Raw genomic sequence first — 71075 nt, 5'->3', positions numbered from 1 at the left:
GTCATATGCACAAAACCCATGACCTCATAATGAGGTCATGTGCGAAACATAAATCATATGCGCAAGGCTTACCCTTAAGGCACACTCATAAGGCATACCCATCAGGCGCATGTCCCATGACTCATACTTGAGCCATGTGCGAAAGTATCACAAATCCCACACATAACTAATCATAGAACCCGAATAGGTCATATGCGTGAAACAATAACATACCTGTGACTCATGACCATGTGTCACGTGAAAACCCTTTTCTTGCTAAGCCACGTTCGTGACAAAACACCTGTGGACCCTGAAAACTATCACACCCTCTTTAATATTTCTTCTTAGGAAGCGTGTTGCCCCCGATAGTAATATCCCGATTAGCAGAGTCTTTAGACTTATAGCTTAGTTCTTAAGTCGAACTGAGTTGGCTCCAATTGTCTTCGCTATTGATAAAATGATCAGTTTTATTCACGGCTATATCTGCAAAGGTGGTCGTTATTACAACTATCATAGGTCGTCTGACTCTGATTCTTTATAACTCCATACCTAACAGATAGATTTTCTCTGGATGACTTTCTATTAACTCGCAGGAAGCTATTCCACCAGATTGGTAATTAATCCCACTGTCGGCAACCCTTGGTTGCCCTCTGGGTAGTAGGTTTCAGTAATCATTGTAGTATTGGGAATCACTCCATGACTACGACATGTTCTGAAACCCAGTTGCAACACTCCGTGAAGTTCGTTGGCTTCTTGGTAGTGTTTTTTGGAGTTCTAGACTCTTCTGGTAGATGTAAATGTATTGGTCTCTAGTAGAGATCCTTTACCATTTGGTATCATCTCTTTGTGCTAAATCGTCCCATTACCTACAGCCCATGCCAAAGGTATCATGTCTTTGGAGCCAAGTAACTCTCTGAGTAGTTGATGGAATTACTCCGTTCCACTTCTCAGGCCTAGCCGAAGGTCCCCTCTCAAATACCCTGCAAACCGAATTCGGTCAGTTGGACGGCAATGACGTATATAGTATTATTCTAACACCTTCAATTCTGTGGTAATATAATCACAGGACGCAACTGAGATTAATATATATGATAACACGCGGGCCCCGTAAGGGAGCCAGAGGGGGGTGTTGAAGACCAGAAATTCTGATTCTGAGTGGGGTTACCCTACTTAGGGTGGTTCCTAGGCATCGGGTTCTGGTATTCCTAACACCATCACTTCTCTGAGAATCAACTACATAGTAGATGCCCTGAGACACCATGAAACCAATAGTCAAGCGAAATAAAAGATTAAAGTAGTAAAGACCGGAATCTAGAATCTGATTAATAAATGACAAACAAACTAGGAATCTACCCTTGTTGAGCTTCCTGTCTATATTAATGCTGAAAACCTAGATACTCTTGGTTTGTTTCCATACAAGGCAATATTCAGCCATCAATACCCTCTCCTACCTACAACACTCTTCATCAACTCCTCTATTCCAGCCTTAGATGATCACATAAATCAACATTAAGTTATCTGGAATGATAATTTTCAAGCTATCAAAGCTGTATAATTCTGAATTACAAATACTCCCCGGAAGCAACAACACAAGTATGTCCCTATTCCAGCAAGAGATATACTTATAGTCAATAGAAACATGTTCATTACCGATGTTGGATGCAGTAAGAAACTAGCATCCTGATGGTGAGGACCTTTTAATGCACTTGCTTTCAATAAGTATACAGAAAACTACACTGTCCAGATGGATAAACAAATGTATTACTACAATGCCACCGTTTTCCATGTCTTCTCTATTAAGTGTTTCTATCCAAATGATGATACCAAGTTTTCTGGAAGAATCCATTTACATCCAGTACCTATTACCATTGATAAGAAGGAAGAATAAGAAGTTGAAGAAATCTGAGACCACTGCCTTTAGCATGGAAGTAATTAGTTCCAAGTCAAATAGAAAGAATACCCTTCGAGTGAAAATAGCTGAGAACCACTTGAAGGATTAGAGTACACTATAGACATGGTAAATGAATATTGAGAAGCCAACAAGCCAAATACCACCCTACTGCCAACTATCAATTACATTACTATGTGCTAAATACCGACTATACCAAAAACTGAGCGATGGCAATAAGAACTAAAAGCCAGAGATGGATTTTGGACAACATACTTTAAGTCGGAATTTGAAAGCAGCGATAATGAGAATCAAACTATAGAGCAGGCTCTTAACAATCTTATCTAATCACCAAATACCATCTGAATACCTTAACAATGTCAAACTATAAGGAGCTCAATATGAGACAGCGATACCAGCTTGTTGAACTGTTGTTGAACTATGATGTTATCTAACCTGAAGACTATTTTGCTATCCTCTGGGTAGACTATTGCTCTGATTTCAATGAGGCATGTGTGGAGGTAGATCATGAGTTTAGTATTCATAACGACCATAATTTACATTTCCTTAAATCCTGTTATTTTGTTAAAACTTCTGTTTGTATTTGGTGTATTAATAACAGAAATTGAATGTTAACAGAGAATGAGTTCTTTGAGCCTTCTGAGAACTCCAATTTTCAGGATTATTAGGTTTTATTTTGTTTTAAACTGTTGTTTTGTTTTGGAGAATGTAACTGGTATGGGTACTTGGTTAAGAGCTTTGTTTTATATTTTGTTTTAAGTATCACTTTGATACTTAGTTTGTTTTAAGTACTATTTGATAGTTGGTTTTGTTTTACTTTTTATTTTTAAGTATCGCTTAGATACTTGGTTTGTTTTAAGTATTATTTGATAGTTGATTTTGTTCTATATTTTGTTTTAAGTATCATTTCAATACTTAAGTTGTTTTACAAAAGTGTATCGCTTGATACCTTTGATTAGTTTTGTTCATGCTAGACATAAACAGTTTTGTGTATTTAAGACCACTTGATTCCACGATAGAAAAGGCAGACTTTAAGAGACAGTATTTCAATATACTTGGTTGAATAGTTACTTTTTTAAAGTTTTCTCAATACATCTTTGAAGCCTTCTTTAGTTTACAGCTCTTACCTCCTCTCGACAAAAGTAGGTCACCTGTCAACTATCATATCTTATCTCAAAATGTGATTAGCACCTTGAGAACATGTTACACACAGTACCTTCCTGAAAGCAAAATTTGTATAAACTTTACTTCTTGCTGTTGAAAATGACACAAATGGTAAGAGCTTGGTTCTTGCTTAGAGTATGGTGGAGAGTGAAAACACAGAGGATTGGACGTAGTTTTTGGAGAAATTAATGTGAGCAATCCCACAAGTCCTAGATGCTACTTTTATTAGTGATAAGAACAAGGGTCATATGACTGCTGAAAGAGTACTGGGTAATCAAATAAATCGCTTTATTTATTACCTCTACTTATATTAAAACTTTAAACAGTTTTGCAGTATCGCATATTTTTTCTGGTTCTTAGCAAAATCAAAATCAGTTAATGACTGTCAAATCAAATTTCAGGAGCTGTGAGAAGAGAGTCCCAAAAGTGCTTACTACTTAGAAGCAATTGATAAAGTGTTATAGGTTGATACTTTTTCAAGAGGTAAATGATACAGATGTAAAATGTCAAATGTTGTTGAATCGATAAATAACTCTCTAAAGCGTGAGCAAGCGATGTTAATTCTTGATATGCTTAATGAAATTTGGCACAAAACATTGAATCTACAATACAAACAATATAACACAGTGTCACAAATATGGCTTGGCATAAAAAAGGTTTTCATGTGACACATGGTTATGAGTCACAGGTATGTTATTGTTTCACACATATGACTCATTCGGGTCATATGATTTGTTATGTATGGGATTTGTGATGCTTTCGCACATGGCTCAAATATGAGTCAAGGGACGTGCGCCTAGCAAGTATGCCTTGCGAGTGTGCCTTGCGGGTAAGCCTTACATGTATGATTTATGTTTTGCACATGACCTTGTTATGAGGTCATGGGTTTCACGCATATGACTCAGTCGAGTCATATGACTTGTTTATTGCGTTATGATTGGTTTAAGAGTTTTTGCACATGACCTCACTATGAGGTCATGAGTTTTGAGCATATGACCACTTTGGTCACATGACTAGTTTGTTATGATTTGGTTTCACACATGTGACCACTTTGGGTCACATGACTACGGGTGGGAAGAATACTATATAAGGAGGCCGATATGGCCAAGGAGGATAGGTTCTTTATACTTTATTCTAAGTACTTTTCCTCGTCCTTGCCGTCACTTTGCCCAGAGCAATTCTTTCGCCCTCATGATGGGCTTTGATGCCTCGGATTCTGGGGGAGATATCTGAGTTCACTCAGATGTTCCTGGGGTCTTTGGTATTGAGGCTTGTTAGGTGTTGCATGGTGGATTACTTGTTTGCTTCTCGTTTCCTCGTCTGATGGTTTCTCATGATGCTGTCACTTCGAGTACTTCAACATGGTTGCTTACAAGCCCCTTTCGGTAAAATGTCTATAGCTTCCTGTCTATCGTCTACTCGCAGGTTTCGTGTATGATTGAGGGGATTGAACATTGTGTTTGGGGGGATCACCCGTGTCGGTCTTTGGGCCAGCTCATGTTTTTTGTGGTGTTTTAATAGAGTCCTTAGTTCTCACGATTCAAAACGCCCTTGGGTTAGACTGATGACCTTCCCAAGTATCAACGCGTCGTACCGGCCGCATCAATCCACTGGGAAGGAGGCCTCGCCGGCCCCCCCCTCCTCGTTATTACATATTTCTACGGTCAGAATCCTACGATATTGTTTATCACCATTCCCTTAAAGTTTTTGTCCTTACGGCATATGCGGTGGTACAGCCAGGTGTCTCCTCCTCGCTATGATGGGGATGGCTTTGAGCCTGAAAAATCTTACCCCCTGGTGTGGTTTTTCATTGCTACCTGGGGTAGTGTGGGACAATTGGCTGCCAGATACTCGCGTTGTCTGTGCGTTTTGGTGGTTTGGTTGTGGTTTGTAGTTGGTGGCTTCACCCATTGCAAGTGGGGCTTACCTTCTGTTTGTCTGCTTCTGTTCATTTGCCCTCCCCCTTCTTGTCGCATCAGTCGTGGATGCCTCTCGCCCATCGTTCAATCCGTGCCTGTTGCTGGACCTGTGGGGCTGGCTTTGGCTGGCTCTGCTTACTCTTTCCCGACTCGGTTGGATTTCGGTTCGGCTGGGTTGGATGGTGTGGCTGGTGCTGTTGCCTTCGGGTGTTGGTGCTACCTCTTTTGTGGCTCCCAGCTGTAGCTGGTGGGCCTCCCTCGGCTATACGATGCTGAGGGTTGGGGTGCTGTTCGTGTGGCCAAGACCAATGGCTGCCTGGTGGGGCTGGGTATATGCTGTCCTGTGGCTATCAGATGGTTGATCTGTCTGAGGGGCTGGGAGGGCTGGATGGGCTCTGTGGCGTCTGGTGTATGGGGCTTGGGGGGGCTGATTGGGGTGGGAGAGGCACCTGTGAGCACCGGTCAGGCCTGCGTCAGGATGGGCGAGGTCTAATTAAGTGTTTCCAGTCTGGCCAGGGCAGTTGGGTGAAGCTGCTGAGTGCTATAAGGCTCCCCGACGGACCAGTTGGCTGATGGCCACCTGTGCGGAGAGTAGGTTGCAACCACCTGGTTGGACTTGTTTGGGTTCTGCGTGCTGGGTGTTATGGAAGTTTGTTTGGTTTTTTTGGTTTGGCAATGGGCCTGGCTGGCGGGGGCAAGGTACCATGGGTGGGAGATAGACTCCACTGGCCATTTAGGTCTGTCACCACCTCTATGAATTTCCTTTGTTTATGAGTTTGTTTTGAGGGACAGGCAGCGGGTACAGGTCCTCCTTACCATTACACTCTTCGGAGGTACTTGGCAAAGTAGGTTCATAGGGTCAACAGCCTGGCATGCGGATGCGAGAGGTGGACATGTTGGTCACTTCTTCTCTGCTATTGTATCATCTATAGTTTATGTTTGGTTTGGTTTTGTTGGTTTTCTATTGTGGTGGGGGTTTTGCGGGACGGTGTTCAGACCAGGCGGTAGTGATTTTATATTTGTTGGACAAGGAACCTGGTTGGGTCGGTCTTTTGCTTGGCTTCGGCTATGCTTAGTGCTAGTTGGCTTCATACCAGATGGGCTATGGACTTGGACCGGAGCGGGCGCTGGGTTGTTTGATAGTCTTGTAATTAGTTTCCGTGCAGGCATGACTCAGGGATAGCAGGTGTGGGGCAGTAAACTTAGTTAGCTTAGGATTAGTGGTATACCGGTTAGCAGTATCCCTGTGCCGGAGGGAGCTCGTAGTATGCCAGTGTTGGCGGTACGAGTTTAAATAAAATCAGATTGAATTCTAAGTACTTTTCCTACTTACTACTTTAACGAATATAAAACACCGTTACAATCTTTATCTTTATTGTAACATTATCATTACACTAAAGAAAGCTCTTCATGAAGAAGAGTTAGAGAAATCTTACGATAGGCGTTCCCGATAAAAGACCGAGGTCTTGTACTATCAGTAATGTAGGCAGAAGCCTAGTGCTATCATAAGACGAAGAAAAGAGAAGAACAGGAAGAGAAGTATCGTTCCCCGTTGCCAAGAACTAACCATCCAAGGAGGGATCGTTACACACTGCATCAATTCTTCCCGCAGCATATTAGTTTACTGAATTCGCTATGAAAATAATCCTCAATTTGTGGGAGTGGTCAAAGCAGAATGTAGTTCATATTTTGATAAGAAGTACTGCTGAGGTTGTTCAAGCAAATGCCAAAACAAACATTATTAATCTTGCCCAGAAGACCTATTCCTGTGGACATTATCAGCAAAATGAGATTGCTTGTAGTCAGACTATAGTTTAATCATAACACTCAATAGTGCTCCTCGAAATTACATACCTGAAGTCTTTTCAATTTCGATATAGAAGAATACATATGATCAGAATATTCAACTCACTACCCTTACCGAAATTGAAGAGATCGCTGTCAACGCTATTTAACACCAGAACCTTTTGTGTTTTCCACCCTCAAAACTTCAACAAGGACAAAGTAGACCATGGAACTATAGGCTTGTCTGTGAGTCTCAAAGGAAACAAACCACATGAGCTCAAGCATTCTTAAATAATGAGAAAGCACCATCAGACTGAGGGCATGAAAGCCAACAGTATAGCAAGTATGCACAGTAGGGCCATAATCCTAAAACCTGTCAGGAGCAGTTTGTCATATAGAGTATCAGTATATATCTTGATATCTGGAGCAGAGTTAGCGAACAAAAAGATTATAATACGAGTGATAATTAATGACTCCTGTTTTACTACATATCTGAGACAATTTTTGCCAGGAGGATTCTACCGAAGAAAAAAAGAAAAGAATTCTCCCTCTCAGACAGTGGTCATAGCTAGTGGTTTTAGAGTTTTGTGACGGTAGTATGTTTCTTGATGGATAGTATCTGAAAGGCTAGTATGTCAAGCACATGGTACAGCATAAATTGAACTAACCTGAAATCACACTAAGTGCTAGCATAGTACGGGGAAGAGAGTATAGTATAATGACAGTAGGTGGCAAACTTTAGCAAATATCAGAAAGAACTGAGTTATCAGCGACGACAACAATGAGCAAGAATAGAAAAGCCAAAACTGATCATACACGATCAACAAATTCTACATAGGGACAATCTACTTCAGACCCTACAGGAAGTATAGTATTTACAATATCCGGGCACTCTATTTCATATTGTGGCAATTGTGTGCTTTCGTCTTGTTACTGAAAGTTACAGGTACTAATTTGCAGAAGTGATAGATCCATACCCTTGATAGACAACTCGTGATCCTGAGATCCATCAATAGGTACAGTAAGTCCAAGTTTCCAAAAGGTATTAATAACTAAATTTTAATCCTTTAAGCAAAAGCGTTCCCATGCTTTGCCAACTGCCCATGTAACAAGAATATGTCTTTCAGTAATAGCAACTGTATTTGATCATGATACCTCCTGGAGACTAATCTGATATTGTTTCTCGCATGTATCAAGTGCATCCTCCAAGATATCCCGAAAAATATACCTAAGAGGTTTATTGACCGAAATATCTAGGAGCTGAACCAATCCAGTGCAGCCAGCAGGAACCATGCAAGGAATAATATTGTGAGATCATAGTGTATTCAAGACATCAGGAGTAGATTGAGACTTTGCAACATCAAGTACTAGTAATCAAGAACCTTGAGGAAGAGAAGAAACAAGCATGTCATTAATCCAATAGATTAGAATATTGATATTCATATAGGCAGATTCGTTCCATCGTACTGCAACATAGATATCATAGTATGTCATTTCTTCCTCTCGCTTTTTCTGTACATGACAGCTTCATTGAGTATCATATTTTTCTTTTTTTCTAAAGATGATAAGGGGTCTGACTTGTGCCTTTCCATTTCCGAATATACAGAGAACAAGGGTAGCTTAATGCTTATCCCAGCTACTATTTGTTGCTTTAACTTGAACTGAATGACTTCTCTTATCTGCATATATCTGCCTATTAAAATATTCAAATGGGAGCAGTGTTTCATCCATGTTACAAATACTATCTAAGAAATAGTATCCAACAACATAGGAGTGATCTTCTGGCCTAGTATTGAGCTCACTGAGTACTGTAAGATATAAGTAAACAGGATCAACCACAGTACTGAAATAGAAATATTGCTAACCTCTATTTTGTTCACAATAGTGGGAAATAGGTGAGGTAGGACAAAGTTGAAGATTCCAGCAATTGAATTTAAGTCAGGAAAGAATCACATTCAAGTAATTGTTTGGAAGCTTTTGTGATTTGTTCATAGTAAACCGCATTGTGATATTGTAATAAGAAAGAAAGCCTGAAAACAAGCCAGTGGAGAAGCTGAAGTCTTCAACAGACTTGATTGGATTACAGGTTACAAAAGACTCTTTTGCTTGTCTTTGGAGCCAGTTCCACTGAACTGCCTTTCTCTTATCTCATTGTTGCCAATATTTCCAGTAAAGATCACTTTCAAGCTTAGGCCAGTCGCAGGAATATGTACTGAACTGACTTGTCCACCGTGAATCTCTCCTAGTTGCAATGATTTAATTCTTATTCTGTCTCCAATCATGAAGTGTAGTACTGGGTACTAGGTAATGTTCTGATACCTCACGTATAAATAGTGCTAGTAAAGTGCTTAGAGTAGGCTCCGAATCTCCTTCTAGTATCCGGTGATGTACTGTTAGGAATACTAGGATCCGATACCTAGGAACCACCCTAAGTATTATAATTCCACACGGAATCGCAATCTCTGGTCTCTAACACCCTCTTCCAGTTCCCTTACAGGGCCCACACATTATCATACATATCAACCTCAGTTGCATCCTGTGACTACAATACCACAGAATTGAAAGTGTCAGAACACACACCATATACGTCGCTGTCGACCATGTCTTGTTCACAGGATATTGTCACGAACATGGCTTGGCATAAAAGAGGTTTTCACGTGACACATGGTTATGAGTCACAAGTATGTTATTGTTTCACACATATGACTCATTCAGGTCATATGATTTGTTATGTATGGGATTTGTGATGCTTTCACACATGGCTCAAATATGAGTCATGGGACGTGCACCTGGCGAGTACGCCTTGCGAGGATGCCTTGCGGGTAAGCCTTGTGCATATGATTTATATTTTGCACATGACCTTGTTATGAGGTCATGGGTTTCGTGCACATGACTCAGTCGAGTCATATGACTTGTTTATTACGTTATGATTGGTTTATGAGTTTTTATACATGACCTCACTATGAGGTCATTGGTTTTGAGCATGTGATCACTTTGGTCACATGACTAGTTTGTTATGATTTGGTTTCACACATGTGACCACTTTAGGTCACATGACTACAGGCAGGAAGAATACTATATAAGGGGGCTAATGTGGCTGAGGAAGATAGGTTCTTCACACTTTGTTCTAAGTACTTTTCCTCATCCTTGCCGTCGCTTCACCCCGAGCGTTTCTTTCACCATCATGGTGGGCCTTGATGCCTTGGATTCTGGGGGAGATATCTGAGTCCGCTCAGTAGTTCCTGGGGTCTTGGGTGTTGAGGGCTGTTAGGTGTTGCGTGGCGGATAACTTGTTTCCGTCTCATTTCGTTGGGTTGGTTATCTCACGATACTAGCACTTCGAGCACTTCATCATGGTCGCATACGAGCCCCTTTCGGTAAAACGTCTACGGCTTCCTGTCTATCGTCTACTCGCAGGTTTCGCGTTCGATTGGGGGGATTGAATATTGTGTTTGGGGGGATCACCCATGTCATTCTTTGGGCCAGCTCATGTCTTTTGTTTGGTTTTAACGGAGTCCTTAGTTCTCGTGATACAAAGCACCCTTGGGTTAGACTGATGACCTTCCCAAGTATCAACTCATTGTACCGGCCACATCATTCCTCAGGTGGCAGGGCAGTACCCGCCCAGCCCCTCTTCGTTACGTTTTCGTTTCTACCGTTGGAATCCTGCGATATTGTTTATCACCGTTCCCTTGGAAGTTTTGTCCTTGCGGCATATAGGATGGTTCAGTCAGGTATCACCTTCTCACTGCGGTGGGGATGGCTTTGACCCTGAAAAATCTTACCCCCTGGTGTGGTTTCTCTTTGCTGCCTGGGGTGGTGTGGGACGATTGGCTGCCAGACACTCGCGTTGTCTGTGAGTTTGGGTGGTTCGGTTGTGGTCTGTGGTCGGCGGCTTCACCCATTGCAAGTAGGGCCTACCTTCCGTTTGTCTGCTTCTGTTCTTTCACCCTCCCCCTCCTTGTCGTGTCAGTTGGGGATGCCTCTTGCCCGTCGTTCGGTCCATGCCTGTCACCGGACCTGTGGGGCTGGCTTTGGCTGACTCTGCTTACCTTTTTTCCAACTCGGTTGCACTTCGGTTCAGCTAGGGTTGGATGGTATGGCTGGTGCTGGTGCCTTCGGGTATTGGTGCTGCCTCTTTTGTGGCTCCCGACTTTGGCTGGTGGGCTCACCTCAGCTATATGGAGTCGAGGGTTGTGGCTCTGTTGGCGCGGCCAAGACCAGTGGCTGTCTGATGGGGTTAGGTATAGCTGTCCTATAGCTGTCGGATGGTTGATCTGTCTGAGGGGCTGAGGGGGCTGGATGGGCTCTGTGGCGCCTGGTGTGTGGGGCTTAGGGGGGGCTGATTGGGTGGTGAGAGGCACCTGCGAGCACTGGTCGGGCATGCATCAGGTTGGGCGATGTCTAATTAAGTGTTTCCGGCCTGATGGGACTGTTGGGTGAAGCTGCTGAGTGCTTCAAAGCTCTTCAATGACCCGGATAGTTGATGGCCACCTGTGCGGATAGTGGGTTGCGACCACCTGGTTGGACTTGTTTGGGTTCTGCGTGCTGGGTGTTGTGGAAGTTTGTTTGGTTTCTTTGGTTTGGCAATAGGCTTGGCTGGCGGGGGCAAGGCACCACTGGTGGGAGATAGGCCCCACTGACCAGTTGGGTCTGTTACCACCTCTATGTATTTCCTTCGTTTATGGGGTTTTGTTTTTTGGGAGACAGGCAGCGGGTACAGGTCCTCCTCACCATTACGCTCTTCGGAGGCACTTGGCAAAGTGGGTTCATAGGGTCGACGGCCTGGCATGCGGATGCGAGAGGTGGATGTGTTGGTCACCTCCTCTCTACCATTGTGTCGCCTGTAGTTTATATTTGTGGTTTTTGTTGGTTTTTTTTCTTTTTTTTTATTATTATTATTGTGGAAGAGGTTTTGCGGGACTGTGTTTCGACCGGGCGGTAGTGATTTTATATTTTGTTGGACGAGAAACCTGGTTGGGTTGGTCTTTTGCTCGGCTTCGGCTACGCTTAGTGCTGGTTGGCTTCATACCAGAGGGGCTACGGACTTGGACCGGGGCAGGCGCTGGGTTGTTTGATGGTCTTGTAATTAGTTCTCATGCGGGCATGACTCAGGAATGGCAGGTACGGGACCGTAGACTTAGTTAGCTTGGGATTAGTGGTATACCGGTTAGCGGTATCCTTGTGCCGGCGGGGGCTCGTCGTATACCAGTGTTAGCGGTACGAGTTTAAATAAAATGAGATTGAATTGTAAGTACTTTTCCTATTTATTACTTTAACGAATATAAAACAAGTTTACGATCGTTATCTTTATTGCAACGTTATTGTTACGCCAAGAAGGGCTCTTCACGAAGAAGAGTTAGAGAAAACCTATGATAGGCATTTCCGATAGAAGACAAAGGTCTTGTACTATCAGTAAGGTAGGCAGAGACCTAGCGCTATCGTAAGACGAAGGAAGAAGAAGAAAGAGAAGAAAAGTATCGTTCCCTGTCGCCAAGAACTAACTATCTGAGGAGGGATCATTACATTACAAAGCGTTACCTAGTGCGACACCAAACGATACAAGACGGCATCCTTCAATCTAAACAGGGAAGGAGATATCGACATCAACGATTAAAACCTTAACCTAGGAGGATTCAGCGATGCCTTAGATTACATCTCAGCAGAGCCCTCGAGAGCAGCAAGCCCAGTAACCTCAGAGAAAGGATCACCATTGGAGAGCTCTCCTGCAGGAACTCCACGACCCGAGAGAATGTCGGGATCAGCAGTACCTGGGCCACCAGCCCCAGCCACTCCGGCACCAGGAACTAGCACACTTGGAATGACTGAAAATCAGTTTCAGGTATTTCTCTCAGCAACATGAAATACAGGATAAGAAAACATCCAACGACCGAAAGCAAAGGAACCCGACACATACAAAGAAGCCGAAGACAAACTACGAATATTCTTAGCTCAGTGTGAAGGATATTTTGCCGTCAAGGGATATGGAGATCACTATGACGAAATCAAGATTCCATATGTGGAATCTCTACTCAGTGGACTCGCAGGACAATGGACCATGCCTTTCCAAGATGGAAGAAAGCAGAGGGAATGGGTCACATACAAAGAGTTCAAGGCGACACTCTTCGAATAATTCAGAGATCGTAACGCCAAAGAAACAGCAAGACAAAAGCTGGAAAAACTCCAACAAGGAAAACAAACATTCTCGGCATACTGGAACGAATGCCGACAATTGGAATATGAGGCCAAGTTTGATGATGCTACTCTCTACATCATCTTGCTGAGAAACTGCAGCGAGAGACTCCGAGAGGCATGGGTAATCTCTGACCTACGCTATACAACAGCAGAATGATTTACAAGATGGGCGATGGATAAGGAAAGCAAACTAAACATGGTTCGAAGCAACTCGGAAAACACTATAGCACACAGAGTGGTCCAATCATCCAGAAATGTGGACGGAAACTTCAAACCGCAAGCAGCTCGAGGAGAAAGTCAAGCATTACTACCAGGCGAGCCAATAGAGTTAGACAAATCAAGAGCAGGACCTGCTCTGAACCTGTCTAAGGAAGAATATGCCAGAAGAATGAATAGGAAACTCTGCAGGTGCGGAAAAGTAGGATATAGGATACGAGAATGTAGAAGCCGACCCGACAGTGCATATCAAGGGACCAGAGCTGCTGGAAATAATCGTTTCCAAAATCAAAAAAGGAGCAACATTTGCGAAATAATCGCAGAAGATTCACTGGTGGAAAACGACGAGGGTCCCCAGTAAACGGTGGTCTGGAAGACCCAAGATGTGGACCTGAAAAACCCATCAAGTTAGCAAACTACTACACGGCACTACACACGCAAAGAGGAGAAGAAGATGGAGATCATGTGATGATCAAAATGAAGATATACAACGAAGAAAACAAAGAAACAACAATATATGTAATGCTCGACTCTGGGGCTACCGAAGACTTCATCGACAAAGAAACCTGCGACAAATACAGCCTCCACACCAAACAAGGAAAGAAAGCAAGACAAGTCTACCTAGCCGATGGAAAGACAAGCGCTATGGGTCCTATAACCCATACAGCAACAGTACCTATGGACATTGACAGCCATGGGGAAACGGCAACCTTTCAGGTAGCAGATCTTAAAAACCATGAGATAGTCCTAAGGATGTCATGGTTACGAAAGCATAATCTAACAATCGATTGGAACGAGAACAAGATGACCTTTACAAGTGAACTATGTGCGATACGATGTCTCAACAGTTCACCTGTGGTTTACTCAACACCGATACGAGAAGCAGAAGAAGAAACTTTGCATGCAAAGTTCGCCGAGATGCAGCAAGATAAAAGAGTCCGGATACAAAGACTGGACCAAGAGGTAAGAGTGCCTACCAAGGGTTCCAAAGGGGCAGCAGGACACGACCTGTATGCCAACAAAGGAATCAAGATACCTGCCAACAGGCAGTCAATGATAGCAACAGGAATAGCCATCGGACTACTAGAAGGCACCTATGGACGAATAACACCCCGCAGCGGTCTAGCAGTCAAACATCAACACATGACTATGGCCGGGGTAATCGACATCGACTATACAGGTGAAATCACAGTGGTCCTGGCCAACCTAGCTCAAGAGGACTACCAAGCCTAAAAAGGCGATCGAATCGCACAGTTGATAATCGAAAAAATCAACAATGAGGATCTGCACGAAGTAGATCAACTGGAAGAAACCACAAGAGGAGAAAAGGGATTTGGAAGCACGGACCAAAACTAGCCCGATACAACAAAAAGAGTCGAGATCAAAGAGATCACAGCACAAGCCTTTGAAAGGTACAATCGAAGGGGAGATACAACAGGAATTCTCAAATGGACATACGAAGATGAAAAAGCAGTCCTAGCGAAAATCAACATCAGCACGAAGCTAGCAATCTAGGATAAGAAATACCAAAGCAAAAAGGGATGGAGAGGATTGGTTCCAAGGGAATATCATCAATTCAGGAACCTATTCCAAGAAGAAGAAGCTACCGAGCTACCACCTCGAAGACCAGGAATGGATCACAGAATTCAGCTGGATAAAGACGAAAAAACGGGAAAGACAAAAGAGATTCCCTACAAGAGGTTATGTCCACTAGGAGAAGCAGAGCTCGAAGAACTCAGGAAGTACATCGAGCAAAACTTAAAGCGAGGATAGATCAGGGACTCTTTCGCGTCAGGAGGATCCCCAATACTATTCGTCAAAAAGAAAGACGGAAAAATGAGACTCTGCGTGGACTACTGAGCTCTCAATTCGGTTACCAAGAAAGACCGATATCCACTACCCTTGATCGGAGAAGCACTGGATAGACTGCAGTCGGCAAAATACTTCACCAAACTCGACATCAAGGATGCATACCACAATATACGCATCAAGGCAGGAGACGAATGGAAGACTACATTCGCCTCAAGATACAGAATGTTCAAATACTTGGTTATATCCTTTGGGCTAACTAATACCCCCGCTTCATTCCAGAGATGGATCAACAAGGTACTCAATAAGTGCCTCGACATATGTTGCATCGTATACTTGGACGATGTACTCATATACTCGGAAAACATACAGCAACACCAAAAGGATATCAGCAATATCTTGGCTGCAAGACAACGATCAGGAATAAAGATCAAACTAACAAAATGCGAATTCCATAAAGAAGAAACAGAATACCTTGGATTTATCATCAATCGAAGTGGGGTCAAGGTCGACCCTGTCAAAACAGCAGCCATATGGGACTGGGCCAAACCAAACAACAAGACAGATGTTCAATGCTTTATGGGATTCTGCAACTTTTATCGAAAGTTCATTGAGGGATTTAGCAGGCTTGCAAAACCACTCTATAACCTAATAAAGAAAGACAAGAAATGGGAATGGGGAGAAATGGAACAAACAGCATACAATGCAATACGGACGCATCTAACCTCGGCACCCATACTGGTTCATTTCAACCCAAATTGAAGGACAATGATCGAAACAGAAGCCTCAAAATATGTATACTCAGGCATACTATCTCAACAAAGCGATGATGGAAAATGGAGGCCAGTGTCTTACCGATCCAAGACAATAACCCCCGTAAAGTGCAACTACAATATTGCAAATAAAGAACTATTAGTGATAGTTCAAGCATTGAAGGAATGGAGGAGATACGTTTTGAACAACGACCATCCGGTCCGAGTTCTAACCGACCACAAAAACTTGGTCCCGTTCATGACTACGAAAGAACTGAAAGACAGCCAGATAAGATGGATGGAACACCTCAGCAAATACAACTTCAAAATTGAATACTGACCAGGCAAAGAGAGTGGAAAGCCAGATGCTCTCACAAGGAAACCAAGAGACAAATCACAAACTAAAGAAGACGAAAGAATCAAACAAAAAACACGAATACTATTACCAAAAACCTGCTTCGAGGCAATAGAGGTTATCCAATTCACATCGACAGAGGAAAAGGAAATTGAGAACACAAACAAAAAAGACAAAACAATTCAGAGAATAAGAGAAGCATTGAAGGAAAGAAAAAAGAAGATGAAAGGAATTGCTCTGGGTTTATGTCAATGGAAGGATGGAAATATGTGGTACGACGGAAAACAATGGATCCCGGAAGAGGAAGAGATAAGGACGGACATCATACGACAACACCATGATATCCAAACGGCAAGACACGGGGGAACGGCTAAAACTACGGAATTCATCACAAGGTTATTCTATTGGCCAAAACTACGCAACAATATCAAATGATATGTCAAAAACTGCGACATATGTCAAAGGACGAAAACGGCTAAACACACACCATATGGATTACTGAAATCAAACGAAGTTCCCGAACGACCATGGGAAACAATTACTATGGATTTCATCACGGATCTACCGGCATCGGAAAATTGCGATAGCATCCTGGTCTTGGTGGATCGTTTGACCAAAATGAGTCATTTCATTCCGGTCAGAAAAGATATCAACACGAGGGAATTTATACAAACATTCTTCTGAGAGCTTTTCCGACTTCATGGCCTCCAAAAAATATCATTACCGATCGAGGAATACTATTCACATCAGGACTATGGAAGAAAGTAATCGGAGAAATGGAGATACAAAACAGGATGAGCACAGCGTTCCATCCACAAACGGGTGGACATACAGAAGGGGTAAATGTGATACTCGAACAATATTTGAGGGCCTACGTCAATTACCAACAAGATGATTGGTATAAGCTGTTATCTATAGCCGAATTCACATACAATAATGGAAAGCAAGAAACAATCAGCACGACACCCTTCTTCGCAAATTACGGACAATATCCACAAAGTCCAACCACATATCATACGATTAATGATGTGATACCAGATAAAGCCAATATGGGGAAACTACACGAAATATTACAATATGAAATGAGTCAAGCACAACAACGACAAAAGGAACAATATGATAAACACCGAAGACCAGATCCGAACATACAACCGGGAGATATGGTATGGCTAATACCACACAATATCCATACGATACGACCATCAAAGAAATTGGACTACAAGAAAATCGGACCATTCAGGATATTGGAAAAAGTAGGCAGCCGAGCTTATAAACTCGGCCTTCCCCCCTTAATCCAAATATACAACACATTCCACATCTCACTTCTCGAACTACACAACAACAAGTTTTCCTCACAAATACTTATTCCTTCTCCTCCGATCGAACTTAACAGAGAACCAGAATACGAGCTCGACGAAATAGTCGATTCCCGCTTCTTCCACGGTCACCTCCAATACAGAGCCATGTGGACAGGATATTTGCCTGAACATGATAATACTTGGTACTTCGCACACAACTTTGAACACGTACAAGATGCCATCTCAACCTTCCACCAGCGATACCCAAGCAAGCCCGGCCCAGGTGACGATCAAGTTCAACCAAGACAAAGGCGAGAGAAAGGCTCCCATGCCGTTGTAACAATACAAAGGCTGGGGCGATAGCTCACGCCAAACTACACCCACCAGCCCCAAATACTCATTCATGGGGTCGACCAACGAAGAACTCAAGGAAAGAGAAAAGCAAGCACAGCATAACGCCATGTCGTGGACGGTATACTACGATGATGGTTGCCAAACACATTTTGGCGACAAGAAAGGCTCGGGATGGTTCCCAAGGGAATGTCGAAAACGTGGCCCACGCCCGGACTACGTCCTAAAGCATTAGCAACAATGCTTCAGAAATGGGTGCAGGATGCACTGGGCACAGAAAATATCTGCGGGATTCTACCCGCAGAAGGATGAAAGCAGGAAAGAGTTGGAAGGAAAAGATGCCAGAAAGGCATGGGCCACAAGGACGCAGTCCAGGGAGGGAGGGGCCCAAAACTCCTCAGCGGACAAAGAACCGGACGTCAGGAGCCTACACAGGCAGATCCAGGGAGTCCGAGAACAACTTGGCCAAGCCGAGGCCACAATTTCGGCAAATGACAAAACAATCGCGGAGTTAAGACAGCTGAACGATAATCAGCAGCACACGATCGAAATGGCAAATCTGACTCTAGAATCAGTAAGGGTCAGATGGAGGATGGCAGATGAAAAGTTTCACAAGCTGAGAAGGACCATGCGCTCGGTAGGACGGGAACTATTGAAACTGGAAGAAAAAGCCTGAAGGGACTCAGGCTTAGGAGGAGGGGAGCTAATGTCACAAACGTGGCGTGGCATAAAAGAGGTTTTCACGTGACACATGGTTATGAGTCACAGGTATGTTATTGTTTCACACATATGACTCATTCAGGTCATATGATTTGTTATGTATGGGATTTGTGATGCTTTCGCACATGGCTCAAATATGAGTCATAGGACGTGCGCCTGGTGAGTACGCCTTGCGAGGATGCCTTGCGGGTAAGCCTTACGCATATGATTTATATTTTGCACATGACCTTGTTATGAGGTCATGGGTTTCACACACATGACTCAGTCGAGTCATATGACTTGTTTATTGCGTTATGATTGGTTTATGAGTTTTTGTACATGACCTCACTCTGAGGTCATGGGTTTTGAGTATGTGACCACTTGGGTCACATGACTAGTTTGTTATGATTTGGTTTTGCACATGTGATCACTTTAGGTCACTTGACTATAGGCGGGAAGAATACTATATAAGGAGGCCAATGTGGCCGAGGAAGATAGGTTCTTCACGCTTTGTTCTAAGTACTTTTCCTATTTATTACTTTAACGAATATAAAACAAGTTTATAATCGTTATCTTTATTGCAACATTATTGTTACGCCAAGAAGGGCTCTTCACGAAGAAGAGTTAGAGAAAACTTACGATCGGCGTTTCTGATAGAAGACAAAGGTCTTGTACTATCGGTAACGTAGGCAGAGGCCTAGCGCTATCGTAAGACGAAGGAAGAAGAAGAAAGAGAAGAGAAGTATCATTCCCCATTGCCAAGAACTAACCATCCGAGGAGGGATCGTTACAGATATATGAGAAGGAACCTTCAATTAGGTTTGGGATGTGGAATAGAGTGAATCCATCAACTACTCAGAGGGTTTCTAGGCTTCAAAGATTTGATATCTAGGGCACGGGCCGTAGGTAACAGGACATTTTCGTACAATGAGACAGTATCGAATGATAAAGAATCTCAATAAGAAACCAATACATTCGCACCGACTCTACAATAGTCAGAAGAGTCTAGAACTCCAAGGGACACTATCTTCGAAGCCAATGGACTTCACAGAGTATTACAATTAGGTTTCAAGACACATTGTAGCTGTGAGAATAATTCCCAACACTAGAATGGTAATTGAACTCCTGTTGCCCAGAGCAACCACGGGTTGCAGACTGAGCGATTAACTGTCAGTCCATTAGAATAGCTTCCTGTGAATTAGTAGGAGGTTCTCCGAAAGATATTTATAGGTTAGATAAAGAGTTATGAAGGTTCAAAGTCAGCTGACCTAGGAAGGTTACGAGTATGACTCCCTTCACAAATACAACCTGCAGATAAAACTGATCATTTCATTAATGATGGAGACAATTGGGGCCAACTCAGTGTGACTTGAGAACTAGGCCATAAGTCTAAAGACTCTGACAATCAGAGAATTACTACTGGGAATAGAATAATTCTCAGTTAACTTTATTGCAATTACCAAAGAGGATGTAGTGATTTTCATGGTCTCCAGGTGTTCACACCTTTGATAAAAGTACCTAACATTGCGAGTTATAATTAGGGAGATACATTGTTGTATAATAAATAGATATAGTCCATGAACACTCTAACATAGAATATAAATATCAAAGTGCCTCACAAGCTTTAGACATTATCAAGCAATGGAGAAGAGACCTTAACAATACAATATTGTTTTTACAATTTTATCTTGCTTTACCAATTTTACTTTACTCTTAGTAGTTATAAACAAAACGAGTAAATTCGAGCCTTCCTAGACAATCTCCGTCTACAGAAACGAATCTTGATTAGCCTAAACCACTCTGAAGTCTATCAGGTTGTCTCCGCCTAACATGTACCTACCATGTTAAAACCAGAATTTTGAATTTAAGTGTATACAATCTCTGAACACGCCTCTGAGGTTTGTTGAATCCGCTATTATCAGGTAGGACTGAGCATTCAGCTATTGACTTTGATATCTTTCCAGGCCGAGGATGATTTGCTGTGACTTCTACCTCTTGAAGTAGCAAGAAGGAGTCATTACTTAGAGCGTTAAGGAGTAGTTATAGATTCATCGTTATTGTGTAGCTAATACTTTGAACTGTATGAATAACCCACCACTTTTTAAGTCACTACTACTTTCTTCAACTGGAATCGAAAAACTAATTCATCCTGCTCTAGCCTTCAGAATTTGTTAGTTTCTTGCTCATCATGAACCAACTTTACTGCTATACTGCTTTGCTAAGCTGAGTCTTCTGCTCAGCAAGGCTTGTTGTTGAGAATAAAACATTTTAGCTCATGTCTCAAGTCTTGACGTTCTGCACCACATCATGGTAAGCTCGCCTCTTTTACCATTTTAGTCCTAGTAGGTAGTAGCTCGATTTCAGGTTTGCCCAAATTCTACGGTACCGTAAGAACTCGACTAATCGGACTATATGCTAGGAAGTTGATTTTGAGTTTGAAATACAGGAGTGTGGGAGATTTGTGTCTTAAATAAAATCGTAACTTGAGACAAAAGACAATTTCAACCTCAAAGTCATAAATGTAAACATCATAACGCATCAAAAATGAGTCAATTCCATAAAACAGAGAAGATGTGTCATAGTAGAGAAAAAAAGAGTCCATAGGTAAACTATTTTGGAAGGACAAAAGGTAGATATTTGCAGCTTCTTGAAAATTAAAAAACGAGAAGAAAACGAAGAATTAAAAAATCAAAATATGCCATCGAGAAGCTCCAATCTCCCATGTGACCATATCCATATCCAACCCAATCTTCCACTTCTTTCAGCGGATCATTTTTATACTGGGATTAAGAAAAGACCAAGACCAAAGCGAAAGCCACTCTCAGCAGCATTGCGAAAGCCTAAAAGTCCTGCAGCCAATCCTTATCGTTCCTATACAGTAAACTATAAGCTTAGAATTCTTTCTTACTGGAGTTCGAAATACATACCCTATGGCCCTACACGATTTCGTGAACCAACCCGAGTGGAGATTGCAGAACAGTTTCAACTTCCAGCAACAAACCTTTCACGATGGAGGAGGCAGGAGGAGGCAGGATACTACCGGGAGGCAAAGGGAGGGCAACAACAGATATTGGGTAGGGGAAGGCAGAGGTGGTGGAAAGAGATGGAGCAGGAGCTTTTCGAAATATTTCGAGAGAGAAGAGCAATGGGGAGGCCAGTTCGTTGTGGCTGGTTTCGTCGTATTAGCAAGGAGCTAATTCAAAAGCACTATGGGGATCGAGAAGCAAACCTTTTTTGTTTTTCGAATAGGTAGTTTTGAGGCTTCCTCTCGTAGCATCAGATTAGTCTTCGTGCTATACCTAATAAAGCCAGCAAACTGCCAACAGATTTTAGCGATGCGATCCTTAACTGGATGCGATTTAATCATTGAAATTCACAGATTAGAGGCGAGGGACACTGTTAGGAATACCGAGATCCGATACCTAGGAACCACCCTAGGTAGGGTAACCTCTCCCAAAATCGAAATCTCAGGTCTCCAACACCCCCCTCTGGCCCCCTTACGGGGCCCGCGCGTCATCATACATATCAATCTAAGTTGTGTCCTGTGAGTATTATACCACAGAATCGAAGGTGTTAAAATAACACCGTATACGTCACCGCCGTCCATCCGACCAGATCCTGTTCACAGGATATATAAGAGGGGACCTTCGGCTAGGTCTGGGAAGTATAATGGAGTGAATCCGTCAACTACCCAGAAAGTTACTAGGCTTCAAGAACGAGATATCTTTGGCATAGGCCGCAAGTAACGCGACGTTTTCGCGCAAAGAGATGATAATGAATAATAAAGGATCTTAATAAAAGACCAATACATTCACATCCACCCTACAATAACCAGAAGAGTCTGGAACTCCTAAGAATACTACCATCGAACTCAATGGAGTTTGAGGAGTGTTACAACTAGGTTCCGGTACATACTGCAACTGAGGGGGTGACTCCCAAACCGGTGACAGTAACCAGAATCCTGTTACCCACGGTAACCAAGGGTTACCGACCGAGGGATTATCTACCAACCCTATGGAAAGGCTTCCTGCAGGAAAGTAGGAAGTCCTCCAGAAAAGATCTATCGGTTGGGTATGGAGTTATGAAGAGTTGAAGTTAGATGACCTAGAAAGTCGGTAATAACAACTATCTTCGCAGATGCAACCCGCAGATGAAACTGATCATTTCATCGACAAGGGAGACGATTGGAGCCAACACAGTTCGACTTGAGAATTGGGCCATTTGTCTAGAAAAGACTCTCACCATCGGATAATTACTATTGGAAACAGTATGACTTCCAGATAGTCATATTATAATTATCAAAGAGGGTGTGATGATTTTCAGGGTCTCCAGGTGTTCGCACCTTGGAAGAAAACCCGACGTTGCGAGTTATATTGGAAAAAGGTACATGGTTGTATGTTAGTTAGATGTAGTCCACGAACACTCAGACGCGGAATATAAATATCGAAGTGCCTCCCAAGCTTTAGACATCATCAAGCAACGGAGAAGAGACCTTAACAATATAATATTGTTCTTACGAAATTACTTTACTTTACTTTACTTTACTCCGCTCTTAGTAATTATAAACAAAACGAGTGAAGTCTGAGCTTTCCCAGACAAATCTCCGTCTATAAAAACGAATCTCTATCAGCCAAGACAACTCTGAAGTCTATCGGGTTGCCTCCGCCTAACAGAGACTCACCACAAGCAATTGGTAGATATCAGCTCCAGAATATCTGCAACATGGATCAGACTCCTGTACCATATGAGTTCATTGAGGGATGTACTTACAATATTAAAGACGAGAAAACTATTTGGATGCAGTCTAGTCAGTCTTCAGGATGGAATAAACGTCAAGGAACAATTCAACTTACAGTTTTTGTTGATGGAGTACCTCGAGTAAAGCCACTTATTTTCTTCCGCGGAAAAGGTACTGAGCCCATGATCGTTGCTGAAATGCATGAGTATGACCCACAGATAGTGGTTAAATTCAATCCTACTACCTATGCAAACAGTAAGAATATTGTTAGTTGGCTTGATGAGCAATTAGTTCCAATCTTCGAAAACGAACCCACACTACTTGCCTTGGATCTCTTCAGCGGCCACAAAACAGACGAAGTACTCGATACTATGAAGGTAAATGATATTACAGTTAGTGCTATTCCTAGAGGCTGTACGGAATTGATACAACCTCTTGACATATCAATAAACAGACCTTTTAAGGACATTTTAAAGGTTAGTCAATCTCTTTTGCAATGAAAAAAAAAAACCCCCATTTACAAGGGGGTTATCGCCATCTCTACACCCCCCCCCCTCCACAAGCATCTTTACTACTCCGTCACTCCCTCGCTCAGCAGACCACGAGAGTGGTATCTGGTCATATTTGGTGTCAGTCTGGTTGGGATTGAGATCCCCTCATTCCAAAAGCATCTTGACCACCATCTCATGCCCGTTCTCAGCCGCCAACGAGAGTGGCATTTGGCCATATGCGGTGTCTGCATCGTTGAGATTGATATCCCTGCATTCTAGAAGCATCTTGACTACCCCCTCATATCCGTGCCTAGCGGTCCAAGAGAGTGGCGTCTGGCCATAATTGGTATCTGCCTATTCGGGATTGATGTCCCCTCATTCTAGAAGAATCTTTACTATCCCCTCATGCCCGTGCCATGTGGACTACAAGAGCGAGATATTATTGGAACTTATTACTGCCCTGGCTCACTCCAGATATCATCCTGTAGGCTTAGCCGTTAGCAAGAATCTTCAAACTTTCACTATTTATAGGGCTGGCTATGCTAACCTACAAAATGTTAATTAGGAGTCCTTAGAACGAAAGCTTGACGAGATAGAACGAGAGGAGGAACAGATTTTAGCTGGCAATAGAGGGGTACTTAGCGGAAGTAAGGTGGGGAGACGGCAAGTTGCAGTGACATGGGCGGTTGACGATGCTTGGGAGAGATTCTCAGTGGAAAAGGTTGCGGTGGTTCAAAAAGCATTTCGGGTTGTTGGACTTGCTCTCCCAATTGATGGATCAGCGGATCATGAAATATCTATTAAGGGGATTGAAACTGGGTTTCTTACCGAAGGTTTAAAGGATTGGCAGGTGGGGGGTATGGTCGATGATGAAAATGACTCTGCAGTATTAGATGTTAGTGGGGATGAAGCAGAAGTATTTTTCGAGTAGCCAAGACACAATGAAACTGATATTGCGTCTTACCTGACGACTATGCTTGGCATGACTCACCTTAATTGGACTTCCTAGCACATGGTCCGATTATTCGAGTTCTTACGGTATTGGTAAGGTTTTCTCCTTGGGAGACGACTGTATTTGCACAGTCCAGTTCAGCAGCCATAAGGCCGCAAAGCCGCGGAAACCCCTTAAACCCCATCACCCAACCCCTCCATAATTTAACTTACCCTCTACAACATCCCAAGCACCGCGTTATTTAAATAACAGCAACTCTTTTAACAATAACAACTCTTTTAACAATATATCAAATAACATTACTATTGCCAATGATCGGTCTGAAATCCTGGCGTGGCTGTCCCCACTTGACCCCCAAGTGCGGCATCAGGACATTCGAACCCAACGGGTGGACAACGTAGGAGAATGGCTCCTACAGACCGAGCAATTTCGAAGCTGGCGCGAATCGTGCAGTGGAACTCGCCAAGTCGAGCCTGGGAATCTGACCTTACTTTGCTACGGCGGTCCGGGGGCCGGCAAAACCTACATCAGGTGAGGGAGCGAGACAATCCTCCCGGAAAAAATCAATGGAATCTATTGCTGATAGGTCGCAATGTTAGCTCTCTGGTAATAGATTCCCTATGCGATCAGGCCAGAGGACAAAGCTTTGCCGTTGCCTGTTTCTACTTCGATTTCGCTGCCCAGAAGGAGCAATCCCCAACGAGTATGCTAGGTTCAATACTGAAACAGATAGTTGCGGGATTAGAAGAGATACCGGATAAAATAGTCCAAGCTTATGAAGACCAGAAAAAGGTCATAGGTGGCCGGGGATTGCGGCTTCCGGAAATTGTGGAGATGCTGCAGACCACATCGTCTTCACAATCCACATTCATCTGCATTGATGCTCTAGACGAGTGTGTAGTAGGGCATCGACACCAGATTCTTGGCTCACTAAAACAAATCCTCGAGAAATCACCAAACACTCGAATATTCTTAACAGGGAGACCACACATCCGAGGTGAGGTCGACAGCCGTCTCGCTAGAAGAGCAGCGACTGTATCCATCAGCACCAACAAAAATGATATCATCAGCTATCTTCGCGCCAGACTAGAGGAAGACCCAACCCCCGATGCCATGGACAACCGTCTGGAGGCAGAGATTTTAAAAAAGATTCCCGAGACCATCTCGGAAATGTATGCAGCAGCATTGGGAAGCCCACTTTAGGTTATGTTGTCCGCTGACGGATATGCATCTAGATTTCTGTTAGTTTCCCTAAATATTGAGGCAATCTTGCGAGAAACAACCATCTCTCGCAGGAGAAAAAGGCTCAACACAATGACAAATGGCTTGGGGCTAGGAGACGCGTATGGTGCCACCCTAGAACGGATAAAGGCGCAGGGAGTGGAGAAATCAAGACTCGGGTTTGCCGTCCTCATGTGGATCTCTCATTCAGAGCGGCCACTACGGCCAGATGAGCTGTGTCATGCCTTAGCGATCGAGATTGAATCACCGGATATCGATACCGACGACGTTCCTTCGATACAAACATTGCTAGGCTGTTGCCAAGGACTCGTCGTGATGGATAAGGAGGCGTCGACTGTCCGCTTGGTTCATTTCACCCTCCAGGAGTATCTTCGATCTCAGCCCGACCTCTTTAGCAAAGCTCACTCGATAATCGCAGAAACCTGCTTGACCTATCTGAATTCCCACCCGGTCAAGGAATTTTCGATAATTCCCTCCTATAACCTTCAAAACGTTCCCTTCCTCAAATATTCTTCTGTGTATTGGGGAACCCACGCAAAAAGGGAACTCTCGCAATGCGCGATGTCACTTGCACTGAAACTTTTTGGCCGGTACGATAACCACATCTCCGTCAGGCTTCTTTTTGATCAAGTAAGGGTTTCCGGTTTCATCGATTTCCATGCTCTTTCCCTATTCACTGGACTACATTGTGCATCCTACTTCGGAATTGTTGAGGTTGCGGCTGCTTTGATGGAAATGAAAGGTTGTGATATCAACGAAGGCGACTGCGCGGGGAAGACACCACTCGTATGGGCTGCTATGCTTGGGCATGAAGGATTGGTGGAGTTACTACTGAAACATGAGGATATCGACCCCGACATGCCGGACGAATCTGGCCAAAGACCACTCTCGTGGGCCGCTGAGAACGGACATGAGGGAGTGGTAAAGCTATTACTTGAACAAGAAGGTGTCAACCCCGACAATCCAGATATAGTGCCCGGTCGAACACCACTCTCGCGGGCTGCTGAGAATGGGCACGAGGGGGTAGTTAAGCTACTACTTTCACGGGAAGATGTCCATCCCGACAGGTCAGACACTGCGTTTGGCCGAGCACCTCTCTCTTGGGCTGCCGTGAATGGCCATGAGGGAGTGGTGAGACTACTACTTTCGCGGGAAAACGTCCATCCCGATAAGCCAGACACTGTATTGGACCGCACACCGCTCTCCTTAGCTGCTGGGAATGGACACGAGGGAGTAGTGAGGCTATTACTATCACGGGAAGATATCCATCCCGACAGATTAGACGAATGTGGTCAGACACCACTCTGGCGGGCTGCCGAGAGTGGTCATGATGGGGTGGTGAAGCTACTACTTGGACAGGAAAATGTCAACCCTGATAGGCCAGACACAGCACTTGGCCGAACACCACTCTCGCGAGCTGCTAAGAATGGACATGAGGGAGTGGTGAGACTACTACTTTCGCGAGAAAACATCCATCCCGATAAGCCAGACATTGTATTGGACCGTACACCGCTCTACTTGGCTGCCGAGAATGGGTATGAAGGACTGGTGAGGCTATTACTATCACGGAAAGAGGTCACTCCCGACTGGTCAAATCAGTATGGCAATACGGCGCTCTCTCGGGCTGCTGAGAGTGGGCACGAGGGGGTAGTGAAGCTGCTACTGTCACGGAAAGATGTCCTCCCTGACAAGACAGATGAGTACGGCAATACGGCACTCTCCCGAGCTGCTGAGAACGGGCGTGAGGAAGTGGTGGCGTTACTACTTTCGCGGGAGGAGGTCAATCCCGACAGGCCAGACACGGTGTTTGGGCGAACACCGCTCTGGCGGGCTGCCGAGAATGGGCATGAGGGAGTTGTAAGACTACTGCTGTCTCGGGGCGATGTCCTCCCCGACAGTTTAGACAAGGACGACCGGGCACCACTCTCACGGGCCGCCGAGAATGGGCATGAGGGAGTTGTAAGACTACTGCTGTCTCGGGGTGATGTCATACCTGACAGGCCGGATGAGTACGGCCACTCACCAATCTCGCGGGCTATTGAGAATGAGCACGGGAGAATAACTGAGCTGCTACAAGCCCAGATAGCCGCAAATACCCGCAACGTTTAAAACTCAGGGCGCATATGCCTGACTTGCCGTTCTTGAACACGAATACACGCCCCTTTCGCAACAGCCCCACAGAATATCTGACACTGTTTATACTACCCCATCTCCCGACTCTTGCCCAAAATCCCGGGGCGTGCGATACTATCCCGTGGATATCGCTATTCACCCTCCCGGTTGCGTTAGCCTCTGACTTAAGCATCGAGATCACCTTCGGCTCTATGTATTTCTGTTCATGTGTTCGGTGTAAAGGGTGGTAGCGTCACTACAGTTCCAGTGGGACGGTTCGGTCTACCGCTTGATTTTGTATTATACTAAACTTATCCTTTTTTTCCAGCTATACAAGTAGACTCCCTTTTATGTATTTATACCTTCACTCATCCATAACAATACATTGAGACAGCAAGAAGCAACACCCACACACCAACCACGGCAACCCTGCTCGTATTTTTGGGCATATTTAGAGCACTGCCTACCGTATTCCTTGGCAGTAAAGCTTTGGTGCAAAGATGCTACATTGAAGTTATCATTCAGCGCAAAATTTAATCACCCTTTACAACTTTGATTCCTCGATTTGAATCTAGTTTTTGAGGAATTTCCCTCCTCAACCTATACAAAACACCAAGCCCATAGCGGCGCCGACCAAGATCAGGAAAACGTGATCCTAGTCCTCATAGAGCTTTTCCGATATTCCTGAACATCGAGTAAAACTCTATTGTAACGGTTTAAGCAACGATCTATCTCCCAAGGGGCCCATGTCCGCGCATGGTAGCGCTGGCAACAGGAGCAACCTGTGCTTGTACCAGTTAGCTCTATCATACGAAATGTCCAGAAAAGTGACACCTTACCTGCCAAAGGATAGCCACAAATAAATAAAGTACCATACCATAACGCCAATCCCGATATCTATTTCACAAATCTTGGATGGTTTTGATGCCCTCCAGTTAGTGCACCAGGTTGCCAAACCACGATAACCCGGCTTTTCCCCAGTTCCAAAAAAAAGCCCACAATTCAACCCTCCTCCATAATCTACCCTCTACAATATCTCGAGCTGCGAAAAACAGAAAGTTTCGAAGTCCTGGCGATAACATCAACTCTCCCAATGTATCTACCGTTATGTGTCGAATCGCTCTACCGGTATACTCCCACAAACGATATGTCTGAAATGGCGCCGCTCCGAACGATAAATTTCTCAGACAACCCCCGGCGGACTTAAATCAGCTACAACTACTCTAATATCGCGTAGACCCCTATCACCTCCCAGTAGTGACTATTCATACCTAACTTCTTTTTATTGTGGAAACAGTGAGTCTACAAGGTTATCGATGAAAAAACTACCACCCCCACAAACCAACCGGCCCAGCTCTGTACTTACTAGAGAGCTTATATCTGCAGTCGCTTTTTCCAACTCAATAGAGGCAAAACAATTACTTTCCCTTCTTAACCCTTGCCCTATTTCCCCCCTTTCCTTCTGCTATTCTACACCGCTAATTGCTTGCATCACCCCTTGGTGTACGGTCTAGAGTCAGAGCCTATACTACCCATACCTCGCAGCGGAATCGATTCGTCGTAACCTTATTAAGGAAAGCCACGGTTATCAATCTCCCAACAGGGCAGGATTTCAACCCACGGGCTCCTCTTAATAACACGGGCGTTCATTGGTTCATGGAATCTCAATCGCTGCGCTAGCTACTCGCGGATTCCAAAAGTATCGGCATGCCTTGGCCCCCATATTTGCTCATTCAGATGCAAATTAGGATGTCTTGGCACCAAGGCGGCCGAATATTTCTGGAATCCGCAAGTAGGCACCCCATATAATATCGCTGTCAAACATGACTGAGTATGGTACTTACACTAACGGCAGCCGGATTTGGACTGCTTTTCTCTTCTCCTGAGGTTAATTATAACTATATTATATTTTCAAACACTGAATTCACTATGGTAGCAGATACATCCTCAAGAGAAGAGAGACCATAAACACAGATAAAAGGAGACCCTTTCGTGCGCAAAAGAGAAGCACAGCTAGAACACCAGTGATGAAAAGAGGCGGGTTTTGCTGTGGGGAAGACGGGATTTAGAGGGGAGTCACGGATCATCGATTACAGATGTACGGCCAAAGGCGGTCGGGCACCGATACATTGGTTGGTGTAAAACAGGAGTGTACTCCAGCGCTACGATATATAACCCAATACTAGTATAATGTCAATGTTTCTGATTTATGGTAATCCTGTTTCGGGCATTGCGTCTGACTTTCGAGGCAATCACTACCGGTACTTAGAGATAAGCTCTGCAGCATTCACTACTACTCCCTAAGCCGCAGTCTAAGCAGATCCGGAATGAATCAGGTTTTGTGACTAGCTCAAGGTTCAAACACTCCCAAGACGCTGGCTGGGCAGCTGGACCTCGGAAGGCCCTGCCGCCAAGGATCGAGTAGGTAGGTCTACGTGGGTTCGAGGATGTGAACATGAACAGAAACCCAACTATGAGTACCATATTCCGAGTGAGCGAGCATGTTCCTAGCGTTCGGCGCTACCGATGTATCATAACAACGCCGTTTCCATGACAACAACGCGGTCCATCAACCATACCAATTGCTAAACCCATTTACGCGTCCTTCTACTCCGCCGATCCTTTTCCCAACACTCCTCGCGATCAAAGAACCAGCTATGGCAGACAAACAGGAAAAAGATTTCCACCACCCCTATACTCCCTACCCGATTCAAGTCGAGTTCATGAATGCCGTTTACACAACTATTGAGGATGGATGTATTGGTATTTTCGAATCGCCAACTGGTAGAATTTTTCGTTCCCTCATATAGAATCAGCACCCACTAACGTAATCCACTGTAGGCACTGTAAGCACACTCGGCGAAACAGAACATAATATATGGATTTGGTCCTAATTGATGGTAGGGTAAATCTCTGAGTTTGATATGTGGTGCCCTGACCTGGCTCCGCGAACATAAGTCAAAATCGATAGAATCGCAATTGAAAGAAGATGGAGAAGGTAAACACCATATGAGGGATTTGGTAGGTTTTTTTATGGCGGTGTGTGAGAGCTGATTTCCGTGATTGGAACGAAAAGACGATGGAGCGCCCGACTGGGTGAAACAATTTGCCAGGGACGAGAAGAAGCAGAATCTATTGCAAGAGAAGGCTGATATGGAAGCTCGGCTTGCGGATATTCGGGAGAAGGAGAAAAGGGAGAAGCAGCTCGCGAACAGCAGTTCAAATCTGAAGATAAAACGACGGGTATCCCATTTTGCCCAGCTCATTTAGTACATTGCTGTATGGTTAACTGGTGAACAGAAAGGCGAAATAGAAGTTGAGGTTGATGGTAACGGCGATGAAGCCCAGTTTTGTTTAGAAGATTATGAGAGCGGGGACGAAGACGGTGGTGCTCAGGGTTCTCTGGGAGGCGATGCGCTCTCACCAGCGGTTGTTGCTTTGATGAAGAAGTGCGTTTGACTTGATTGACGAGAGATCACTCGTTTTTTTTCTCGGGGAGGCTAACAACGCAGTAGATTAGGCTTGCCAACGGGAAAAGAGGCAAAAGACGAAGAATCAGAACTCCTAGATGAAACCAAGGCAAGGTTTCCCACTCCATAAGCATAAGCATTTAATAATAACTATTTTCTAGATCTTTTACTGCTCCAGAACTCATTCTCAGCTGACCCAGTTCATCAACGAACTCCGCCGTGTCAAGTTTCCTCCGTCTTCCCCTGGAGGAGAGGGTTCGGCTTTGGAGGAAGAAGTGAAACATTTATCGCTCGGCTCGAGGAAAAATCTCTGCATAAATCCCAAAGTTACAAAGCTTGGGAACCCCACTGCCATCAACGAGAGATGTTTGGAGCTACAGCGATCAGGTATGCTGCATAAATGTCTCGATATAGGTACCACAGAGCACAGCCGCTAATCCCAAGTCCGGTGCGAAAGGGGCTTCTGAAGCATCACGGTGCGAATTTCTCCCGGGAAGGGATGACCAAGTAGCTGTGCGTGATTTCAGGGACCATACACTTGCCAAGATCCGTGATATCGAAGATTTGGCATCCCTTGGAAGAAAGATGGGTATTTGTCCATACTACGCATCAAGACCCACGATAAAGCCTAGTGAGGTAAGTCTCCTTCCTTTGCCCATTCTAACATCCTAACAGCTTCTGGGATTGTAGATAGTCACCTTGCCCTACCCACTCTTGCTTCAGAAATCAGCTCGCGAGGCGCTTGATCTTTCTCTAAAGGGCCATATAGTTATCGTAGACGAAGCACATAACTTGATAAACGCGATATCGTCAATTTACTCTATTACGGTTTCTCTAGCTCAGCTGCAGCGCTCCAAATCTCAACTCGACATTTATTTGGCAAGGTTTAAAAATAGACTAAAGGGTAAGAACAAAGTCTACGTCATGCAGACCTTGCGAATCATAGCGTCGCTCGCATCATACCTAGAAGAAATCTCCAAGAAATCCAAAGAAGGAGTTATCGCTCCAGGCGACCTTCTGGCTATGCAAGGGATCGACCAGGTCAACTTCTACAAACTCCAAACATACCTTAACGAGAGCAAGCTAGCGCGCAAAGTGGAAGGCTACATCGTGCATAAGCAGGCCAAAGAGCAGGAGAAGAACAAGCTACCTAACAAACCCGGAGGAGCCAAGGCCCTCCAGCCAACAGCTTCCATACCCGTTCTAACGCATATCCAGGGCTTCTTGCTGGCCTTGACAAACCCTTCTGCGGAGGGAAAGCTTTTCCATGGTAAAACCGAGGATAAAAATGATACATGTCTCAGGTATATGCTGTTGGATCCAGCTCACCATTTCCAGGAAATCGTGGAGGAAGCTAGGGCAGTAATACTAGCCGGCGGAACAATGGAGCCGGTAACAAGTATTTGCAAATGCGTTTAAAGATGCGGTTTCTAATTAGTACTAGATGAACGACTACACAAACCACCTTTTCCCTTACCTGCCAAAGGAAAAGATACGCACGTTATCCTGCGGACATGTCATCCCGAAAGAGAACCTAACTGCTTTACCGGTAACTAAAGGACCAGGTGGAAGGGAGTTTGAGTTCACCTTTGAGAAACGAATGCAGCCTGCCATGGTTCGTTCTCCAGCAGCTCAACTACTGCTCTTCTCGTCCCCTAATGGTCTCAGATTGAGGAGCTGGGTAGGGCTATCGTAAACCTCTGTCAAGTGATCCCGCATGGGGTCGTTTGCTTCTTTCCCAGTTATGCATATTTGGAATTCGTTGTTTCCCAATGGCGCAAGAAGCCCACCCCCGCATCCAACACTGCCGCCAAATCCCTCTGGGAACGTCTCGAAGATCGAAAAACGGTACCGGTAGCCTATTCTTTATCCCCTCTGACGTATTGCTAATGTCGCGACTCAAATCTATAGGTCTTCCGGGAGTCCAGTGACGGAAGCAGTGTTGAAGAAGTGCTCAGAGAGTATGCGCAAGCGATAGACAGCGGCAAAGGAGGTCTTCTCCTGTCAGTTGTTGGCGGGAAAATGTCAGAAGGGATAAACTTCAACGACAAGTACGGTCTCGCACCCTTCACTCAGAGCGTTACAAGACTGACCGGGGACAATAATATAACCAGTCTTGGCCGTGGGATCATCATGGTCGGTTTGCCCTTCCCCAATAGCAATACCGCTGAGTGGCGGGCAAAGCTGGAACATGCGGAGAAGGTGGCTCAGAGTTCTTACTGCGGAGCTTCCATGGATTTGCCATCCTCCGAAACCACAGCATGCAATGCCTTTGCGAAGGCGGCTGGTAGGGAATTCTACGAGAACGCTTGCATGAGGGCCGTCAACCAGAGCATTGGTAGGGCTATTAGACACAGAGAGGATTACGCCGTAATCGCGCTCTTTGACAGAAGGTATTCCACGGACAGGATAGCTTCAAAGCTTCCCAAGTGGATTCAGAATGGCCTCGTGCGAGGTCCCGTGGATAAGGTGTTTGGGGAAGTCATGGTAATCACTAGTAGGTTCTTCAAGACGAGGGACGCGTTGTGAAGTGTCGGGGAACACGGGCGAGTGAGATTTCGCAGGATACATTAGGCTTTTAGAGTTAAATGTTGTGGATGAGACTAGTCTTCTTTCGTTGTTTGGCCCTGGTGTACTCAGAACAGCGCACTTCAATACTGATGCAATACCTACCTTATCCAACCAGGCACCATTATCCTATGCGCCTCTAATTCACAAATCTTCTTCTTCCTCATACCTAAATGTGTGTGTGCATCTGTTGGGAATTAGCATGGTCAATACATTTGGCGGCTTTCATCCACAGAAAGTCTAGAGCCAAGACATCTATTTGGGGGAGGCTTTCTAGATGCCACGGTCTGTCGGCAAGGTACGGTAGAGTGAATTTATATTAGTGATTATTGAGCAAGCACGGTGTGTGAAACAGCTCTCCGCGTTTCGTAAGGTTCCCGGAAGTCCTGGGAAGGAAGCCACAGCAGCAGCAGCAGCAATCCCGCAAGGCACAGCGCACCCTCCATAATAGTGCGAAATATATACACACGGAGTCTCTTCGAGAAAAACGGTGCTGCCCTTGGTCTGGACAGTGGATATTGTCAGCAACTTGTAACCGACTATGAATTCCACTCTGATAAAATAGTACTCGTACAGTACGGGTGGTAGGATGCGAAATCCAATCCATTGGGGAACAGATCTATCTGACAACGGCCGTTCGAGTTAGCACCCTTTCCCTTCCTGAAGTCTCGGTCGCCCCGGGATTTCAACACCCTTCTTGCATGTGGTTTGCGTGCTTGACCCTGCGCTAATACAAGTAATCTTGGGCCCTACAGTACTGTACCACAGTGTCACGGTGGCCCCTCACATGGCTGCCCTGGACTCCTCGCTACCGTAGTGAGTTTAGTAAAGTTATATTTGTTATTGAAGTTGAGCCTAAACGACTACCAGTATGACGGTAACTGAGAGGGGGGAGAGACAATTGCTCTAAAAGAAGATTCTTTGGATCTCATGAGGGGGTTAGGAATGTAGCACAGCACAGCTTATGAGCACATTCCAATACGGTGGGGGGCTGGGTGTTGGGGCGCGTTTGGTAAACATGGCAGTGGAGCAACACAACGATCTCGTACAGTCCTGGATGTCGATACCGGTAAAATACTACCGGTAGAGTACCTTATGGTATGATACGGGTATGATATAATACTGGTATTATGATACTAGTACCATACTCGGAGAAGTACGGTAGTGGTTTGAGGGCATTTTGTACTACTAGGCGGGATTTTTGAGGTTGGGGGGTTGGGGGGTCTTGGGACCTTGGTTAGGGACATTAGGGTAGGGGTTCTTAGAAGAATACCCTACCGATAGTACTGGTACTCGAGTAGGTAGTAGGTAATCCTTTCTTTCCTCTTGGATGCTGAGATGGAGACCCGAAGCTCATCCCTGGGCATACTTTTGACAGCCCCGAGTTCGACTGCTCAGCTCCTTTTTTTCTGTAGTTGACACTGGTTGTTGCAGGGACGAGCCTCAGGATGAAACCCCAACCAGAAGACTCCACTACAACCCCAATTACCCTAATAGGAAGGATAAGACCGTCGCTTAGTAGCCAAAGGAGTGTAGCGCCCAACTGAAGGTTAACTTTATCGTGCAGTGACGGGCATTTTCGTTCTCCACCCCCCCCCCTATTTCCTCCGCTCCACTAACCCGCCCCTCGTCTCCAACAAGTAGACCCGCTACATTTCCTTGACCTTCCCCCTCCCCCCCGAATTCATCAGGAAGGAGCAATGATGAAGGGAGAGAGAGGAAGAGCACGTCCCCCGACTGGCCCGAGAGCCAACACTGTCCCGTGTGCATGAAAATGGCTACAGGGTTCCTTCGAAACAAGCCCGATACGTTGTCGTGGTGATATATGGTTTCAACGTCCAACAACCGCAAAGAACCTGTACGGGGAGCGGCAATACCCCTAGAGGGGAACAAAGAAGAAACTTGGAATCCCAGGAGTACCGGTACTAGTGCAGAGTAGGAGTTAGTTAGAATGGACATGAAATAAAAGACTCCAAGACTCTCCTTCACTCGAGATTTATTTTTTTCTTACCCACTCCACTTCTTCACCTCTATCCAACACCTTAGTTACCAGCCTACCGAAAGTCCTAAGGGAAAGGGGTTTTCATTCTTTATTTTCATTCTTCCTTCTTTTTCTTTTCCTCCTCCTAACTTTCTAGCTCGCCGGCCGAGATTACGTTGATCGTAGCTTCTATTCTATACCATTCTTTGGGAGTTTTTTTCAAGTTTCTCGCATTTGTTCGTCCGGTACTCTTTGCCTAAGCTCGACTTTTGAAAAGCGCAATTATGATTGTTCCTGTCTTCTCCGTTGTTCTGCTCGCCTCTGCGGGGCTTGCATCCGCTACTTCCCCATATAACGTCCACGCTCGAGGTCTGGACTTAGTTCCTCGACAGGTACGCTTTTCTCCTCCCCTCTCCAGCACCCCACTTGCCCCTCTTTACCCCCGAGCTTGGAAAAGTAAGTTTTGCTGAGCGCTGTAATAGAATAACAATGGGGGAGGCAATCGTGGAGGGAATAACGGGGGTAACAATAATAATACCGGGAATAACAATCAGAACAACAATCAGAACAACCAGAACAATAACCAAAACAATAACCAGGATAATAACGCACTGCTTTTAGACCCTGCGAACGTTCAGGAAGCTTCACAGGCGACTGGTCAAGAGGGTGGAGCTGAAGCTGGTCAGGCCGATTCTGCTACGTATGTTACACCTCATTCAAACGGGATAATTTGAACGGGAGCTAACGGCGCTTTAGAGATGACGCCAACTTTATCAATTTCTGTACCGGAAAGACATTGACAAACGGTCTGCAAGTACAGGCTGGATCATGTAATGGAATTGGTACGCCATATCGCTTGTCCATGATCGGGCCCACTCTAACAAAATGGCAGTCATGGGGGATATCCCATCGACAGCAAACATGGTATCAAGTATCATCATCAACCCGCAGCCAGGCCAGGACCTCCAACCAGACACAGCTTTCACGGTGCAGGTACAAGTAGACAACCTAGCTGCTGGTTCCTTCACCAATCCAGCAAACACATACTACGCTGCGCCACAAACTCTCAATGGCGGTATAATCGTCGGGCACACGCACGTAACCGTCCAAGATCTCGGTGGAAGCTTAACACCCACTGCTGCGCCCAACGCCGACGACTTTATTTTCTTCAAAGGTATCAATGATGCTGGCAACGGAAACGGATTGTTGGAGGCCGAGGTTGCGGACGGTCTGCCAGCGGGTTTCTACCGCATATGCACTATGGCCAGTGCGTCCAATCACCAGCCGGTGATCATGCCGATTGCCCAGCGTGGTGCCCAGGACGATTGCACGAAATTTACTGTCGGCCAAGGAAATGCGGGTGGAAATAATAATGCTGGGAACAATGCTGGCAACAATAACAACCAGGTATTTGAAGATTCTAGAGATTTGATATTCTGCCCAATACTAACGCATTTCCGGGACAACAGGGCGGTCAGCAAGGTGGTCAGGGAGGTCAACAAGGTGGCCAGGGAGGCCAGCAGGGAGGCCGAGGCGGCCGTAACCGTGGCCGCTCCTTCTCAGCATAATCCCTCCCTTCTCTCTCTATTCCTGTAACCCCCAACCCATTGTCATTGTTATAGCGGGCTTCTCCCTCCCCCCTCCTTCATCATTACCATCCCCGCAATATTTCCTTCATGTGGATAGACACCTAGTTCGAAAGCAGTAACGACGAATAGCCCCCGCCCCCCCTTTTTTACTCCTACTTTCATTTCATATTCATAGGAGGAGGAAAAAAATTTATTTGTAATATTCTTCTACTTTATTTTTCCTTTATGTGTGTGCGTGTCTTTTTTATCACAAGTTATGTATCCTGTTGCAAGTCGACGGATTAAATGGATGGACGGATAGAGGATGAAGCGAAGCCAAGAAGGAGGCTAGCCTGTTGGTGCAACACAGTAAGGAGTACCGGTACGGTAGTATCATGACATTTTGATACAGTACGAGTAAGAATGCAAACTATTCTTCAAGTTTCAAAACCACCCACATTACCATTCTCCTATCATAGCTCAAGATAGTCACTATACCATAAATACATGGCATAAACCCAACCCAAGGGATGTGCTAGTAGTACAAGGATAAAAGTGTAAGAAACCCGTCCCATAAGGTTACACGCATACCATACACCCGCCGCCCCAACCCCCCACACCTAAAACCGACCCCGTAACAACCCCCGAGTGAGCCCCCATGACCACCCCTCCACCCCACTCCGTCTCTCCTTCCCACACTCATGCGATAACAATAAGTCATGATACCCTAACCCACAACGCACGGACCCCACCTTCCTTCCTTCCCCCATCCATCTCCATCGTCATCGCCATCTCATCGCACCACAAATACCAAATCCCAATTTACCGGTATCATACTGGGAAAAAAAAAATTAACCCACTCGTAGTCCCCCCCCCGCGCCTCCCCCGCTCACTCGCTATAGGAAAAAGGAGGGAATGCCAGATATGAACCCGCAGTACGAATTACCGCCCGAAGTAGCGGTCGAGATAGCGGGGTATATTCGGTCGGGACTGTTTGCGCCGTTGGTTTGTTTTATCCCCCCCCCCTCCATACTTTGCATGGTGGGTGGTGGCGGGTTTGGGCTAATTGGTTTGTTATCTTAGGCGACGAATATTGGTAGGTTGACGAGTGAGTGTGAGGAGAACTTGTGTGGGGTGAAGGATGGGTTACAGGATGTGGGTTTCTATTTCTATTTTTTCGTTTTTGTTCTTTTACTTTATTTTTCTCTTGCTCCACGGTTTGGCTGCGGAGGAGTAGGATGTGATGTTGATTTGGAGGGTATGGGGAGGGGTATGGTAGACGCAATCACAGATATCGAATATCATAGAGCCGACGGCGGAGCGGTTGGTTCCCATCGCGATGGAATTGAAGAATGTGTATCGGCAGATTGATCTACTCGAGGTTTTCTCTCTCCCATCACTTCCACAAATCTCAGACCGCAGGCTAACGATATGAAATGGTAATTTCTTTATGTGTGTAAAAAGGTCTTAATATCCCGCATTTCAACAACCATAAAAATCACCAGCGCAAAACTCGATAGCACAGAGTCACTAATCCGCCGTGAAGAGCGCTCTCTTAACGACCAGAAACCTCCCCCTCTCTGGCCATCCCTAGAAAAAACGCCCACCTTCCGTGCAAGGGACTACGTTGTCGACAACCGGCTCATCGATACGGATTCGACAGGTTAGTGGGTCTCGCCCTCTTGAGCGAGACCGACGATCGTTGCTTTCTCCTCTTTGTTGAAGATGTCCACACCTGAACGGAGCGCACGGATGAGCAGTGGCAAGGAGCGATCGGTGAAGTCTGGCGCTGAGCGAAGAGTCTCGAGATCGTCGGCGTGTTCACGGGTGATGTAGGTCATGTAGTACTCTTGGAATTTTTCGTCGGCACGGGAGTCATGGAGGTCTTGCAATTGGGGTGGGATTCTGCCATTCTGCGTTTTTTTTTTTTGATTCATTTTTTCATTAGCTAGGTGTTCCTCCTTCATCGGTTTTAATGGGTGGGATTGGGTGACTAGGTGGTGGGGTAACTTGGCTGGGTATGGTACTTTAGAAAATTTCGCGGCAGCGTCAACTTCTGCGTCAGAGTCGGAACCTTCGACTGTCACGGGCTGATCTTATTGTTAGCTACAGTATTGTCTTTTATTACCAATTTTATAAGGGGCTGGAAATACAAACAGCTTCTGCCTTCTCTTCTTCCTCAACTCGAGTCCCCTCCACTGGTTCCCTAACAGCCTCATTTTCACTCTCGCTGTCGCTACTGCTGCTCTCGGAACTAGAGGAAACTACTGCCACGATTAACTGCCGTCCCCTCTCCCCATCGCTAGGAAAAGCATACCTTCAGTGCGGGCCTTCTTTCTCCTCTTGCGCTTCGCACTCTTATCTCCGGCATCCTTGCGTTTTGTCTTTGTTGAGCCCATGATGGTAGTTGCGGAGGCGTTTGCTCGAAGGTTAGACAACAAAAGACCTTTTTGGAGCCGCAGGAATGGTGTGCCAAGACGGACATTTCCGAGGCGTGAGAAAAAACAGCTCAAAGCTGCACTCTGCCTTTGTATGTACTGTACTAGTACTGCACAGTAAGTTAGTCTATGATGCCTACGAACTCAAATCTCCCTATCATACCCAGCGCACCATCTACCTAATCACAAATATAGTCGCATACGATACAAGCCCGTACAATTGATAGACAGACAACTTTCATGATCCAGTGCACCATATCCCACACATTGGTTTTTACCCTTTGTTTCTCCAGGCTGCCGAGCGGGATTTTAGAAACTGTTTCACTCAGCGTCGGTGAGATCATATCTGGATTATATATCCGAATGGGCAATCTGGTATATTATTAGGAGCATTCCGGAACCGTATAATTTAAGTGCTATCTATCTTCAGAATGAAATGCCACGAGTGCCGTTAGTCTACCGGTATCCTGACGGAAAGGGGGATATTCTAGGGATTCCCACCCGTCCGCCCGTTCTGTCTTGAGTCTGCATGTTTCTAGCGTGTCTCTTTCACCGAATATACGCCATTCCGCTCCCCAATAAATCACCATGCCTCAGCGTTCCCGAAGCCTCGAGCAGTTCTTAGCATGAAGAACAGCGGCATGAAATGAGCGAGGTACAGAGAGATGTATACCCGACATGGAGTTCTGAGCGGGCGCTGCCGGAGCGATAATCGGCCCAGGCAGGACATCCAGCATCGTGTGGATTGCTCACTCTCCCCAAAACGCAGACGGTACGATCAAGGAATCATACATGAGATGCTACGGTACTCCCACTACCAGGCCGGAGGATGAGCCCTCAAGTATTAGAGTGCTTAGTATCTCCCGCTCTCTACGCGGGAAGGAGAAAAAAGATGTTTGTGCAGTGTCTAAGATCGGTCTCTCGATTCTCTGGGAAAGCGTGGAGATGTACTGTACTGTACACGTACATAAGACCCAACAAGGTCTCAAATTCTCGAGCAGGCTCCCAAAACATTTTCCGAGATCTGTCAGCCACGGGATTGCTCAATATGATAAACCCCGGCGGTACCGGAATACGGGCCCTATTCAATCGGAGATATTCGTGCGCTGCACCAACTGTAGACATTGATTGAGCTCAGAGCACTCGGGCAGGGAATAATTGCATACCGTACCAACAAAACATCCCGAAGTTGTTGTGCACATTGCGCGGCGTGCAAATGATTCGAATACTGAGCGAGCGCACGACAGACGGGGTCTAACTCTTGAGAAAGGGTCCAAAATACCATCGATTGCGGGGGAATGTGTTTAACATGTCATCGCATACCATCGGCTGCAATCCTTGACCTTGCCCACACCACCGTAAGACATTGACTTTGCACTCCCAGAACAAGTGAATATTGGTGAAGATAGCCACGGAAAATAGGTTAAAAATTGAACTAAACATTTCCAGAGCTTCTAGTAAAAATCCTTTTCCGTTTCTTAGTCCAATTATTGAGATAGATATTGTGGATCCTTCTTAGAGTTGATGTGCCTGATGGAAAGTCTCAAGCCACTAACATTTGTTACCCTCGGCGGGAGTTAAGAGAAAAGAGTAAACTTTTCAAGTGAGAAAACTCTTCCAGAAAATGTTGCTTAAAAACTGCAGGAAAAAAATAATCCTGCAATTTTTCACAATTTTTCCCCATTGAATATAGTGCTTATACCCCGGTGCGGACGAGGTGAAAGATTGCAATCGATGGTACTCGAATCTTGAACCTTTCCTCCCAACTCTTGGCTCCGCGAGCACACGCGCATGCAAATCTGAGCTGCATTTTTCCCCCTTGCACAAGATATACCAGTGCAGGCAAGACAAATGCCGTTGAAGGCGACCAATGAATATTCATAAAAATCGTGTGCGTCATGCGGACTTGGAGATCATTGTCGAACCGGTCTTGTTCCCCAACGCTGAAGCATGGCTGGCCCAGTACGGTACTGTACTGTACCATCCACGGGACGTTGCTGTAACTCGTTATTCCCCGATCGAGGTTCTCAGGGCAGAGAAACGAGCGGGACGGGCTTCGGTATCAGGCCACTCGGTAGGAAGCGGAATACGAGGGCTTCATGACTTAAGGGGGTAATGTTATAAGTGGTGGGAATGGATGAGAAGGAGTATGATAGCTCTGAGGCGAGTGATTTGTGATCTGCCGTGGACAAAGGGCACGGGTTCTAAGGAATTGAAGGCTTGAAAATAGCCCAGGACAAGTGTGCCAGTGCTGCGCACACTGCACCTGAATGTACGAGTACTGTACGAGTACAGTACCTACCGTACTGTGCAGCGAGTATGATACAGCGCCGAAATAGTGCACGGGTAGAGAAGATCCGGGTCAGTCAAAATTGCTGTAAATTACACCATGGGCACAGAGCTTGTACTGTACCGGTACTGTACCGGCACCGTATCACACAAACACGAACTGAGATCCCTTTTCATCATGTTTTTGCACCAACATGACACTGTACTCGTACTATCCCAGTAGAAATATCCCTTTGAGCTCTTACCCCAGACTACGTGACGAGATATCATACTACTACTGGTTCTTCAATACTGTACTAGTATCATGTACGCCAATATTTCAAGGAGAGAAAAGCAAGAAAACTGCTGTACTCATGATATCTCACTCGAAAAGCGCTTTATTTCTTCAACCCCAGGGCTGTGCTTTGCTTTTGCTGTGCTGTACTCAAGTATACAGTGCGGTGCTGGTACCCCTTGGCACGGGAAGGAAATTAAAATATCCTTTTCAGCGCACGGACGTTCCTGAAACTCTTCACTTTCTCCTTCCGGACCGCTCCCTTCGCTTTATTTTTTTTTCCCCCAAAGGCTCCCTCCATGTCTGCATGTCTTGCTTTCTCGCGATGGGCGAGATGCGAGATGGTCCTCCTCCCCACACACTAGTCGGGCTACCCCTTGAACTCCCTTCACGAGTAGAGAAAAGGAAAGGGGGGAAAACAAGAAGGAATTTGCAAAATAGGGAAAGGGAAGCAAACCTAAGGCGTCGGTGAGCTGCCGGTATCAGAGGAGCGAGGTAAGGAGAACGAATTAGAAAGTAGAAGGAAAAGAAAAAAAAAAGAAAAAAAAAGAAGGGAACAAACATCCAGATGCGATATTTATATCATACGGGGTTTATCTCCACATGGAGGTTAGAACTACATCAAGGAGATATACCTATTATATCATACCATGCACAGAACAAACAGAGTAAAGTTCTTTAGTCCCTTCCGCTCCCTCTTTCACCAACTCTCACTCTTTTTTTACCCCCCCACCGCCCCCCTCCCCCCCCCTCCCCCCTATCTCTTTTCTCCCCATCGTGATCACTTCCCCTATCCATATTTTCATCTTCCTTATCCCCTCCACCCTCGCTCTTTCCTTCCTCTCTTCTCCAATAATACCCCTCCCATATCCAATCTATCGGCGCAGATCTACCTCAACCACTACGACCAGTCGGCGCGATGCCCGCCGCAAATATGGATTCCCACGAAGTGACTACAAGATTGCATGTTGACGAATTGATCCTGGACTACCTGCTATGGTTCTGTACATCTAGCCTTCTGAAAGAGCGACAACTGCGATTAGATGATCATGTCGCGAAGCAGGAGTGGACGGACGCAGCGAAATCTGCTGATATGGGGATGCGTCTGGTCAATTGTAATCACCCTCCCCCGTCCCTCTTAGTTTTTCTGCTTCTTCCGTGCTAATATGCTCGCGCAAATGATCAGCCTTCACCCAAACCTTCAAGCGTCTCCACCCCAATGCTATTCTCCCGGATAGTATCGCCCTTCGTCAGCGCATCTGTCGTTTCGCAACAGTCTTGTTGCGCAGACTCGACGCAACGAGTCCGACATTCACTCGAGTGTCGCAATCCGGTGCACGAACACGCGCCTGGCTCTCACGCAAACGCGCTAGCAACGTCATTGAGGACTTGACCTCATCGTCATCACCATCATCCAATGTCCCGATCGCGTTCGAATTCTCGCAAACCCCTTTTGCACCGTCAAACCTCCGTCGCAATACGGAGGAGATGCACCGCCAGATGGGGTTCTCTGGCCTGCCAGCTGCGCAGCGGATATACTGGGGAAATATTTCTCTCCGCGAAGGTTTGAATGAGTTCATGATCCTGAGTAGTTGGACATGCGCTTTCAATGACGAGGTCAGCACTCTGTGGATGGAGACTGCGACAAACTATATGGTTCAGGGTGTCCTCGAGGCGTACCGATGCGAGGGTGCGAAGGGGATAGACGCGCTGAACGAATGCTTTTCTTGGGGGCCTACAGTTGGTGGAGACGGACTAGATGATGATGAAACCGTGGTCAACGAAATGTTTGGCGGCGATGGCGGGAGCGTTGGTATATTATTCGAGAAGATGAAGACTGAGGCGCTATTAGAGGTATGCTTTTTCTTCCCCTTGATCCTGGCAAATTACTCGTACCCTTGTCGGCAATGATTGACGGGCGAGCGGGAAGGTCTTACCACCGGACAGCACGCCTCTGGAAACGCACCTCGACCGATTGGCAGAAAAGCACACGTGGGCGGTTTTCGAAGAAACCTTGGTGAGCGGATACCTCACGGCGGTAATATCTGCGCAGCCGTCGCCTGTTTTATTACAGGTATTTATTCTTCGCTTTTCTCAAAGATAGCGAGTGATACTAACGATAGATGAATAGCTGGAGAGCGGAAAACTCAATGGTTTTGAAGATAAAGATATCTCGACGCTCCTGGCAAATGCTGGTGTGCTCGTTCGATGATTCCTGTTAGCATTCGCTCACACTCACATCACACTACTGGTATTTTTCGGAAAAAGAAGATCAAAAATCAAAATAATAATTGCATTCCCTGACTCATTGCTATCATATCGTATCATTACGGATAGGCGTTGCGCTGGAAAGGGGATTCTGGGGGGGTCAGGTCATTGTGGGCGCGGAATGGAGTTGTCACTGGACGGGATGAAACGGGATGAGACCAGATGAGATGCGTAGTCAGTTGGCTAAAGTCTTTGTGTGAAACGGAGCCCTCTCTGACGGAGATTACGGTGGCGTAAAGGGGGGCTTTGCGCAATTGGAGTCTGTGCGAGTTGGGGACCCGTTCCACGAGGAACAAGAATTCCGTTTCACGGAGACTTTTGCCGGGTGGTTTTACCGGCAATACTAATGTTATATTATCCTAACCAGTTTATTTGTCTTTGACCTTGTCCTTGTACTTGTATATCCCATCATGTATACTACTCGTGCTGTACACGTACTTTATCCTTTTTTCTTTTCTTTCACCATCCCTTCACTTCTTGCTCGCTGCTAAGCCTTTTTATTCACTACGTGTAAACTAGTTTTACTTGTATTGCTCGACTTCTTGAGCTAAATTGTTGTTGTGGTTATTATGGAGCCTTTTGCTTACATTTCTTTCCCTACATTGCCTTTTTAAGCTCAATTGTTATCGCGAAGTATTTGACATACCCACCCCTACCTCCCAGCAAAGCCATCACCAGGGAATGCAGCGCTACGACACCACCACAGATAACCCTGAACCTCCCCCCCAGGAAAAGGAACGAACGGAGAAGTCAATATCGTAATACTGTATCATAACTAAAATAAAGTTGAACCTCCACATGTGCGGGATGCGGTCTTGGTAGTGTACTGTACTTTACGCGAATATTGAGGGCACTCCAACTCGACTTGACCCTTTCTTTGACGGCGGTGGATGGGATGGTATGGTATGGGAGGTTGGAGGACACGGGTGCTGGTGAGGTGGGGCTGGGTTAGCTTTTGTGGTGTGGTTTCGTGCAATATGGATTGGCGGGGCTGGAAGAGGTCAAGTGTACGAGCAGTAACACCGGTATGATAAGTTATGTATCACATCTGGGGGAGTGGCTTGGGGCGGTTGGGGTTTTAGTAAGATATTGGATGGATGGTAGGTAGAGGTCCATGAGGTATCACTCGGACCTAGTCACCAAGTCGCAGAGGATCCTGTACATAGAGGAATTTAGAATAATGGTTAACGTGACATCATGGTGGCCGGGGTCTTGATTAATGTAGGTGATAATATTGAGAGAAGAACAGGGAGAAGGGGAAAACTCCATCGATGCGCCAAACAAATGATAATATGCAACCGTGAAAATGCGGCATTTGAGACGAGAAAAGTGGGAAGGAGGGGAGCAATAGATGTTTAGACGTGCCCCCTCCCTCGAAATATGCATCTTGACAAGGAAAAGAAAAGTAGAAAGAGGCGATGGGAAAATAGGGGCTTCAACTTTTTTAATCGTCGGGATACTCGTCGCGGATGTTGGAAATAAACATTCTCTCCGCCCTGGAATATCTCTTAAAGTACTTGCCCGCCAGCTTTTTCAGAGACTCGACCGGGTCCGTTTGGGAAACGACGATGTTCTCTTCTGCTACGTAGCGTACGCTGCCGTCCATCACTCTGTATTTTTGTTATTTTTTTCTCCTTATAAAGATATCTATCTCGGGTGTGTGTGTGGGGGGGGAGGTGAACATACAACGCAAGGTAGAATGGTTGGTGCCGTCCTCTGCTCAAAGTGTCAACACCCATAGTCTGCATCCACTCCTCTCCCTCTCTTGGAGCGCACGTTCGTGACCAGCCAAACACTACCCCTTGAAATGGATATCGTTTATGAACGAAGACAGTTCCGACACGGTACTAGTCGAACAAGATAGTCAGAAAATTGCAGATTCCCCACGTAGATCCATGTGGGAATGATGCCAGATTCGGAATGATTTTCAAGCGGGTATTATAATGTATATTTTGGGGTGTTCCCTACCCCAAAATTTCCCCATCCCGAATCCTGGCATCTTTATTCCCGATGGGTCTGCACTCGGACCAATCGGAACAGCAGTGATTGAGCACATACCCTAACGTCATTCCCATCCGAGTTCTCTCTCCGGGAAACGGGTCTTTGAGCAGAATCCTCTGCCCGCAGCTCTCCGCACTTCTCTAACAGGAGTTCCCGCGCATTCCGGTCCTCCAGCTTGGGGACTATGTCCTCCTCGAAAAACTGGACGTCCATGGAATACTCGTCCTGGATGCGTCTTGCCATATGCTGTACCACATTCAGCGTGATCCGCGGCCCCAATAGCGCTGACGCTGTTAGGGCCGCATATAGAGCTGAATGACGGTCAATTTCGACAGCTTCCTGCTGGATATCGGGTGGCCCCGGAGCACGTCGGAGAGACTCTAGTATATTGCGTGAGGTACGTAGGACAATGTCGGTGGTTGGCGATGGACATAGGAATTCATCCTTTGTGGCTCCAACTCCCAACTCGCTCAGCTGATGTTCTAGGCCCTGAACAGGGAGGTCACTGCCTTCTCCGCGGAAGGGGTCCAGATAAATGTAGTTTCCATCCTCGTTGCGTACTATCGCCAAGACATGATACGGAAAACTGCATGGATACGCGGCTAGGCCTACCCGAGTGGCGAGACTACAGTATATTGCTGTTGCGGTTAGTGGCAGGTTCGTACGGTCTGTACGCAGGGAAACGCCAATGAAGGCGTTCTTGAGGGCGCGGTAACTCTCGTACGAAGCTCCCCGAAATCCTTCCCGATTCATGTATGTACACAGAGCAAGTGCCTTCGCTTTCGTCGACATGTCCGCAAAATTGGCGGTCTCGGACCTGAACCGGGCGGCTAACTCGTCGAGTATCCCTGAGATGTCGTCGATATCGCCTTCCGGTGTCTTCAGGATAAAAAGCTCAAAGCAGCCTAGGGCATATTCAAGAGAGATGTCCTCCCCGGAAGCCAATTTCTTCCATCCCATTATGGCCTGTCTCCTATGGATATAATGGATGGCGGCAGCTGCATACCATCTGGAAATATGGGTTAGTATATCAATCTATTCCCCAGTATCTCGACGAAAAACCGAGCACATGAAAAAAACACCAAAATTGAAGTCACCTCCGAGCTAGAACGTCCTCAACGTCGTCAGAAGCATTTGCGTGTTCTGCCAAGCAATCCTTCGCATCGCAGCCAATGTCCGCGATTTTATTGAATTTGTTTATTCGATCTACAGGCGAGGAAATGATCTCATTCAACAACATTGTAGTGCGTTTGTACGAATAGATCCTCTCAACGAACAAAGACCTCCAATCCACCTCAGCTGGCAGAGGGTGTTTGACCTTTTTCTGGTACTCGTGCCGAGGCTCCCAGTAGCGAAACCGTCGACACCTTGTCCGCCATTCTAATGGAGAGTTCGAGAGGCGATAGAGTTTCTTGCAGACCAAACTGATATCAAGTAGAGCACTGTCGTCATCTGGGATAAATTTGAGGGTATTTTCGATGACCTCTTCGGGGAGCGATAGAAGGATGCTATCCTTTGTCATGGCCGAAGAGCTTGCGACTGTTGTGGGTTATGTTGCGGTTATGGTTTGTGGGTAGTGGTGGTGTTGTAAGTGGGAAGGGAAGGGAAAAAAACGGGTTGTGGTTGTGGTGGGATGTTGGAAGAGGGGAGCTTAATTTCAACTGCTACGCACCCGGTGGGCTGGGTGTTGTAATCGAGGGCTACCGGTATTGGGAGAGGGCGGGGGGTAGGAAGTAGCGGGTTGTTGCTGCGGTAGCGAGATGGGATGGTTGTGATGGGGTGTTTGAGGAAGGGAGGAGAATTGGAAAGTGGAGGCAAACACGGGAAGAAAACTGGGAGGATAGTTATGAAGGTTATAGTGGTTATGATGACTGTTATGATGATGGTTATGATGATGGTGTTGATGTAAGCAAGAGAGAGAGGATCGCATGGGATAATCCGCGGAGGGGTGGGGTAAATGGGGCGTTGAAGAAAGGATTAGGGCATGCGGGTATACTGTAAGGTAGGAGTTCAGAGGAAGGGGAAGCATAATTAGAAGAAGGCGTAAAAGGTTGATGAACATTCCTTATTCTTCTATATTGCAGTATTATAGCTTTGAAAGTATCATATGTCTTGTCCTTCATCAATCGTTGATCTACTCGTACAGATTTCTATTATTATTATTCTCGCACAGTCTCTCTGTTGAATGCTGTATCTGCACTGATCCTTTTCTTACTTCTTACCTTTACTTACTTTTTCCATTCCTATTTCCCATATCCCATATCCCATTTCCATTCCCTTTCACCTTCCCCAACATTCTATGGATTGGTAAAGAGAGTTGTAAGGAGTAAGTTCAATTCTTATGCTTCATGCCGTATTACTGTTCTGTATTGCGAGCCTTGTGCTGTGCTCGGGATAACTACTTTGTGAATTTGCCCGCCGGGGGGGGAGGGGTTCATTCCATCTCACACATCAACCCTCTCAATCGAGTAGACTACTCAACCATAGAGCGCCGGTATCTTTCCCCAGAAAACAATCAACTCTAAGGCTGTCTGTCTGGGCTGTCTGTGTGGTGAAAACGATTTAGTGGCCGCATCAGGTTCGAGTGGGTTACAGAGCGAAAAAACAAGCGGCTGCTGGACCCTTTGATGCGGTTCCCCGGTGTGTGGCTAAACAAGCGGCTGCATGACCCCACCATTACTCGAGTAGATCAATTCGAGTGCCCTACGAGTATTGTACAGTGTCTGTGATGGCCGTGGACATATCGGTACTGTACTCGTGCTGATACTGGACATGGACTTTGCGTGTTTCTATTAAATGGAGAAGCATTGATGTTTCAGCGCATGATGCTGTAGACCACCGGTGGTGGGTTAATTGAAATCAATGCCCCCTCCTCGCAGGGGCCGTAAATACTCCTTCGCCTTCATTGATAGTCAAACCATTCCTCCGATTGATCCTCCCCTATTATCCGTCTGTCTTATGCCTTAGGCCTTCGGTGCTTAAACAGTGTGCACCGGTACGAACACATTCAGGTACTGTACCGGTACAGGCCTTCTATTCGCATGTGTGGTGATGATGGTGATAATGATGTCCTCCCCTGTCAAAAAAAAAAAAAAAAAAAGAGAGAGATTTCCCTCCTCTCTCAGCCCCCATCACTTCGCTTAGTTTATAGTGGCTTGGCACACCTACTACGCAGGTTTGGTTCCGAGCTGCGAGCTGTCCTTCAGGTGGCGGGAACCCGAAAACATAGCCAGGTAACGCCGATGACAGCGGCTACCGGTTCCTATCTCCGAAAGAGCCCCCTTTCAATTCACTCTCCCGCTCTATTCACACCCCACCCTGCGATCTCTACCCTATTCAGAATTCCCTTCTTCTTGTGTTCTAACACAACAAGTGCCGGTACCGCTGGTACGATATCGACCGGGATTCTATCGTTGCTTTTCCCACGTGTATTTGTACTTGTATAGTACAACATAGTACTGTGCTCGTACACATACGCCTAAGGAGAGGTCTGCAGCTCGTCCTTCGGTCCGATTCTACTACGGTTACTCAATCTAGATCAGATACCGGTAGGCATAACCCCGGCAGGGAAAGGCTTCTGATACCTACGGTATGCTATTAATATCCTATCATCCATTGCACATTTACAGCGGCCGACGTGGAGAGAACTAGTAACCATTGCAGGCACTCGTTATTGAATTGTCGTGGAGTGTATTGCTCATTAGGATTCTAGAGGCTACGGGTAGACCTCGATTGGCGTTTTTTGCTCACTACCGGTATCGGTAACTTGCTGTAAGTCGGTGCAGTGCCTTTGCGTGTCCACTCTTTTCCACAATTATTTCGATTTTTCTTGCACTTTCATTTCTTTTTTTCTCACCTTTACAAATGCTGTGCGGATGCTGGGTTTAACCATAAACATGTCAGAGCCGGCACTTCCGGGTCGGCATGTGGTTGACTCCAACTGCCACCACCCCCTTACCGGTACTACCGGTATTGTTACCCTTGCTCCTATTGAAATACCGGTATGGGGCTTGAACCAACTGACTAAGAAACATCTCTGCTCGGAAAAATTCAGTTTTGCCCCTGACACTCGCCCAGGAGCTAATTCTCACTTCTCATCATATTAGTCACTTTCGGCAACACTATATTCATCATCACTATCAGCGAGTGTCCCCACCTTGTCAAACCATGGTTCGCAGGAAGTCTGTGGCACTCAAGGTACACAAGGACGACAACCCCGCCGAAGCCTCCTTGGATGATAAGTTATGCGGGGGCACCATACCCCATGCTCCGAGCTCTGCTTTGTTGGAGGAGAAATCTGACCCTGATGACAAGCACCCCCCGAGGAAGAAGATGAGAAGACACGAAAAGACTGGCCCAATCTCTTCTCGGGTCGGTGCGGAAGAGGGGTACCTGGAGGGTGTTTCCGCTGCTGCTGTAGCTGCAGGTCCAAGGACAAGGGCCAATGCAGTTATCCCATCTGCTACTGCTGTACGCTCAAGGAAAAGTGATCAAACGGATGCTACAGTTGCGGCTTCAGGGAGTCCAGGGAGAAAACGTGTGGCCTTAAAGGAAAAAAATCCCAACCCCAGCTCAAGCGATATTCATTCCATCGATCTCCACCGATCTTATCCACGCAAGTCAGAACTGAAGCCAAATGTGAGGAAGGGTAATTTGGAGGACAATGTTGTTCTAGCTCCGCAATCTGGTGAGCCTTCTCCCCTATCGGTCTTCGGAGCCCTTCCAATTCTTTGGGCTGATCTGAATACATATTAGGCTCGGCGGTTGATAAAGGGACATCCCTGCTGCAGGAATCCTTCGCCGTTGGCGGCCCAGTCTATCGGGCTTTGAAAGAGTTGTTACCACAAAAGGACTTGCGTGAGCTCGTCGAACTCGTTGAGGGGGATACCGCACAAGGAGTTGCAGATCTGGTTACTAAGAAAAGTTGTCACTATCGTCCCCTATGACATTAAACTTGGCTGAAATCTTGTGTTTTAGACTGCTGGTCTCCGGAACTTCTCGATTCATTCCGTGGATCCGGGCTTAGATTGCTTGATCTGTCAACTCCGTTATCGTCTCCTTCCGAAATTCTTATTCCGAACAAGCCTCCCACTCTCATACTTAGGAGCCTCTACCAGCAGGATCAATTTTCTGCCCTTACCACACTTTCCCTGAGAAATACACAACTTTCAAATAACGACTTGAGTTTGCTCATGTTGCTCACATCTCTGGCAGATCTTGATATTTCGAATACGGGACTAGGGGTACATTCGCTCCACCACATTGTCTGTCACCACAAGACATTGGTTCAATTGAATTTGTCTCACAACCAGGGTATGGATGACGATTGCCGCGTACCGCTCGCTGCATTGCCCAAACTTGCCAGAGTCTATCTCAGGGGGACAAACATTTCGATGCCCGGATTACGGCGATTGGTCACAGGGGCGCTTCCAGGTAACTGCCGATTGCTCTCGCTTCCGAACCACTGCATTACCTATCTCAATAACCGCGAATCACATTATTCCATGGACATACCAGATTCGTATGCTCACGACCCGAAGAAATTGGAGAATATGAACCTGCCAGAATTAAAGAGGAACCTCCAGCTACATTCAAGAGCTAATAGCGAGATACTCCTGACCGGCTCGAAAAGCGAACTTTTCAACCGGCTAAATAACATCCTGCAGAGCAGGTTAGCCGACGCGAGAATCGTGAAGATGTTGGGGAGGGAGGAGCGACAGGTTTGATGATGCAAAACAAAAGAAAACAAAACCTGGTCGCTATCGGATTAGTTCACCTTCTGATTGGTTCGCTGTTTTTTTCTTTTTCTTTTTTTCTTTTTCCTCTCGTAGTGATTGTTGCTTTATTGTCACACAGAAGGGTAGGCGCTGAGGCACAATATGCGAGTGATTTGTCGTGACAGCTCTTTGGGGAGGCTCTCACTTTGATATCGATTCCCGGGAGTTGGTCTGGTACAGTACAAGGGTTGATAGAGAGGTTGCGAGAATTGAGCAAATGCCGAAATGTAAATCAATTATTTTAAATGTGCACAACTTGGTATTTCCCTTTTTGTTTTCCACGTGAAGGGGAACAACTGTAGGTTGTGGGAAAAAATGGAGGGGACAAAACAAAGAGCGAGCGAGATGAGTTAACTTAGCGATACTTGTGCCTGTGGCATAGAGGCCACTCCCACCCCCTTTCCCCGCCCGTGGGGGGGGGGTTCTTTTTTACAAGTACTAGTACTGTACAATACTGTACAAGTTTGTGTATTTTTTTCGCTGCCGCTGCGCTTTGAATGTCACGATCGGTAGACCAGAGCCGCCGCACATTGGGTTACTGCCACTAAGCACTTCACTTCAATAGTCTCTCGTTTTGTATTCGCTACCCGTGCAGTGCACGCAGATCATGACATGATCGATATATATGATATCAAGATTACTCATTCATCGTCCCCTCGAGATCGTCGAGAACTGTATGAAAATTTGCCGTCCTGTCTACAGATCTAGCCTTGCGCACGGTGGGCGGGCATGTGTGAGTGAGATTCAGCCTGTGATACTCGAGTACGAGTATGATACAATACCGCACCGTACGCCGACTACTGACTGACCAGTACGGCAGAGCACTCGTAGAGCAAGATGATCCGGCCGGATCACCGCTCTCTTTCGCTTCGGGAACATGTCCGTTGTAGTATTGCGCGGTACTCGAGTACTGTGGGGCAGGTTTCGGAGTGGCTTCTCGAATATTCTGTTCTGCCAGTGATGGGAACGATGTACTTGTTTGCGCACCTTTTTGGATTCAGAGGGGGTTGGCAGGTACTCGGGTATAGTAGTGAGGGTATGTATTGGCCCGTGCTTGTTGTGTTTGTGGGGAGGGACATGTGGACGGGGATAACGGCGGTTGCGGAGGGGGTGTGGTAGGGGGGATTCCGGTAGGATAATCACCGATGGGAGTCAAGGGGGGGTTTTTTTTTTGGCGGACTATGATACTCGAAAGTGTGGGGAAGAACGGAAGAGCACGGTAGTCTATCGTATCCCGGCAGTACTCTCAAGTCCCCTGGTTAAATCACAGCGTTCCTTTTGTGGTGATGCGCTAAGGAAAGAGTGATTCGTGTCCTGCCTGGACGTTTTAATCCCTGGTACTCGAGTATGCGTTAGTGGGCTGAGTGGGTGGGGGGATTGGCATTGTGGGGGGGATTGGTGTGAATATCGTGGTTGGACCCGCGGGGACGGGAAGGGAAGTGGAGGGAGGTAGCGTGCGGTAATGTACGCATGTGAGGGTGAGGAAGAAAGTGATCGGAAAGCAGATGATTTTGCTATTCTATGTAAACCGTGTGAGCGCTCAGCGAGACGGCACCCTCAGCGAGACGCGGCATGTCTTGGCAGCAACCAAACTGGACCTCCCCCCACTTCGCCGTCTACCTCAGCAAACAAACTTTTTTTCTTCTGATCTATCAACACAAACAATTTACAACACCCACAGCCAACTACCTCCAGAGATAGTTCATCTATCTGGAGGTCCAAATGAAAAATCGAGTGACTGGTCCATGGATTCTTCCCTTGGAGCAGGAGTCCCTAGGACCCCTGCTTCCTCATCAAAAATGTCTCCAAGCTCTCACTCATCAAGTTCACAATCTCTTTCCAAGTCTTCCTCCGAACAGCCTATCAATCTTCCAGCCTCTCCTATGTTTTGCATCAAATCTTCAAGGTGTTTTTCAAACTTCTTCACCTTACACTCTGCTTCGGAAACTTGTTCAGAAAGTCGTACCTCCTCTTCCAATAAGGCTGAACCGGTTTTTTGTCGCTTGGGTAACTGTTAGGCAGAGACGACCTGATAGACTTCAGAATTGTCTAGGCCCATCGAAATTCATTTCTGTAGATGGAGATTGTCTAGGAAGGCTTGAGTTCACTCTTTTCATTTATGACTACTGAGAGCGAAGTAAATTTGGTAAAGTAAGATAGAATCATAAAAACAATATTATATTGTTAAGGTCTCTTCTCCATTGTTTGATGATGTCTAAAGCTTTGGGAGGCACTACGATATTTATATTCCGCGTCTGAGTGTTCGCGGGCTACTTCTATTTATCATGCCACTATGTACCTTTCTGATTATAACTTGCAACTTTGGGTATTCTTGAAAGGTGCGAACATCTGGAGACCCTGAAATTCACCACACCCTCTTTGCTAATTATGATATAACTAACTCGGAACCATACTGTTCCCAATAGTAGTTATCTGATCTTTAGAGTCTTTAGACTTGTGGCCTAGTTCTCAAGTTGAACAGAGTTGGCTCTAATGGTCTTCATTATTGATGAAATGATCAGTTTCACCTGTGGGTTGTATCTGTGAAGGTAGTCGTAATCGCAACCTTTCTTGGTCATCTGACTTTAAACCTCCATAACTCCCTACCTAACCGATAAATGTCTTCCAGAAGACTTCCTACTAATTTGCAGAAAGCTATTCTATCGGGTTGACAATTATTCCCTCGGTCAGTAACCATTGGTTGCTTTTAGGTAACGGGATTTCAATCACCATTGTAGTATAGAAAGTTGTCTTTGTAACTACAATGTGTTCCGAAACCTGGTTACAATACTTCATGAAGTCTAATAACTTCTATAGTAGTGTTTCTCGGAGTTCTAGACTCTTCTAGATATTGTAGGGTAGGTGTGAATATATTGGTCTCTTATTGAGATCCTTTACTATTTAATACTATTTCTTTATGCGGAAACATCCCATTACTTATGGCCTATGCCAAAGGTATCACATCTTTGAAGCCTAGTAATATTCTGAGTAGTTGGCGGATCTACTGTGTTTCACTTCTCAGACCTAGCAGAAGGTTCCCTCTTATATGTCCTGCGAACAGGACTCGGTTGGATGGACGGCAGCAAAGTATATGGCATTATTCTGACACCTTCAATTATGTAGTATTATAGGCACAGGACGCAACAGAGATTGATATGTATGATGATGTGCAGGCCCGGTAAGGGTGCTAGAGGGGGGTGTTGGAGACTAGAGATTCTAATTCTGGATAAGGTTACCCTACTTAGGGTGACTTCTGGGTATTAGATCCTGGTATTCCTAACAGTAACTTCCCCTTTCTTTCTAGTTCTTCCACATTCTTTCTTTTACTGGTATACTTAGCTAACTTTTGTTTTCTTGACTCAACTAGTTTCTTTGCATTCTGATATCTTCTTTCAATTATTTCTTGTTTCTTAGTAGTCTGCGATTCGAAAAAACAGCACAATTTTTTCATGATTAATTCAAGCCTTCTCTGAGGTTGGTATTCTTGTCCTGTTTGCTACCTTTTTCTGCTGAACTTGAACTAACTGCTGCTTTAGGTTTTCAAGTTGACGATCTTTCTCCTCTACTTGCATGAGTATCTAGTTTGTGCTAATAGCTAAGTTGCTAACTATTTTCTTCAAGCCCCATTCCACCGGACTATTTCGAATCAATGTAGCAAAGACAATCAGTTCTTGCTACTCAATATCGTATTTATTTCATGGTACCTCAAGCTTGTCAATCTGTTGGGCAGAGAACGTACTCAATAGTTGAGGACTCGGACAAGGAGAGATTGGTTCGAGGATAGCGGAATAAGAACTTGGAGTTTCAGAACTTGGGGTTATGGAATTGTGTTCTGGAGATTGAGGTTTTGAGGCCTGTATTTTAGAGACAATAATACCTCTGTTCACGGAAACCAGTCCAGTATTTCGAAATCCACTTCGTATATTAGCCTTTGCGAAGGATGTGCGGCATGCTATCCTAAGAATTTCATAAAAACTCTCTTTTGAAACCCCATACTCATGTCTTTCAAAGCGGTGGGCAAGTTTCCTTTGATACTGATTCTTGTATGGACTGAATATAGAAACATCTAGTGGCTGTAGTCGATGGGTGGTATGTGGTGGAAGGCAATACAGGATAATCTTCTGAGAAATACAGAATTCTAAGAATCCTATATTGACATGACTGCTGTGCCCATCAAAAATCAAGAGTTGAAACTTGCCTGCTGTCTTCTGTGAAGAAGTACTATTAGGCCCAATGTTTCTTCTAAGATACTCCTGAGCCATCTTTTCATTGGTCCACCCATTATGTTACTGTCTAAACAAGATGTCTTCTGGAACTTCTTTAATATTTTTAATCCATTCAGCAATAAACTCTTCTGCCTTAAGAATGATTGTTGGATTTAAGGTAGTTCCATCAGCACAAACAACTTCAATAACAGTAACAAATTCTCGAGTACTATCTAATTACTTTGTAAGTATAATTCTTTCAATATTATATTTAAAGATATTAAAACTAACTTTGTACACAATACTTTAATTTACCATTTTTACGTGGACTTCGTATCACTTCCAAAACTCTTTCAGATTGACCAAGTCCTAGGAGGAAGCCAATTTCATCAATATTATTATAATACCTATTTTGTGGTTGAATTTTGTATTCATGTATGACAGACTCTAACTAAGTAGATATATATATTAATACTTATTAAACTAAAAAAAACATAATATACCTTGAGAATAAAAAAAAAAATCATACCACGTTAAAGAAGTAGTTCATTAATTCTAAGTTATTTCCACGTATATTGCGAATGAAATTCAGCTGTTTACTAAAATGTGTCTTTATTCCTCTGGATGTCGTCTCCTAAATGCCTGTTCCTATCCTTTTCCTAGTTTCTTGTCAGGGTTCCTTTTTCGTACCGTGACTGAGGGAATTTCTCGTAATTGCCATATTGTCGGAGGGAAACCAAGGCGACAGCGAAAATAACACTGCTCTATCACTATCCTTTCCTCTTCCAGCAACAGCTTTTGTCTTCGTTGGCCTTCTTCTTCACGATTTCTTCTGTCCTGCTGATGATGCAAAACTGTACTACATATTGCACCTACTATAGCTGCAGTAATTGTAAGACTAGGGGCTGTTCCATTTGTAGCCATCTCAATGGCCATTTGTTCGTATACTTGGGCAGGAATCACACTATCAGTTGAAGACATGAGAGAAGTATTTGAACTGGAGGTAAAGGAGCTTGATAATTCTGATTAGCTTTGTATGGTGATTGGCGTTGTATGGGGTTTGTCTGGCACTGAGTTGGGTGATAATATTTTATTTGATGAATACCAAGATACCTATATATGCCGAGACATGCTGCATCTCGCTGATGGTGCTGTCTCGCTGAGTGCTCATACGGTTTAATGTATTGGCTAGGTGCTAATCATTTTCTGAGTACAACCACTGCCCAGAAGGTCTTGGCACTTCCTCCACTGAGAATGAGGGTACAAGTATGAAAAACAATCAAAATAGAATGCTGTAAAGAAGATGAAACTTTAAGAAATACATCAATAGAAACTAGAAAAGCAGTAATTCTATCACTACTTTGGATGCCCCTCTTTGGCCTTTAAAATCTCCGTAATGCGATCAAGTATTGAGTCCACCCAGCAATCAAGAACCTTCTGAGAAATTTGGTTCTACTCCTCTTAGGCCGCGTGCATGAGTTCTGCTTCAGTCTGAGGATAAGCAGCTCGTTGATGGAAGCGCTTTTGTAGTTTTTGTTTCAGAGCATGCCATGTATTCTTGATACGGTTGAGGTCGGGAGATGCAGCTGGCCAAGAAAGAATCCGGATATTACTTTCTGCAAGAAAGTACTGTATGTTCTGAGCTCTGTGTGGCCCAGAACTATCCGACATGAAATGCAAACCCTGTAGTCCACTTTGTAAACACTCCCAAAAGGGAATGAGATGCGGGCATAGAACCTAATTACGATATTGCCATGCATTTAGACCACCGCGGTCATTTGTTCTTTCGTACTCATCTGGAGTTCGATGGTGAAGGAATATCAGTTCTGTGCGACTTCCATGTATGTAGGCAGTCCAGAAGCTCACTCCAAAATGTCTGGAGTGAAAGGTTGGTACGAGATATTGTGGCCAGAGGGCCGTTCCCTGTTGCTGACATACTCTTAGTAGCCCCTACCTCAGTCCTACCTCTACCTGTACCTCATCACACCAAATAATCTTTCTCTATTCTTCCAGTCCCTACTCTTTTCTTTTCAGGCACCACCTTTTCCTCCTCTCCATCATCTCCTTACTTAACCAAAACTTCCGCTTCACATGAAAAACAGCAAACTTTAAGTCCTTAAGAGCTCTTTCCACCACTCCTTTCCCTGCGTCGAGGGTTGCCTCCTATGCAAGATCTTGAATCGAGACTGCAGGATCCTTGAGTATAGCTCATCCCAATCGCCATAGTCCATGCTTGTCCAATTTTTGCCTATGGCCCGGCTTTAGTAGATCGTAATGGGTTCCATGCTGCAGAAAGCGGCTCACCACATTTCGAATGGTACTTTTGTTTTCGCCCATCTCAGTAGCAATCTGGGTCCAAGATTTTTGTTGTAACTGTAAGCAAATAATATAAAACCTCCTCTCCGGATCTAGGTACTTTTTTAGAAGACGTGATAATGACATGGTGGATTGTAGTCTACTGAATCATCAAGGTCTGTAACATTGTCATCTCAACTTCGAGTGGGGTGCCAAGATCTTGCGGGCAGTGGTTATACAATAGTTGAACAAATAGGTATTTCTAGTGCAGAGACAAGTGAGGACTGTTGAACAAACGGTAGCTTTAGAGAGGTGTACTTGAGAAACTAAAGAAGTAACTGTTCAATCAAGAATATTGAAATGCTATCTGCCAAAATCTACTGTTTTCATTGTGGAAACAGGTGGTCTTAAATAGACAGATTTATTTATGTCTAGTATGAGTGAAATCAATAGGTAAAACAATCTTTCAGTATTGAAACCAAGACTAAAGCAAATATAAAAAAAGCCTGCCAGTGGTATTGAGATCAATACTGTAAACATAAAATGATGTCACAAACCGGATTGTGACAAGGCAGATTGGCAAGGAGGAACAAAAGTTGTAACATGACTTGTGCTTAAGAGTCATAAGTCTTTATTGTTATGTAATGACTCACAGATGTGAGTTATATCATGTTATGACATTCACGTATGACTCATGTTTATGAATCATGAGTTTTATACATGTGACACTTTTAGCGCACATGACTTATTATGAGGTTTATAAATGGTTTAGGTATGTTGAATAGTTGACTCATACGAGTCAGCTGAGGATCTCACATGACTCATGATTATGAGTCGTAGGATATAGTGACATGAAGGTATAAGTCATAGAGGATTAGAGTTGGGTGAGATGTCTGTATAAATAGCAGGGTCCAGGGACCTCTGGTATTCATAATGTCTCCCCTAATGACCTCTTCTATATGCTGCACTCGAAAGAAGTACCACCGTATCTGTGCTCTTGGATTAGGTCCTTCCTGACAGGCAGGCAATGCCGTCTCGTTTTCCAGGGCTCGCCCAGAGTTTTCAAATCAGTTCAGGTGGGCACCCCGCAGGGCTCACCAATCTCTCCTCTCTTATTTGTTATCTACGTCTCGTCCCTCCACTTTCCAGTACCGCGTGGTCTTATCTTGTCCTATGTGGACGATTTCGCGGTTACTGTTGCCTCCAACTCTTACCGGAGAAATGTCCAACACCTCCAGCACCTGGTCAAGATGTTGACTCAGAGTGGGAGGAGGCTTGGTGTTTCCTTCTCTCTACCCAAGACCGAACTTATGCACTGGAGGACGCCCAGGCAAAGGGACCTCACATCCGCTCTCCCCATTGTTATTGATGGACTCCTTTTCCGCCCCTCTGGGGTGGTCAGATGGCTCAGCCATTGGTTTGAACCGGCCTCTTGCTCTCTCCGATGGGCTACCAACACCCACTTTTTGAAGTGCCTCGCACTTGCACAGGGTGTATTCTCCATGCTCAAGAGGCTGTCGGGTCCTGGTAAGGGGCTCACCCCCTTCCTCTGCCACAGGCTAGCGTCATCCCTCCTCGCACCCATACTCCTCTTTGATGCAGACCTGTTCTCACCCTCATCTACCATGACAGACCGTCTTGCTGTCTTTTGGAGACAAGTTCAGCGATGGGTCACCAACTGTTTCTCCGAGACCCCCACCGGGATCCTCCCATGCGAATTGGCCCTTTCCCCGGTCCAATGTCTCATCGAACACCGCCAACGACTGGCGGCGCTGAGGATGGTATGCCTCCCCCCTGAAAGAAACCCAGCTACCGCACGGCTGCACTCTTCCTTCTCTACGACATCCTCTTACCGCTCCCTGGAGGACCACCGGGCCTTAACGGTAGGGCTTACCCCGGGTTACAGACCTCTGAGCTGGAAAACTCCCGAACCATCTCCTCCTGTAAGGAGGCATCTCCCGCTTGATGCAATAGCCCACAGAATGGTCAAACTTGTTGGACATCTCTCCCGAGTGCCACTAGCGTCACCTGCCCTCCTCCCTTCACCCTTGCCCCCACTGGCACCTGAAGACTCCCCCTTTCCGGCCCTTAAGAGAGGTTGCCGGCAGTTCCTCCTAAATGTCTGGTCCAAACAGTACCCACCACCACCCCGTTACGTTTACTCACCCACACTGTCGACCCACCCCTTCATGGGGCTGGGGAAATTCGTGGCAGGGAGAATCCACCAGATGAGGTCAGAAAAAAGCTACCTGGCTGGCCACCGCTCCAGGAGTGACCCAGACACCCCAGACACCTGCCCTTACTGCGAGGAGGAAACCGAGTCCTTCCACCACGCCATTCTCAGCTGCCCCTTCTGAGCCAGAGCCAGAAACGCCCACCTCCTGGGGGTTGAGTGCCTGAACAAGGGGGAGCCCATCTGGTCTTCTCCGGCACTGCTTCATGGCCTTTCCGCGTACATCTCAGCCACCTCAACCGGATTCCCCCCGGATATGCCTGCATTCAGAGATCCCCCCTCTGGGGCCCGCCCTGTTAGGAGTACAACTACCTCCCTCAGATCCTCCTCTTTGGCTTAGACAGGAGTAGGTGGCACACTTGTTTGGTTTCCTTGTTTGTAGGATTTCGCTTTAAGCTTAGTTTGAATGTTTCCCTTTATAGTAAGCTATTATGCGCTTTGCAATATGGGTTGTTCGCATTTTTTTTTTTTGGAGGCACTGGTTTGGTTTCTTTTTGTTTTGTTTGTTTGGGATTAAGGTTTTGTTTACGCCATAGCTACCGCTGCATGCGAGTTCTTGTACCTAAACAATGAATACATGATTATAAAAAATAAAATAAAAATAAAATAAAATAAAAAAGGACCTCTGGTATTCTTGCCCCCTTCCTCTGCCATAGGCTAGCGTCCTCCCTCATCACGCCCATACTACTCTTCGGTGCGGACCTTTTCTCACCCTCAACCACCATGACCGATCGCCTTGCTGTCTTCTGGAGACAAGTACAAAGGTAGGTCACCAACTGTTTCTCCGAGACTCCCACAGGGATCCTCTCATGCGAATTGGCCCTTTCTCCGGTCCAATGTCTCATCGAATACCGCCAACGCCTGGCGGTGCTGAGGATGCGGGCTTCTGCCTCCCCCCAAAAAGAAACCTGGCTACCACAAGGCTGTACTCCTTCTTCTCTACGATGTCCTCTTACCGTTCCCTGGAGGATCACTGAGCCTTAACGATAGGGCTTACTCCGGGTTACAGATCTCTGAACTGGAGAACCCCCAAGCCATCCTCTCCCGTAAGGAGACATCTTCCGCTTGATGCAATAGCCTACAGAGTGGTCAAGCTTGTTGGTCATCTTTCTCGCGTCCCACCAGCTTCGCCTGCCCTCCTTCCTTCACCCTTGCCCCCAGCAGCTTCTGGCGTCCCCCCCTTTCCGGCCCTTAAAAGGGGTTGCCAGCGGTTCTTCCTGAATGTCTGGTCCAAACGGTACCCACCACCACCCCGATACGTTTACTCGCCTACACTGTCGCCCCACCCCTTGATGGGACTGGGAAAGTTCGTGGCGGGCCGAATCCACCAGATGAAGTCAGGAAAGAGCTACCTGGATGCCCACCGCTCATAGAGAGACCCAGACGCCCCAGACACTTGCTCCTACTGCGAGGAGGAGCCTGAGTCTTTCCACCACGCTATCCTCAGCTACCCCTCCCGTGCCAGAGCCAGAGACGCCCACTTCCTGGGGGTTGAGTACCAGGACGAGGGGGAGCCCATCTGGTCTTCACCGGCACTGCTTCACGGCCTTTCCGTGTACATCTCCGCCACCTCAACCAGATTCCCCCCAGACATGCCTGCGTTCAGAGATCTCCCCTCTGGGGTCCGCCCTATCGGGCGCTCCATTTCCTCACTTAGCTTCTCCTCTTTGGCCTAGACCTGGAGGGGTTGACACACTTGTTTGGTTTCCTTGTTTGTAGGATTTTGTTTTAAGTTTAGTTTGAATGTTTCCCTTTATAGTAAGCTACTATGCGTTTTGTGATATGGGCTGTTCGTGCTTTTTGGAGGCACTAGTTTGGTTTCTTTTGTTTTTGTTTGTTTGGGATTAAGGTTTTGTTTACGCCATAGCTACTGCTGCATGTGAGTTCTTGTACCTAAACAAAGAATACATGATTATATATAAAAAATAAAATAAAAAAAAAGGACCTCTGATATTCGCTGGTTGCGTCCACCTTGTTCCTTGATATCAAGGAAGGCTTTGACACTGTCTCCCCAAATGACCTCTTCCATATGCTGCGTTCAAAGGGCATACCTCTATACCTCTGCTCCTGGGTTAGGCCCTTCCTGATAGGAAGGCAATGCCGTCTTGTTTTTCAGGGATCGCCCAGGGGTTTCAAGCCCGTTCAGATTGGCACGCCACAAGGCTCACCAATATTACCTCTTCTGTTTGTTATCTACGTCTCGTCCCTCCATTTTCCAGTACTACGTGGGTTAATCCTTTCCTATATGGACGACTTCGCGGTGACTGTTGCCTCCAACTCCTACAGGAGAAATATCCAGCGCCTCCAGCATCTAGTCAAAATGTTGACTCAAAGAGGTAGGCGTCTCAAGGTCTCCTTCTCTGTACCCAAAACTGAACTCATACACTGGAGGATGCCCAGACAAAGGGACCTCCCATCTACTCTCCCAATCATTATTGATGGTCTCCTGGTCCGCCCCTCTGGGGTGGTCCACTGGCTCAGTCACTGGTTTGAGCTGGCCTCTTGTTCTCTCCATTGGGCTACCAATACCCACTTCTCGAAACGTTTGGCACTTGCCCAGGGTGCCTTCTCCATGCATAAGAGGCTGTCGGGTCCCGGGAAGCGGCTTGCATCCTTCCTTTACTACAGGCTAGCGTCATCACTCCTCGTACCCATACTCCTCTTCGGAGCGGATCTCTTTTCACACTCTGCAACAATGTCCGACAGGCTTGCTGTCTTTTGGAGGCAGGTTCAACGTTGGGTCACCAACTGCTTCTCAGAGATCCCTACTGATATCCTCCCCTGCGAGTCGGCCCTTCCTCCGATACAATGCCTCATTGAGCACCGACAGCGCCTGGCAGTGCTGAGGATGGTGTGCCTCCCCCTGGAAAGAAACCCGGCAACTGTGCAGCTGCACTACTCCTTCCCTACAACATCTTGCTACTGCTCCCGGGAGGACTACCGTGCCTTGATGGTGGGGCTTACGCCGGGCTACAGGCCCCTGAATTGGAAGACCCCCGAACTATCCCCTCCGGTAAGGAGGCATCTTCTACTCGACGCAATAGCCCACTGTGTGGGCAAGCTTGTGGGTAATCTTTCTTGGGTTCCACCAGCGTCGCCTGCCCTCCTCCCTGAGCCCTTGTCACCTACGGCTCCTGGCAACCCTCCTTTTCCAGCCCTCAAGAGAGGGTGTCGTCAGTTCCTCCTAAACACTTGGACCAAACAATACCCACCTCCTCCCCAAATACGTCTACTCACCCACTCTATCGCCTCACTCCTTTATGGGACTGGGGAAATTCATAGCGGGCAGGATCCACCAGATGAGATCAGGAAAGAGTTACCTGGTAGGCCACCACTGATGGAGAGATCTGGATGCCCTCGACACGTGCCCCTACTGCGAGGAAGAACCTGAGTCTTTCCACCACGCCATCCTTGTATGCCCCTCTCATGAAAGAGCCAGAGACACCCACCTCCCAGGTGTCGAGTGCCTTGGCGAAGGGGAACCCATCTGGACATCGCCGGAACTGCTCCACAGCCTTTCAGCCTACATAGCCGCCACCTCGGTTCGCTTCCTCCCAGACATGCCTGTTCTTAGGTACCCTCCCTCCATGGCCCGACCAGTCGGGAGCTCCTTTTCCTCACTTGTTTCCTCCCCGTCGGCCTGAATGGCTGGTGGAAGAATATTTTTTCGGCTTCCCTGCGTGTGGGATTTCTTTATGTTTAGTTTGAATGTTTCCCTTTATAGTTAGCTGTTTACGCGCTTTGAGATATAGGTTGTTCGCAGTTATTGGAGGCACTAGTTTGGTTTCTTTTGTTGTTGTTTGCTTTGGGATTAAGGTTTTATTTACGCCATAGCTATCATTGCATGCAAGTTCTTGTACCTAAACAATGAATACATGATTATAAAAAAAAAGAAAAAAGGGACCTCTGGTACTCCACTCTCCGTCGCTCCTATTTTCCTCCCACATAGTTTGGCAACACCACATCAACTATCGTGGGCCCTCCCCACTCCCCTCTGCCCCCTCGATGGTTCCTGCCTAGGGGCATGGTTAACTCATCCATCCTCTCCCGCTTTGGTCTCTCTTGTCTCTTGTCTGCTTGATGTGGGAGTTATCTGGGCTCGCCCAGTAGTCCTGTCTTGCTAATAGGGGCTCGCTTAGCTTTGACACAGTCGGCTTCCTCTCTTCGTTTCTGGACGGCGCTGGCAGTGGTGGACGTACTTCTCCCCACTTACACGATCCCAGTTGGAGAACGCCTCAGCTAGTAACTTCGGGGTCTGTCTCGCCGTGAGATTTGGCCATACCCTCCTAGTTGCTCAGTTCAAGTCTGGTTGCCTTCCTCACCTCGCCCTTCTACCTTCCTACTGCCGGTGGGATCCCTTCCACTAAGTGATGCTATCTCTCGGAGAACAAGGGACTACATGAGAGAAGCGGTAATATGGCGTTCGGTCTTGGTTGGTTGGGTCAGCACTGGGGCTTTTGGCCCTTCCTCCCTTTTTCTCTTCGGCCGCGTTGGCTGGTACCCTACTACCTATTCCTCTTTTGCTGCTTCGGGCAGCCCCTTTCGCCCTCCCGGACGGACAGCTTGGGGCTCTCATTCTGCCAATACCTCCTGCTTACAGTGGGCGCTCTTTCCTTTCGGTTTCTCCTGCTTACGACCGTGGGCTATATGCCCAAGACATATGTTTATGTCAACTATATGGTGCACGTATTCGTTTTTTCAACTTCATGGGCGAGGCCTGGCCATTGGTTTGTCCCAAGTGAGGGGCACGGGTTGGGTTGATATTTGGTTGTTGTGGGCGAGGGATTGGTTTCGGCCTTTGGTTTGGGGTTACTCTGGTTTGGATTTTCTTCTGTTCGGTGGGGGGTGTACTGTCGGGATGGGGGTTTCTTCTTGCTTTGAAGGATGAGTTTCTGGTCTTTCTGTCTTTACCATTTGTAGATAGCCATGCTGGAGACTTGTGGGAGAGTATTTTTAAACCGAGGACTGGTTGGGTGTCGGTGGCTCTAGGAGAGACCCCTCCACGCTCAAGTCGTGGGACCTTAGTGTTGGGCACCTAGCTGCTGGTGTTAGCCTTTCTGGGGTCACAGTTTTTCTTCCGGCTGCTTGAGAACAAGGCGGGGTGGAGGTGCAGGTCTACATGGTGAAAGCTGATATGACCCTCGGCCTTACTTTCGTTAAAATGGATAAATAAATAAGATTATAAAAAAACAAAACAAAAAGGACATCTGGTACTCCACGCTCCGTCGCTCCTATTTTCCTCCTACATAGTTTGGCAATACTACATCAACTATCGTAGGCCCCCCCCACTCCCCTCTGCCCCCTTGATGGTTCCTGCCTCGGGGCATGGTTAACTCTTCCATCCTCTCCCGCTTTGGCCTCGCTTGTCTCTTGTCTGCTTGATGGGAGAGTTATCTGGGCTCGCCCAGTAGTCCTGTCTTGCTAATAGGGGCTTGCTTAGCTTTGGCACGGTTGGCTTCTGCTCTTTGTTTCCTGACGGCGCTGGCAGTGGTGGACGTCCCTCTCACCACTTGCACGATCTCCGTTGGAGAACACCTCGGCTAGTAACTTCAGGGTCTGTCTTGCCGTGAGATTTGACTATACCCTCCTAGTCGCTCAGTACAAGTTTGATTGCCTTCCTCACCTCGCCCTTCCACCTCCCTACTGCCAGTGGGATTCCTTCCACTAAGTGACGCTATCTCTTGGAGAACAAGGGACTACATGAGAGATGCGGTAATATGGAAGGTTTGGTTTCAGTTGGGTCTGCACTGAGGCCTTGGGCCCTTCCTCCCTTTTTCTCTTCAGTTGCGTTGGCTGGTACCCTACTACTGTCGGCTGGTACCCTACTACCTCCCTCTCTTTTGCTACTTCAGGCAGCTCCTTCGGCCCTCCTAGATGGACGGCTTGGGGCCTTTGTTCTGCCAATACCTCCTGCTTACAGCAGGTGCTCTTTCCTTTCGGTTTCTCCTGCTTGCGACCGTGGGCTATATGCCCAATACATACATTTATGTCACCTTTACAGCGCACCTATTCGTTTTTTTGACTTCACGGGCAAGGCCTGGCCATTTGTTTGTCCCAAGTGGGGGGCACAGGTTGGGTTGGTATCTGGTTGTTGTAAGTGAGGGATTGGTTTTGGCCTTTGGTTTGGGGTTACCTTAGTTTGGGTTTTCTTCTGTTCGGTGGGGGGTGTACTGTCGGGATGGAGGTTTCTCCTTGCTTTGAAGGATGGGTTTCTAGACTTTCTGTCTTTACCATTTGTAGATAGCCGTGCGGGAGACTTGCGGGGGAGTTTTTTAAACTGAGGACTGGTTGGGTATTGGTGGCTCTAGGCGAGACCCCTCCACGCTCAAGTCGTGGGACCTTAGGGTCGGGCACCTGGCTGCCGGTGTTGGCCCTTCTGGGGTCACGGTTTTTCTTCTAGCTGTTTGAGAATAAGGTGGGGAGGAGGTGCGGGTCTACATGGCGAAAGCTAATATGACCCCCAGCCTTACCTTCGTTAAAACGGATAAATAAAAAAGATTATAAAAAAAAAAAAAAAAAAAAAAAAAGGACCTCTGGTACTCCATGCTCCACGCCCTCTTCTTTCCCCTCCTTTGTTTTACTTCTGCTCTCAACACCATCTGCATCTGGTGAACAAGCCCCTTACACTTCATGATCATCCTAGTCTATACCTATGGATTATCTCTCCTTGCTGGGCCATGGACCCCTCTGCTTACTCTCGCTCCGACACACCTGTCTCTAACCAGGGAGCTGCCTCTCACCCTTCCTCGCGGCCGTTGTCGGCCGCACCGATCCTCCCTATCCACAAGAATCTAGCAAGGCTTATCTCCTCTGCGAGAGCCCTGCTAGACTGGCCCCCCAACAGCTTACCCCCAATCTCCCGTCAGGAGGTGCTGGAACTCTCTACCCGTGAATGCTACCTGCTTCCCCTCGTCTCCTCTCTCGTGCACGGCATGTCCGCCCTCTCCCGAACCGTCGAGGAGCTCAATAGGAGAATTCACGATCTATCATCTCAGATTGCCAACACACTCCCTTCCAATGACACTCCAGTCAATGCCACCAACATTTCGGCGAGCTCTGTGGCCTCCCTTCAAGTATCCATCAGGGATCTGTCTACTAGGCTGGTAGCAAATCCCGCTCCTCCATTCCAACCGCCTGTATTGACCCCCACTGCCCCGCTCCATCGTCCTTCCCGAAAGGGTAAAGAGCTAGCCACCAACACCTCTGCCTCCACTCTCCCTGAAGTCCTACCCTCGGGATATCCGGCATTCTACAACCCCGACCTCCTCAACTATGACACAGTAATAGGCAAATACTGGGGAAACTCTGCTGCCTACGTAGCCAAATAACCCAGGACATGGAAAGCACAGCAGTGGAGGCATGGCAAGTAACCCGACCCGGCTGAATTCCTACCTGGCATCCCCAACTCAGATGACCCCCCACCTGGCAAGACCAGAACATCCTACTTTGAGGCCGCATCCTCAGGGCCGTCAAGGGCCCAGAAAAAACAAGGTAGCTCCACACCCTCAGCAGCACAAGTTGCGAAGACAGTCCCCAGGCTGCCTAGTCCTCCTGCCCCTTGGCCACTGCCTGCTGCTGAGAGAAGGTTCTTTGCACCTTGATCTCTCGCTGCTCACCACCCCCTGAGTAGAGAAATAGCGGCTTCCTTCCCTGACATAGCGGCAATGGTCCGTAAAGAGGCAAACTGCCCTTTCGCAAAAGCCTTTACAGCTAAAGTCAATGATTGCGGTACAGTGACCCTCTTTGCCCTTGATCGCCACACTCCAGCCACCGCGTACGCACCATACTATGAAGCCTTCTCCTCCCGTCTTAATAAAGCCTACCCTGTAGGTGATAACTCTTACCTCTGCTTCCGTCCTGCGCCTAATAAAGTGCAGCTAGCGGTCCACTCCCTCCCCATCTCCCTCCTTTCTGACGATCAAGAGGCCCTGTTGGAGACCCTAAGGGAAACTATTCTGAATGTCAAGGAAGTACGAATCATCTCAGTATGGTTCCTGGTTCAAGTCTAGGAGATTCGCCTCTCCAAGGCAAACACCTCATGCATCGTTACAGTTGCACCCACAGATGTGGACAAGATGGTGGACAGGACTGTCCTCTACGCCTCACGTTGCTGGATTGAAAGAGCCTTCTCCACGAACAAATTCACTTAATGTAAGAACTGCTGGGAGTATGGCTACCACGCACCCAGATGCAAAACCGACCACCCGGTCTGCCCAATATGCACCCTCAGCCACATAAAGGCGACTCACTGCTGCCAGAACCCAATATGTCCCAAAGGTGGCAACCTCAAGCTAGTGGCATACTGCTGCCCCACCTCTGTCCCCTTTTGTACCAACTGCTCTTCCGCCCACTCCGCCTTCGATCAGTCATGCACCCAACGACTGAAGCCCCCTCCCCTGCCCTCCTCCGAGTCCCTTCCTCCTGGGGAAGAAGAAATGGATAAGCAGGACGATGGAGGAGAGGGTCCTTCTACCAGACCGACTCGGCCCCAGAGCCTTGCTCCTTCCATGGACTTGGGAGATGGTCTTGCCACAAGAGCCCCCCCTAGCCTTCCTTTCTCAACTCCCTTCAGAAGACTTGGAAGTGTCTTCCCTGTCCCCAGTACCCCATCACACCCCCAAGGAACTGACCCCTCCCGTACCCAGGAGGACGTCACTCCCACCCCAGTCCCCACACCACTAGCAGGTCTGTCCCGTTAATGTGCGACAACCACTTGACTCCCCCTCCTTCCCCGGTTTCTACTACTCCTCTGCAGAGTACTAGCTCTTTTTTCCTCGTTCAACACAACTGCATGGGTAGCTGGAATGTGTTTCTCTCACTCTTTAATGCTTTAGTCGCTTTGCCCTCCCCTCCTGTGCTTGTTGCCCTTCAGGACCCTCCTTTTTTTCGTGGAAAACTCTCACAGTTCGCAGGCTTCAAGTCCTTTTACCTCCCGACGGCACTCAGAGAAAAGCCATGGGTGGCAGTGTTTGCACTTCGTTCCTTTTTTGATATTGTTTCTTTAGTTTCTGTGTTTTTCGACAATCCTGCACTGATGGCAGTGGATGTCTATACCCCGTCAGGTTTGTTTGACTCCTCCCATGAGAAATTTCGTTTGATCAACCTTTATTCCCTTTGGATGACATCGTCGCTCTACCGCTCTGTTTCCCCAGAGGAAGCTTACCCTGATCTCGACTTCCCCACCCTCATGGTGGGCGATTTCAATATCCACCACCCACAATGGGATCTCGACCGGCCACTTAGGAAATGGGAGATCTGAACCTCCACTCCATATGCAGAACTGTTGCAAGAAAGATGCTTCTCTCTCTCGAACACTCCCGGAGTGTTTACTTGATTCTCACTAGGCCAAGACCATGTGCCATCTGTGCTTGACTTGGCCTTCGCCAACCAGTACCTTGCGCTCTTCGCGGAAGCATGGGACGTGTCACTCTAGTCTACTGGGTCGGACCACGTCTCAATATCCATAACACTGACGTCTTCGCTTCTCTTCCCCCCTCAGCTCACACCGTATTAGAAGGCTACCGACTGGACCAAGGTCATGGAGGACCTCGGCTCCCTCACGATTCCGCCACCTCCACCCCTCCCAACTCAGCAGACACTTAACACGTGGCTGGACATCAACTTTGGAAGGATACGGTTAGTACTTACTAGACATAAACTAATGAAAAAGCCCTCCACAACATCAAAACCTTGGTGGTCCGACACTTTGTCTGACTTGAGGAAAGTCCACCATTCCCATGCC

General features: G+C 46.4%; 7 protein-coding genes; 4 read left to right on the top strand and 3 right to left on the bottom strand.

The window, feature by feature from the left end:
• Positions 1 to 30693: 30693 nt before the first annotated feature.
• GSTUM_00006208001 (uncharacterized protein) lies at positions 30694 to 33965 on the top strand (the record flags this gene model as incomplete). The annotated part of the gene is made up of 12 exons (XM_002838398.1): positions 30694 to 30762; positions 30871 to 30964; positions 31043 to 31209; positions 31237 to 31395; positions 31598 to 31823; positions 31894 to 32072; positions 32127 to 32828; positions 32881 to 33051; positions 33105 to 33284; positions 33348 to 33487; positions 33551 to 33638; positions 33717 to 33965. The coding sequence occupies 12 exons, from the start codon at positions 30694 to 30696 to the stop codon at positions 33963 to 33965; spliced, it is 2424 nt and encodes an 807-aa protein (XP_002838444.1).
• A 2265-nt stretch (positions 33966 to 36230) lies between these two features.
• GSTUM_00006207001 (uncharacterized protein) lies at positions 36231 to 39147 on the top strand (the record flags this gene model as incomplete). XM_002838397.2 has 10 exons in its annotated part: positions 36231 to 36377; positions 36468 to 36507; positions 36607 to 36685; positions 36742 to 36827; positions 36878 to 37392; positions 38463 to 38558; positions 38637 to 38708; positions 38833 to 38934; positions 39018 to 39079; positions 39120 to 39147. Exons 1-10 carry the CDS (start codon positions 36270 to 36272, stop codon positions 39145 to 39147), a joined length of 1188 nt encoding a protein of 395 aa, XP_002838443.1. The 5' UTR covers positions 36231 to 36269.
• A 70-nt stretch (positions 39148 to 39217) lies between these two features.
• Positions 39218 to 39952, bottom strand: GSTUM_00006206001 (uncharacterized protein; the record flags this gene model as incomplete). Its single annotated transcript, XM_002838396.1, has 4 exons — positions 39218 to 39466; positions 39581 to 39643; positions 39711 to 39817; positions 39871 to 39952. The coding sequence occupies 4 exons, from the start codon at positions 39950 to 39952 to the stop codon at positions 39218 to 39220; spliced, it is 501 nt and encodes a 166-aa protein (XP_002838442.1).
• A 1120-nt stretch (positions 39953 to 41072) lies between these two features.
• Positions 41073 to 42119, bottom strand: GSTUM_00006205001 (uncharacterized protein; the record flags this gene model as incomplete). XM_002838395.2 has 1 exon in its annotated part: positions 41073 to 42119. The coding sequence occupies exon 1, from the start codon at positions 41274 to 41276 to the stop codon at positions 41073 to 41075; it is 204 nt and encodes a 67-aa protein (XP_002838441.1). The 5' UTR covers positions 41277 to 42119.
• A 736-nt stretch (positions 42120 to 42855) lies between these two features.
• GSTUM_00006204001 (uncharacterized protein) lies at positions 42856 to 45410 on the top strand. XM_002838394.2 has 4 exons: positions 42856 to 43669; positions 43741 to 44408; positions 44485 to 44628; positions 44686 to 45410. Exons 1-4 carry the CDS (start codon positions 43474 to 43476, stop codon positions 44764 to 44766), a joined length of 1089 nt encoding a protein of 362 aa, XP_002838440.1. The 5' UTR covers positions 42856 to 43473; the 3' UTR covers positions 44767 to 45410.
• A 596-nt stretch (positions 45411 to 46006) lies between these two features.
• On the bottom strand, positions 46007 to 48682 carry GSTUM_00006203001 (uncharacterized protein). XM_002838393.2 has 4 exons: positions 47921 to 48682; positions 46881 to 47832; positions 46509 to 46669; positions 46007 to 46432 (listed from the first exon to the last, which is right to left on the bottom strand). Exons 1-4 carry the CDS (start codon positions 48343 to 48345, stop codon positions 46267 to 46269), a joined length of 1704 nt encoding a protein of 567 aa, XP_002838439.1. The 5' UTR covers positions 48346 to 48682; the 3' UTR covers positions 46007 to 46266.
• A 2266-nt stretch (positions 48683 to 50948) lies between these two features.
• GSTUM_00006202001 (uncharacterized protein) lies at positions 50949 to 52549 on the top strand (the record flags this gene model as incomplete). XM_002838392.2 has 3 exons in its annotated part: positions 50949 to 51510; positions 51579 to 51746; positions 51801 to 52549. Exons 1-3 carry the CDS (start codon positions 50991 to 50993, stop codon positions 52547 to 52549), a joined length of 1437 nt encoding a protein of 478 aa, XP_002838438.1. The 5' UTR covers positions 50949 to 50990.
• Positions 52550 to 71075: the final 18526 nt, after the last annotated feature.

Source organism: Tuber melanosporum, assembly GCF_000151645.1.
Source record: "Tuber melanosporum whole genome shotgun sequence assembly, scaffold_25, strain Mel28".
Classification (NCBI taxonomy): domain Eukaryota; kingdom Fungi; phylum Ascomycota; class Pezizomycetes; order Pezizales; family Tuberaceae; genus Tuber; species Tuber melanosporum.
Note: the sequence above shows the minus strand (reverse complement) of the source record. Positions and strands in the feature narration are given on the sequence as shown.

Bases quoted from the DNA above. Each gene is read 5' to 3' on its own strand.
- GSTUM_00006204001 (XM_002838394.2), top strand. From the start codon at position 43,474: ATGCCCGCCGCAAATATGGATTCCCACGAAGTGACTACAAGATTGCAT. The intron at 43,670-43,740 runs GTAATCACCCTC...GCAAATGATCAG, and splicing joins GGGGATGCGTCTGGTCAATT to CCTTCACCCAAACCTTCAAG. The intron at 44,409-44,484 runs GTATGCTTTTTC...GCGAGCGGGAAG, and splicing joins AGACTGAGGCGCTATTAGAG to GTCTTACCACCGGACAGCAC.
- GSTUM_00006203001 (XM_002838393.2), bottom strand. From the start codon at position 48,345: ATGACAAAGGATAGCATCCTTCTATCGCTCCCCGAAGAGGTCATCGAA. The intron at 47,833-47,920 runs GTGACTTCAATT...CCATATTTCCAG, and splicing joins GAGGACGTTCTAGCTCGGAG to ATGGTATGCAGCTGCCGCCA. The intron at 46,670-46,880 runs GTATGTGCTCAA...TTGTTCGACTAG, and splicing joins CGGATGGGAATGACGTTAGG to TACCGTGTCGGAACTGTCTT.